Genomic DNA, 72089 nt, shown 5'->3' with positions numbered 1-72089 from the left:
TAGTTCGTCCATTGGCAATTGAACTGGTGAGGGTGTTGGGGTGCGAGACCCTGAATGGTATGGATCACAGAGCCGAGGATGGAAGATTGATTAGGGGTACCTCAATAAGAGAGGTTTATTTCAGGTGAATTTATTGGAGGGTTTCAGGCGGAGACCCAAGAGTTTGGATCAGTATTTGAGAGGCCGGTAGGGTCGGATCCAGTGTAACAATGTAGAAACGGTGCGATGAAATTTCATTCCAAGGGTTTGGATTGTCATTGGGATCGGAATGAGGGGTTGCTTCATGCTATCAGGACAATTGAGACATCACAGGAGGAGGTGGTTAGGATTCCTTCAGATGTTTTAGATGTGCTATCTTCGGCTATTTCCGGTGGATATCAGGGATTTGGATCGTCTGGGAATCGTGATAAGTTAGATCCCGGGTCGGTACTCTGCTATTTTCTGGGTTAGCATGGGTTGTCAAATTTCGTTCAACATGTCGAGAAATCTTTAAGAGATCTATAGATGGATGTACGTTGCGGAGCGGAATCCGCGTATACCGTGACTGCTCTGAGTCGTTGTCGGAATATGTTAAGTGATCTGGTTACTATGGGAGTAGCAGGGTTGGTCACATTTTCAGGGATTGCCCACCGGGGGGGGGGGGGGGGGGGAAGCCCCTTATAATTGTTGCAACCAGAAGGGAGACAATGAGGTCGACCATTGGAGAATCAGAGAGGAGTGGTGAGTGCATCCGATCCGACTATTTTGAGAATCACCATTGGATGAGACGGTAGAGCCAGAGCCCAGTAGGAAGGGACCCCACTTTGAAGGATCAGATTGGGGAGATAGGAACTCTTGCAGGAAAGGGTGCAAGGTATGTACACTTTTGCATCCCTGCCAGTGTTACCTATGTTTAGTAGCAGATATTTTTCATTAGCATGGAATGTGTATCATTGGTTGTTATCTTGAGTGGTGGTTGAGTTACGTGCATCTTCAAGAAGAGTTATATGCCATCTACAAACCATGAATTTGGGTGGAGTAGTACGGGGTGATCTCCTGATATATTGCGTATTTTCCAGCATTCGAGTGTCATTCTAAATATGGTCAGGGTTGGTTTAAGGGTTCGTACGAGGGAATTTTGACTGGGTTCAATAACCTTAGCAATTATGTTAGGAAAGCCTCTCGGAGTTGCCAAGGGAGGGAAGGAGAACCTATCGATGAAGTATTATGGGAGCATCCGAACTTTGGACTCTGAGATTTGAGTGTGATATCAGTGTAAATAGCTAGAGTCATTGGCATTGTTGGGACACAAGATGTGCTAGTTGGTTTTTTGGAATTGTGTTGTTTGGAAGGGTTATACATGGTGTCCTAGCTTTGGTAAGCACCGGTCATCAGCAAGGTGAGCATTGGAACGTAATGAGGATTGGGAATCCTGCAATTTTTTGTGCAGAATGGACTTAGTTGAATCTAACTGGGGGAGAACAACCTAGGTATCTAGGACGGAAGCAAGGGTAAAAGTGTTGTAATACTACGGGGGATCCGTAACATTCACTAACGGTCAGTTAGGGTATAGTGTTGTAAGACTGCGAGTGAGCTATAGCATTCACTAGCAGTAGAGAGTGTTGTAAGATTACATGGGAGTCGTAGCATTCATTAGTGGTAGAGAGTGTTGTAAGACTGTGGGGGTGTCGTGGCATTCACAGACTTTATCAGGTGATCTGGACTAAGATAGGCTAGTTCGCAGGGTTGTGGGGGAACTACTGCTTAGTTAGCATCAGGACCAGAGGTGATTGACCGATCAGTTATCCGGGGGTGAGCCGTCTGGTTATTGGAATTTTGGATTGGAACCGGTGGAGACTGTTGAGCTAAGGGTTGTATCGTGTGATACATGATCTTGTGGTCGAGTAGTGCATGTTGTTGTAGGGTTGTGTTTGGGTAGCCCTATTATAGGACCTCATAAGAACCTAGTGGTTGGACCGGGAGCAAGACTGGAAGTCTGAAGGAATCGGCTAAAGGTATTTATTAGGCGGACGAGTAAAGGATGACGGGAAGTCATGGGGCATTATGCAAATGAGGATTCAAGGATCTATGGATGGGAATGAAGTAACAATTCGGATTTGGATAAGAACCCTAATCAGAATTCGTGTCGGATTCTATTTCAGTGAGACAGGATGTGGTGCACCAATATGCCAAGGGCATCCAGAGCAGATTTCCAGAGTGGTGAACGGTTTGATTTGCTGGTAGTTTAAGCCATTGCGAAGTGTCTCGGGTGGCTCTATCTGTAATAAAGTCACGACATGTCTGAATCAGGAAACGGTGGGTCGGAGGAGACCGGGTAAGATGTAAGACTACAACTATTCTGGTAGTATACACCTTTTTGCGTCGGATTCAGTAGCGACAGTTTGTCAGCCAATCACAATCGGATGGATCAATCAGCTGGAAGGAGATAGGGAAGTTATGGTTAGAAAAGGTATCCTTCGGAGGACACAAGGGACTGCTGAGTGTGGTTTGGCTTAGCAATCAGGTAGGTGTACGGTGTCCTAGAAAGTTGGTAGACTGGTTGGAGCCAGGGAGGTCCCCAGTTGTTCTTCTGGAAAACAACCATGTGGCAGAAAGAGGGGTAGGAGCGACATCAGTGACTTGGGGGTTTGTGTGTGGAATTTCTTGTTATTCGGTAGTCACAATTGATTAGTGATTTCGTTTATTAGGAAGCCTCAAGGCATTGCGAGTGTGAAGTATTCTATTTACACTGGTTTTCTGGTGGAACGAGTTCGTTGATAATTCAATGTGGGCAGTCTATCAGGGAGACAGACCACCTCGAGGCTTTAGCTTTTAGATGAAACAGATGTGATCAGGTTGCAAGTAATTCGTTCATTCTTGGATTTCATGTTGCTGAAGCTGTCGCCCTGGAAAGGGATTATCAGGTTTCAAAAGAGAGGCCTGATGGGGCCTCTGTATACAGGTCGTTCAAGATCTCGGCCCGGATGGGCAAGGTGGCGTATCGCTTGGATATGTCGGAGGAGCTTAGCCAAATTCACAACACATTTCATGTGCCATAGCTTCGGAATTGTTTCGCGGACAAGTCCACAGTCGTTTCATTGGACAAAATTCAGATGGATGAGAGTTTGAACTACATCAAGAAGCCACCTGCGATCCTGGTTAGGAAGACCAAGGTTCTTTGGAATAAGGAAGTAAGGTTGGTAGAATTACAAAGGCATCATCAAAGCGGCTCCGAAGGGACTTGGGAGCCGGAAGAGGTGATGCGAGAGAATTACCCGAATTTGTTTGGGTCAGTAGACTTCGAGGACGAAGTCCAGTTCAAGTGGGGGACTTGTAACATCTGATCCATGTATCATTGGGTTTGGTTGAATTTTAAGGGTTGTGGTGCATGGAATCGGCGAGTTGGGAGTCCAAACCCTAAAGCTTAAGATGACTTTTGGTGTAAAGTCAAATTCGTATGAAATTGAGTCTAGTTTCCAGAAATATAAATTTAAGGTCATTTGGAGATCCGTAGCTCGAGTTATGACCAAAAAACTGAACATTGGTCAAATCTGAAAAATGCTAAAAATGAAACAATAACACAAACAATTCAAGTAATGTTAAAACTATTTTTCTAAGCACACATCCCTAAAGAAGATTATATTTTTTTAAGAGTTTGTGCATGCTTTATGTATTTCTTACATAATTATATGATGAATGTCATGCTATGATTTTATATCATGTTACATGTTATGATGATACATTATAAACAACTTTTTTGACAGCATATTTTTTGGCAATATTATCCTATTGATTTTTTAATAATCTTGAAGGAACAAATGAAGAACTAAACACCTCTAGAAGATGAAAGTGGTGCCACAACTCCTTGTATGATTGTGATGAACAAAGAGAATGTTGGATATCGTCGACTTTATGGTAGAGGCATTAGTAATAAATTAAAAAAAAAGTGGGTGGTGGTTATGCATCATGCATGATTTCGGCGGGACTTATGGAATCATTCAAAGAAAGTGAAGTTGAAAGAAATAAGTTCATTGAAATGCGAAAAGAGATTCAAGAGGACCACAAAAAACATGTCGAATTAGAAGCTATGTGAATAGATAGCAACAACCAAAGAGAAAACTTTGATGTCATGATGAGGAAGTTTATGGAACAATAACCTCCAGAAGGTCGATAGTTGCTAATATGATTTATCTTCTTTGTTTGGTACATGTCTAGAACGTTTTTCAATTTTTTTTTTGTGATTATAGTTGAGAAATTTGTGTTGACTTTGATTTATGGTTGTTATTTTGAATTTAGACATGTCAAAGGACACCATAAAGTTATATATGCTATTTATGTTATTATTCTTATGGTATAATTTTAGTAGTAATGAATATCCATAGCAATGTAGTAAAACATATGCAGCATTTACATGACTAGAAAAAAGATGTAGGATTAGCATTAGAAAAGTCACCAAAATAAATTTGCTTTTGATTGTAAACAAGATTGAATTTTTTTGCAATTAGAGAGGTAATAAAGATTGCATACATTTGTCATAGAGAAAGGTTGCAATTCTTTACTAGAAATATAATAAAGGTTGCAATTGATTATTAAAAAAGTTACATTTTCCTAACTAAAACGGTTAAAAAGTTTGCATCTAATTGTAAAAAAAGTTGCATGTAAGCATAAAAAAGTTTCTTTATCATAATAAAGGTTACATTTAAAAAGGTGGCATCTAAAAAGATTTGCAACTATTTCGGAAAGGGTTGCATTTTCCAAAAAAAAAAAGTTGCTTTAGGTATAATGCAACTTTACCTAATGCAACCTTTGGTAAAAGGTTGCTTTAGGCTTTATGCAACTTTTTTAAGGCCTAATGCAACTTTTTAGCGGGGTTGCATTAGCTGCATTTTGTTGTAGTGATAGCATAAGCATAGCTCACTTACAGCGGGTTTTATAGAAAACCAAAATTCACTTGGAGCAGTGTTTCTAAACCGAAAGACACTTTTTCTCGGGACTCCGGGAGCCTCGGGGCTTCCTTCGGGTGCTAGGGGGTTTACCTAGGCTTTAGGGGCTTAAGATAGGCTAGAGAGAGAAAGAAACTAGAGATAGTAAGGTTTGGTGTGAAAATGGAGGTAACCCTCGGCCTCTATTTATAGCTGTGAGCCCTCACTGAACGCGCTGCGTTCGGTTGATCTACACAAGGCGTAGAGACGCGTGTTGCAAGGGTGCTGGGGCGACGTGGCCTGCTGCGAGACCATGCGTTTCCGAGAACGCGAGGCGTCTAATCTGCGTACGCGAGGCGTACTCGTACGGTGGGCATCCGATGCGAGCGTTGGGCTTCCGAGATGTGGCGTGTCAAGATCTTGTGCGAGACCATGAACAGCAAGCGATGGCTAGGATTCGGCCACGTCAACGGTTTCGCTTCACATTTCGCAATTTTCCTTCCCGACTTCAAAAATACATAACTTTCACATACGAGCTCTGTATTCGACGTTCTTTAAATCCACGCGTAGGTGGGAACGTACTCTACAACTTTCGTTTAGACACCTTGGCTAATTTTGAATTTATTTTAAATTTTATATTATTAACAGGCCTAGACAGGAATGGTCAGTTAAAAATCCATAACTTCTTCATCCGACGTCCGTTTTCGCCTATCTTTTTATCGTCACACTACTATTAACGAGATCTTCGATTCTCGATTAGGTTGTGTCGGCTAAATACCGCTCATTCTAATATTTGCACTCCGGGTTGTACACCGCTAAACCGAAACTTCGAAAAATCATAAATTCCTCATACAAAGTCAAATTTGGTGTAACACCGTGAAATTTCAAAAAAAAAATTCGTTTCAAATTAATAAAAATACTCCAATCACATATTCTCAGAAATGTGTATCATAGGTTTTTCACTGAACATAAGTACAAATCACAATCCCCAGAATCCCAAAACATCTTCACTGCAAGTGTGTACTGATCATGACGGCGCCTTCCCGCGATCATCACTGGTACCTGAAACACATACACAAAACACTATAAGCATAAATGCTTAGTGAGTTCCCCAAAAATACCACGTAGACACATATCAGCCACTCAAAGTTGTAACTCTGATGACCCTCTGGTCGAATATCTCTGTGGGACCCTCATGGTCCCATAACTCTATGGACCCACTGGTCTGAACTCTGTAAACTCTAAATCATGCATATCATATATCAAATAGAAATCACAACACATAAATAGCATACAAGATACACTGTCATATAACTCTGATTACCACTCTAGGTAAAGTATAGTGAGAAGACTCACCTCGAAGATGTCGGATAATCACTCGCGCTCAATCCTCCGACCTAACTTCCTCCTATAGCATAAATACATCTCTAATTAATACTTTCCTGGCTTAGTTTGACTAATTCCCTTAAGTCAACACAAGTCAACTCTGGTCCACATTGGTCAATGGCCACCCTTTGACCCAACTTGTCGAGTCAGGCGCTGACTCGGCGAGTTCAGACGTGAACTCAAGTCCCCTAAATCCCCTCTGACTCACTGAGTCACTCTCCCAACTCGGCAAGCCATCAACTTTGTGAGTCACGGGACAACCCAGTCCAACTCGTCGAGTCTGCTCATGGACTCGACGAGTTCATTCCATGCTCAAACTCAAAAGACCTTCTGAGGTCAGATCTGTTCCTCTAATCCATAGACTTGACCTTCCTAAGCTCATTTAACACGTAAAGGTTCAATCTTGATACTCATGCAACGTCCAAACAACTCTATTTGATGAATTAGCCCCAAATGCAACATCCTAAGTCCATTTCTTCCATAACTCATCATAAAGCAAGATGGATAAAGCTCTCTGGACCACTATGGGTCCAGATCTGAAGTCAAAACATGATAAGGGACCATATATCCAACAAATCATCCAAATAAAGTGTATAGAAAACCCTAAGTCCATGGATTCTTCAACAAAACAGAAAAGGATCGATATGCTACCGCACGAATGATGTTCTTTGCTTGAGATCCACAGATATGCAACCTCCTTGGTCTCCTCTAAGCTGGAACCACCTTATACTTGCAAAACCAACCCACAAAGATCAAATAATGGCTTCTTTCCTCTCACAAACGCTCAAGCACTCTTAGGGTTTCTCTCAATGGTATGGTAGCTACAAATGGTGGCTATAAGGGTCCTTAAATAGGTCCCACACCCGAGAAATTAGGGTTTCTTTCGTCAGCTCTGACTCGGCGAGTGCACTCCCCCGACTCGTCGAGTTTAATCATTTTCCACGTCACCCATTCGCGACCTGACTCGTCGAGTCTATGCACCAACTCGTCGAGTCACTCAACACAACTCAAAATATAATATAAATTAATGTACCTGGGAACCCGGGCGTTACAATTCTGTGACAACCCAAAGTTCTTTCCGTTATTGTAACCCGTTTCGTCAGTAAAAATTCGTCGTTTTCGAATTGTTTCCGTTATGTTTTTAAATTAAGTCGTTAATTTTGAGTCGTTTATTATGACTTAATGGGTGTTCAAACACGTTAATAACACAAGAAAATATTCTAAATTAATAATTAGTGAATTTTTAGTTTCGACCATATCGGGTTACGACAACTTTATCGGGTGCCACCAAAAGCATCGTATAACGTCAGTATCGGGTAGAATTTCACCGTGTCCAAAACTTGAACCATATATAAAGCTCAATTGACTTCATTTGAAGCTTTTGCACCCTCTCTCACTACTCTTTCTCTCTCTCTCTACAACTCAATTCTTGGTCCAAAATCATCCAATTCAAGCTCCAAATCATCAAGGTAATCATCCTAACTCATTGTATAACCTCTTCAACCTTCAAATCCGTATTCAAACTATGTATTAGGACCATAAACATGTGTTTACGGCCCTGGAACACTCATGGGCCGTGAACACATATAAAATGGGTTTTGGAGCCCAAAAACCCTCCCAAATCACTCTTGGAGCTTGGAATCGACCTAAGGACTTATTGGAATGGACTTGGAACACCTTGAACTCAACATTTGGGGAGTAAACATGAGTTTACTGCCCAAGAACATGCTTGGGCCATAAACTCCATATCATGGGCAGTAAACTCAATTTAAAGTGTTAAGATGCCACTTAAACACATCATAAGCCTTGGATTAAAGTCTAGAAGCTACCACAATCGATTTAGGGGCCTTAACTTGATTAAAACCACTCCTATAGGAGCTTACGGCTGTAAAACCCCCAAGGATAGGTTCCTGGGCCGTAAACTCCTATACCTTAGTCAAATGATGCCCTAAATCCATTATATGGCTTGTAAAATGACTTAGAATCACATATGATTAATCTAGGGCCACCAAATCATAAAAAGAAAGGGTACTTAGGAGCTTATGGCCGTAAACTCCTAGTTCACGACCGTAAAATCCATTTGATGGTTCCTTTGGTGGTTTAATTCCTTCCTATGCCTTAGATTAAATCCTAGCAACATTCCCCAAGTGATATTTGACCCTTGAGCACCTTAAAACCCATCATCCATGAGTTCACGGCCATGAACTCATGTGGACATGGTCTTAGGGCCGAAAACTCCCTAAGGAGTTTACTCTTGAAGAGCAAACTCATTATCTAAGCCCTATTCATCCATAAGTGCCACCCGGGTCACTCCAAACACTTGTTTTGAAGTGTTTTTGCGTCTTGGAGTGTATAATCACATCTAATTAGTGAATTAAAGTCTAATTAGATATATTTGTATATCATTCCATATTACATAGGAACCTCGCGCGTTATCAAGCCCCAAACTAAAACTTAGCATCCAAATCGACTCGTTTCTCGACTAGTGAGTTCATACCCCCTACGCTTTTTTCAGTGTTTTTCAATGTTTTCAGGGAGGAAATACAAGCAAACTATAAATGTTTTCGAAACTTAAAACTGATGTAATTCTATAAATATCTAGCAAACTTTTAGATATCTTTACCCCTTATGTATTATGCGGAGCATAAGGGATGTTTTATCGAATATAACCACATGGATTTCAGTAAAGGAAACAATCAAACTAATCAAATTATTATGGGAATAATTTGGGATCTTCAGTTCTCGTTTTGTGAATTCGGATTTCATGCAATGTTAATAGATAAACTATGTCTGATTCAGTTTATCTCTATTTAATGTAAAGTATTATGCCAGATAGTTTCTTTGTATTCTACTATTTATACGTTATTATTATTCGAAACGATTATTATGTTTGTTAACGATCGAGTACACCGTGAATAATTTAATACTAGCTTATGAGATTCGTCTTCATTAAACCCTTTGGGATATCAGTAAATCCTCCCCGGAAGTGTAACCAGAGTCTCCTGGAGGGAGAGGATGGAATTTGTGAATAGATCTTTTCGGGACTGACAATCTCACACCTAAACTGCTAGCTACAGTTAGGCGGGCACGCCTGGGGTGACAAATTCTGGATATCGTCCGACGTCTGACGAACATCAAGGAGGTCTCGTTTTCATACTAACATGCTTACCCGACTCAGAATACATATTAAAACATAGTTTATTCACGAATATTATATCTATCTTTGATCTAGTCCGGGATGGTATTCCCATGGTTTTCAATCTATAGTTTTATGTATTAAAACTATCTAGTACGTGATGGTATTCCCATGGTTTTCAATCTATAGTTTTATGTATTAAAACTATTAGTACGAGATGGTATTCCCATGGTTTTCAATATATAGTTTCGTGTATTAAAAACTACCTACTGTGATATGAGATGGTATTCCCATGGTTTTCAATCTAGAGTTATACGTATTAAACTGTCCTAATAAGAAAATATGGGATTTTCTTGGATAACAACTTTTTCAGAAAACTAAAGGAAACATGTTCATTTTCAGAAAACAAAAAACTTATGAACTCACCAGCTTTATGCTAATTTTCAAACTGCTTGTATTCTCAGGTCCGCATTAGACAGGTACCCAGCAAGTCCTTTTGACGAAGATGGAGTTCGTAGAAGACACTTCTTTACTTTTGATCATATATACATATGTATAACACTTGTAACTTTTTACTTTCAAACAAATGTAAATTCTAATATGTAATGTAATGGTTGTTTACTTCGCTTACTATGTACATTGGTTATGATACTTAACATGAAGTCACCTCCGCCCCGGAATGTTTCCGCCCTGGGTTTCGGGGTGTGACAAATTCTCCCCCACTAGAATCAGACTTCGCCCCCGAAGTCTCGCTATGCAAACAACTCTAGATACTGCTCCCGCATTTCTAACTCCGGCTCCCAATTCAGCTCGGACCCCTTCCAATGTTGCCACTGGACCTGAACCAGGGACACCTTCTTGTCTCCTCAGAACCTTGATTCTCCTATCTCGGATCGCGATCGGCCTCTCAACATAGTTCAGGCTCGCATCCACCTGAATGTCCTCTAATCGAACCACTGCTGACTCATTGGCAATACACTCCCTTAACTGAGACACGTGGAAGGTATCATGAATCTGACTCAGCTCGGCAGGTAGCTCCAAACGATACGTTACTCTGCCCACCCTAGCTGTCACCCTAAATGGACCGATATATCGAGGTCCCAACTTGCCTCTCTTCCTGAATCGAATCACACCTTTTCAAGGTGATAACTTCAGGAGAACGAAATCACCAACCTGAAACTCAAGCTCTGAACGACGCCTATCAGCGTAGCTCTTCTGGCGACTCTGGGCCGTCAGCAACCTCTTCCTGTCCTGCTGAATCTGCTCAGTCGTCTGGAGCACAATCTCCGTACTACCCATCACACACTGTCCTACCTCTTCCCAACAAATGGGAGTCCGACGCCTCCTTCCATACAACAACTCGAAGGGGAGGCATACCGATGATCGAATGGTGGCTGTTGTTATAAGAAAACTCAGCAAAAGGTAGATACGTGTCCCAACTTCCTCCGAAGTCTAATACACACGCCCGAAGCATGTCCTCGAGTGTTTGGATAGTCCGTTCACTCTGACCGTCGGTATGAGGGTGATAAGCAGTGCTGAAATGCAATCTTGTACCCAACTCCTCATGAAACTTCTTCTAGAACCTGGAAGTAAAACGTACATCTCGATCTGACACAATCGAGATCGGCACTCCATGCTGAGACACCGCCTCCCTCACATATATCTCTGCCAACTTCTCTGCAGAAGAGCTCTCACTGATAGCAAGGAAGTGAGCACTCTTCATCAATCGATCCACAATCACCCAAATTGCATCGACACCCCTTGGGGTTCTTGGCAATTTGGTGATGAAATCCATAGAAATTTGTTCCCGCTTCCACTGAGAAACCTCAAGTGGCTGCAACTTGCCATGCGGACGCTGGTGCTCGGCCTTAACCCGGCGACAGGTCAAGTACCTCTCTACAATCCATGCAACATCTCTCTTCATACAAGGCCACCAATAGTCTCTCTTCAGATCCAAATACATCATAGTGGCCCCGGGATGGATCGAGAATCATGATCTATGCGCCTCCTCCATCAAAACACTGCGTGCCCCGCCAATAAACGGCACCCAGATTTGACCATGAAAAGTCATAAGCCCTCGGTTATCAGTCACAAACTCAGATACCTGCCCAATCACTCGCTCCTTCTTGTGGTTTTCCGGTCTCACAGCCTCTGCCTGGGCCTCACGAATGGTATCTAACACCGGAGTCATCACGGTCATTCTCTTACACATACCTTGTATCGGAACACTCTCTGCCTTCCGACTCAGGGCATCAGCTACCACATTCGCCTTGCCCGGGTGGTACAGGATCTCACAATCGTAATCCTTCACCACATCCAGCCATTTCCTCTACTGCATATTCAGGTTGGGCTGATCCATCAAATACATCAAACTCTTGTGGTCTGTGTAAATGGTACACCGAACCCTATACAAATAGTGGGGTTATATCTTGAGGGCGAACACTACCGCTCCCAACTCCAGATTCTGAGTGGGATACCTTGCCTCATGAGGCTTCAGCTGCCTCGATGAATATGCTATCACTTGCCCTCTCTGCATAAGCACTGCACCCAACCCTGATATCGATGCATCGCAGTATACCACACAATCCTCAACTCCCTCTGGAAGGGATAACACTGGGGCTTCACACAACTTTCGGCGAAGAGTCTCAAATGAGGTCTGATGCTCCAGACCCCATGAGAAAACAACTCCTTTCCGGGTCAACGGGGTAAGTGGCACTGCAATCTTGGAGAAATCCTTGATGAATCTCTAGTAATAACCAGCCAATCAAAGAAAACTTCTAATCTCGGTAGCGGATTTTGGCACCTTCCAACTCATCACCGCCTCAATCTTGGTCGGGTCGACCAATATACCATTCTGATTGACAAGATGCCCCAAGAACTGGACCTCTCGTAACCAGAAATCGCACTTGGAGAATTTGGCATAAAGCCTCTCCGATCTCAACACCCCGAGGACTTCCCTCAAATGCTCCTCATGCTGCTCTCGGGATCGAGAATACACAAGAATATCATCAATGAACACAATCACCGACTGATCCAACATCGGCCTGCATACCCTGTTCATGAGATCCATGAATGTTGCTGGTGCATTGGTGAGCCCGAAGGGCATCACCACGAACTCATAATGCCCATAACGCGTCATAAACGCCATCTTCTGGATATCCTCATCACGTACCCTCATCTGGTGATATCCGGACCTCAAGTCTATCTTGGAAAACCAAGACGCCCCCTGCAACTGATCAAACAGATCACCGATCCTTAGCAACGGGTAACGGTTCTTGACCGTAAGTTTGTTCAACTCCCGGTAATCAATGAACATTCGGTGTGAACCATCCTTTTTCCTAACAAAAAGGATCGGAGCTCCCCAAGGCGAGCTACTCGGCCGAATAAACCCTTTCCCCAACAGCTCCTGAAGCTGCGAGGATAACTCCTGCATCTCTGGCAGTGCAAGACGATAAGGCGCCTTAGCGATAGGCGCTGCTCCCGGAACCAAATCAATGCAAAACTCTACCTGCCTCTCGGGAGGCACACCCGACAATTCCTTAGGAAAAACATCCGGAAACTCGCGCACCACTGGAACATCATCAACCGAACTCGGCCTACCCGCGGCTGCTCGGGTATTCAACACATAGGCTACAAACCCCTTGCAACCCTGCTGAAGACTCTGTCTGGCTCTGGTGGCTGAACAAAACGTTGACTCACTTCGGGTACCCTCGCCATATACCGTCAACACTCCCCCACTAGGGTCTTGTATCATCACCAACTGTCACTCGCAGTCAATAACAGCCCCGAAGCGGCTAAACCAATCCATGCCCACTATAACGCACACGTCCCCCATTGCTATCGGAACTAGATCTATCGGAAACTCAACACCGAAGATCTCAAGCACACATCCCTGAATCACATCCCTGGCATTCACCACTCGCTCGTTGGCTATAGAAACCCACATAGGTCGACTCATCGCCTCCCGTTGAATACTGATGTGCTGGCTGAACGCTAAAGACACAAATGACCGACTCGCACTCGAGTCAAATAACACCAAAGCAAGTACAAAATTCATAAGAAAAGTACCTACACATATCATAATATAAACATAATATCTCACGCATAGCATAAATAAATGGAAGGATACATACCAGGCACAACATCAGGCGCTACACGGACCTCCTCCGCTGTCAACTGAAAGGCTCTCCCATGAGCCTTGGGTGCGTCAGCCTTCACTGGCCGACTCTGTAGCTTGCACCGCAGCAGGGGCAGATCCCTGTGGTGCTCCCTGTGCCAACCCCCGCAGATGTGGGCACTCGGCCTTCCGATGGCCAGTCTGGTTGCAGTGGAAACATACTGCAAATCCCTTGGGGCAGTCCTTCGCCATATGCCCCTCCTTGTCACACTCTTAGCAAGATCCAGATCTACATACCCCCTCATGACCCTTGCCGCACTTACCACAAGTGCGGCCCTTCTGGCTCCCTGACCTCGCATCAGCGGGGTTTGCCTGCTCGGCTGCCGGCTGAGACTGAGCCGGTCGCCTCTCCATCCTCTGAGACTCGGCCTCCTCCCTGACATGTGTCTCGAGCTCGATCTCCCTCTTCCGAGCATTTTCCTGAAGCTCGACAAATGTACGGTACGTCGAGTTCGCCACGAACTCATGAATGTCCCTCCTCAGAATACTCAGATACCGACTCATGCGTGCCTGATCTGTAGACACCTGCTCATGGCAAAACATCGCTCTCTCGTGAAACATCCTGGTAATCGTGGTAACAGACTTAATACCCTGCTTGAGGGTCAAGAACTCCTGGGCCAGCCGTTCCCTTTCCACCGGGGAACCTACTCATCTCGAAAGATATCGGTAAACCTCTCCCAGGTCACCTCAACAAGCTCTACAAAAGTGAAGTGTGTTGTCGCGAACTTCCACCAATCCTTCGCCCCCAAGCGAAGCTGGTTCAAAGCGAACCGTACCCTCAGATGCTTCGGACATGAACATGTGTAGAAGCACCCCTCAATATCAGAGATCCACCTCATCGCGGCTATCGGATCCTGAGTCCCATCGAACTCTAGTGGTTTCGTGTTGCTGAACACCCGGTACAGCAACGCGTCACCTCCCTGAGGCCTGGCAGCAGCAACGGCTGCAGTGGCTGCAACAACAGCAGCATCAGTAAGAGCAGCGTACCGCTCATCAAAAGTCTCAATCAGAGTGGTCTTGATAGACCCGAACATCTCTGAAATCTCAGATCATATGGCAGCAGCCACCTCATCATGAATCATCTGGCGGAGCTCCTCATCGCTCGCAACCCCCTCGCTAGTCCCTGGCCTGTGGCGTGTCCCAATCATGATGTCTCTGAAACACAACATAAAAGATTATTAGAGACCTGCTTGAGCATACTCGCACTTGATAACTCAACCCTACTTGCTCCCCAACATCCTAAGGATTCCTACTTGGACTGTTCACTGACCCGGTGTTTCCAGTAGTACGGGCCCTATACTACCTTCCACACTGCATCAGTATTCATTCCAAGTTCCCCTCCACGGATCCCGTATCACAAGTACTCTATATCTTGCTGCATACATAAGCTACTCTCACTGCTAGCTACTCTCTCTCTCTCTCTCTCAAGCATCTCGTAGTAGTAATCTCCCTAGGCTGAGGCATCACAAATCAGACAAATCTAGTCCTAATACGAATACTTAGCCTACTCTAGCATGCATATTAATCATAACATATCTCATGACACATAATATGAGGGTATTTTTGGGAAATCACCGTTCGGGCACTGGCTAATCGTACACACTGCTTTCCTCTGTTTTATTCTCAATCCTTTTACTCTTAGGAAAAATCATTTATTTTATGAAAACCTTCTCAAATCCTTAGTTTGAGTTCGAATACACCCGAAGGTGGATCAGAATCCCTCAAACCAAGGCTCTGATACCAAATTGTAACACCGTGAAATTTCAAAACAATTTTTCATTTCAAATTAATAAAAATAATCCAATCACATATTCTCAAAAACGTGTATCAAAGGTTTTTCATTGAACATAAGTACAAATCACAATCCCCATAATCCCAAAACATCTTCACTGCAAGTGTGTACTGATCATGTCGGCACCTTCCCGCGATCATCACTGGTATCTGAAACACATACACAAAACACTGTAAGCATAAATGCTTAGTGAGTTCCCCAAAAATACCACGTAGACACATATCAGCCTTTCAAAGTTGTAACTCTGATGACCCTCTGGTCGAATATCTCTGTGGGACCCTCATGGTCCCATAACTCTATGGACCCACTGGTCCGAACTCTGTAACTCTAAATCATGCATATCACATATCAAATAGAAATCACAACACATAAATAGCATCCAAGATACACTGTCACATAACTCTGATTACCACTCTAGGTAAAGTATAGTGAGAAGACTCACCTCGAAGATGTCGGATAATCACTCGCGCTCAATCCTCCAACCTAGCTTCCTCCTATAGCATAAATACATCTCTAATTAATACTTTCCTGACTTATTTTGACTAATGCCCTTAAGTCAACACAAGTCAACTCTGGTCCACGTTGGTCAATGGCCACCCTTTGACCCAACTCGTCGAGTCAGGCGCTGACTCGGCGAATTCAGACGTGAACTCAAGTCCCCTAAATCCCCCTCTGACTCACTGAGTCACTCTCCCAACTCGACAAGCCATCAACTATGTGAGTCACGGGACAACCCAATCCGACTCGTCGAGTCTGCTCATGGACTCGGCGAGTTCATTCCATGCTCAAACTTAAAAGACCTTCTTAGGTCAGATCTGTTCCTCTACTCCATAGACCTGACCTTCCTAAGCTCATTAAACACGTAAAGGTTCAATCTTGATACTCATGCAACATCCAAACAACTCTATTTGATGAGGTAGCCCCAAATGCAACATCCTAAGTCCATTTCTTCCATAACTCATCATAAAGCAAGATGGATAAAGCTCTCTGGACCACTATGGGTCCAGATCTGAAGTCAAAACATGATAAGGGACCATATATCCAACAAATCATCCCAATAAAGGGTATAGAAAACCCTAAATCCATGGATTCTTCAACAAAACATAAAAGGATCGATATGCTACCTCACGGATGATGTTCTTTGCTTGAGATCCACAGATATGAAATCTCCTTGGTCTCTTCTAAGCTGGAACCACCTTCTTCTTGCAAAACCAACCCACAAAGATCAAATAATGGCTCCTGTCCTCTCACAAACGCTCAAGCACTCTTAGGGTTTCTCTCAAGGGTCTGGTAGCCGCAAATGGTGGCTATAAGGGTCCTTAAATAGGTCCCAAACCCAAGAAATTAGGGTTTCTTTCGTCGGCTCTAGCTCGGCGAGTGTACTCCCCCGACTCATCGAGTCTAATCATTTTCCACGTGACCCATTCGCGACCTGACTCGTCGAGTCTATGCACCAACTCGTCGAGTCACTCAACACAACTCAAAATATAATATAAATTAATATACCTAGGAACCCGGGCGTTACATTTGGGCGTTCTTTTTATGGATGCTCTCAGGTTAACATATTCTAAGACTTTCATTTAGATAAGTAAGGCTAAAAGTCGATCTATCATAAATTCACTATTTACATTTCCCGGTGTCGTGCCGGTTCCGTTGCGAAACTTCGACGGGTCATAACTTCTTCGTTATAACTCGGATTTCGGCGTTATTTATATCCCCGGAATCCTTGTTTCGACCACTACAACTTTATGTAAAGATATCAGATTTATATCACAATTAATTTTTGACGCTTATTTTTATCCTTTATTTAGTATACATTTATAAATAAGGAATAAACACATAATTCACATAATACCCAAATAATTCATCTTTATTACTTCCAAAATAGTTACAATAATTAACCTATAGTATTACATCATCTACTACTCCTTAGCCCTAGAACACGGGCGTTATAGTTACATTGTTCAAAGAACCAAGATCGATGTAGCATATGACTTAAGCTAGAAGATTGAAGTAAAAGATAATTGAATCAATCAATAGAAGTATCACAATCACCGTGAAAGTAAGAAACTTGTAGCTAGAAGTGCTACATGCTAGAATGTGATTATATCACATTAGAACATGAAGGGAGGTATGTTTCATTCTGGAATTTGACTCTATAAGACCTGAGTCTAAGAGTTGCATCATATGATGAGAGATCACTAGAATATAACCTAATTGTCTATCACGATAATCGAAGTAAATAACTTATCTTAAGCTAAGACTATTTACAAAGGAGCAGGAGTCTCCAATAAAGGTCATGTTTGTAACTTGAAGGTTATGATTAAAAGTCCAATGTGAGATAAAGAGCAGGTGAAAGATTGAGCACCACTAGCATTCAAGAGATCCTAGAGTTAGATACTCATTTGAAAGGATATAAGAGTTACGGTTATTACCTAGGATGATATGCTAACATATTTAGTCATTATAGAAGCCCTATTTTGTTGATGATAACCGGGACGTATTCATCCTAAGGGGCAGATAATTGTAACGCACGCAGATTGGGGCTAGTCAATTTAGAGATAATATGCATTAAAAATGAATTTTTAATAGATGATTATTTAGAGTAACTAATGTTAACCAAAATTATTATATATGTCACAAGGATTTTGTACATATAAGGAACGCTGAAATCCAAACTATAACAGAGAAGTTATAACTCGTCGAAGTTTTGCGACTAAACCGGCATGACACCGCATATCCTAAAAAGTGAATTTTTGACAAAATACTTTTTAGCCTTATCGATCTAAACGAAAGTCGAAGTATATGTTAAACCGAGAGTGTGCATATAGACAATGTCCAAATCTAACTTCGTGTGAAGAAGTTATGGTTTTTCTAAGATTTAGCATAGTAGTGCACAACTTGGAAATCGAATTTTAGACCGATATATTTTTAGCTGACACAACCTAAATAAGAATTGAAGATTTTGTTAATAAGAGATCAACGATATAAAGACAGTAAAAAACGGATGACAGATGACAAAGTTATGAATTTTTAATAGACTTTAATTGTCTAAGTCTGTTAAAATATAACTTAAAAAATAAATTCAAAACTAGCTGACAGAGTCTAAACAAAAGTTGTACATCGTGTCGCTACCTACGCGTAGATATAAAGAACCTTAAAAATGGAGCTCGCATGAGAAAGTTACGGATTTTAGAAAATAATTAGTTTTTGTTAATTAACTTCAGATGTAACACGTGGCTAAATCTTGATCGTTGCTTTCTCCCCACGCCATGCCACCGGATGCTGACAAGTGGCAGTGAACGCCCCGCTTAGCTGTTGGTAAGCCCCACGTACTGAGTACACCCATCGTACAGCTCTAGTACGCCCCGTGTACGTACTTCGCCCAGCCTATAAATAGAGTTCGTTTCTTCTCATTTTTTCACAGCAATTCACTTCAATTCTCTCCCAAGCACCCCAAACCCTCTAGGCTTTTTCCTAGCACCTCTTAGGTGTTAGAAGTGAGTTCCGGAGCGCCGGAAAGCCCCGAATGGCTTGAAATTTTTTTTAAAACCCGGTTTTCAGTTGAACTGTTCCAATGATCGATTTTCGGTTAAGCCTATTCGATCGTTGGTTCAACCCGACTTCAATAATTTTTATGCAATTTCTATTTTCCTACATATAAAATCACTAATTTTTATGCAATTTCTATTTTCCTACATATAAAATCAATAATTTTTCTACATTTGACAGTGATGTGCATCGATCCTTAAGTTGTGTATACTTCGAGTCAACCAGGTCAATTGAATCGTTCAATTTGCTTTGAAAATATGTTGTTTTGTTAACAAATAATTGAAATTCAACTATCCATGTTTAATGAACCGGTTCAAACGGTTTTTTATCATTTCTATCATGTTGGTTCAACCTAGTGTTTAAAGAAACCGTCTGGTTTGATCTAGACTAGAAATTGACATAAACCCGGTTGTTGTTGAACCGTTCTCTTCTACGGTACCAGATCCAATTGGCTCAAACAGTCGGTTCAAACCGATTTTTAAAACATTGCTCAGAAGTAAAATACAAAGACTTTTTTATTTCAACTGCTAATAAATATTTATTTTAAGTAAAATGTTGTTATTCAACAATGATCAAACTCTCACTCGCACATATATTGTTATATTTTAAATTAAATCATTATTCAAACACTTATAATACGAGTACTTCCGAAATAAACGTAGTCCGTAAACCGCTCATCACTTGGTTCTTCGCCTGCAAAATTGCATTCAATAAGTCAAAACACATCGCAAAAAAATATAGATTAATTGCTAAATTAAAGGAAACCAACAAATGGAAGATGCATCGCATAAAGAAGAATTATAGTTTATTTGCGAGTGGATCTCGTCTTTAGTAGTTACATGTTCCCTGTACCTTACAGTTTCTTGTTTGTTGATGGTTTCTTACGAATTTAATAAAATCTAATATGATTATTATAAAAATTGATTGAATATTATTCTATTTTTTCAAACGGATGTTTAATAGTTATAAATAAAATTCAACAAGTTTGTTAATTCGCTTACGCCCGGATTTAAACCGGTGACCTTCAATCAAAAAAAGTTACACCTTTACCGAACGAACTAGACCCACATTGGTCAATTCCGAAATGTTATTCTCATTTAGACTCTGAAATGAGAAATCACATCATTAGTTATCGTACATTTTTGTATCATAAAATATTAATATTATCGTTTTTATTCAAATATTTGGTTAATATCACTCTAAGACACAACAGTGTTTCCATAACCAGCTTAAGGGCATTTTTTTGGCAAAATTAGATGGAACATGATAGTTTTTATTTTTATATGACTCTTCAGCAAAAATAGTTTGAAACATTTAAAACATATAAAATTATATAAAATGAATTATTTAAAACACGTCATTGATTTTATCAAAAGGTAATTAAATCAATTTAAAAAAAATAAAAAAAAAAACACTTTTTGTTAAATGTTAGTCGAAGTAACTTTTTGGATTTGAAGTTTTCCGCTTTAACTAAAAACTAAAGGCTACTACTTGCAAACAAATTGTTTCTTTTTCTCAAGTTTTTTCTTACAAACTAAATGCTAGAATCTGCCAAAAAATTATGTGTCGAACACCTGCTAAATTGTCGATCCATGTTAAATCGCCAATCCACAATAGTTCATATTTTCAAATCTTCAATTAAAATTTGAAATACTTTTATGACATTGAAGTTTCATAAAGAAATTATGCATATACCCTTTATCATTGTTTTATATACCTACAAAATATCTCGTCGCCAAGTCCATGCATCACAATACAGGTTAGTGGCTGAAGTAGATGTAAAAGGTTGAATGAAATGTTCACAGTTACCATATAGTAAATATAGTAGTTTAAGAAAACCAATATTTATGCTATGTCTTCTCTAGACTTAAGTCGTGTTGGTGAAATTAGCTAGAAGTTATAGTTGGAAGCTGGAAGTGGTAGCTTTTATTTGTATAAGAGTGGTCACCAGTTGGGTTGTGATGCTTTGGTAAAACATATGAAAAATATGTTGGATAACCTATTAACCCATGTTTAAATTCTTGCATTATTCAGCCCATATGACCATGGAGGTTCGTCTGTAAAAACTCAATGGCATGAGTTAGAGTCTCATGTTCGCAGCGTGGTATTAGTCGAGGTTCATGGAGCATGTGGCAAAGCAAAGGCTCCTACGAAGGGGGTTTGTTGCTCCTAGAAGAGGTTTGGAATACTTGGGAGTGATATGGAGCAACAAGGGAACCTTGTTGCGCCATATGTTGAAGGGATGGGCCAAGAAGGATGATGTTGCACCAAACGCATTCCTTATTGCGCCATTATACTCCCTCTTGCGCCATGAGGATCCCTCTTGCGTCATCGGGTACTCCTATTGAGCCATGGAGTATGCTCTTATGCCATGCATGGCCTTGTTGTGCCATGTATGTTCCTGTTGCACCAAGGTGGTGTTGTTGCTCAAATCTTGATGTTCTTGTGACACACTTGAAGCCTGTTGCATCATCCATACCCTTGTTGCACCATTATGATGCAAGTTGAACCATCTTGGTCCTTAATGAGCCAAGTATGCTATGAAGTCCTCTATGTTGCTCAAGAATATTCCAAAAGATGTTGCATGACGGAATATGATTAGTTACCTCCATTCATAGGCCTATGGGCTAATGGGCTTGGCCCATTAGGGTTTTAGGCCTGATCTGTCTACTATAAATAGGGATGCATGTCAGGTCATTTTGTATCTTGAATTATAGAGTGATAGGCGAATCTCTATGTAATTGTACTTGTAACCTCTGTTTGAGAGCTCTAAAATAAAAGAATACCCCCCCTCCTGCCCATAGACATAGCTCACCTTGACCGAACCACGTGAATATTGTGTCTTGTGTGCTTAGAGTTTTGCTAGTTATCCTCTTTACTTCCTAACAAGTGGTATCAAAGTTGTGGTTTGTACTCCTATGATTAAAGATGGCATCTCACAGGACTGATTTGGAGAAGTTCAATGGCTCAAATGACTTCATTTTGTGAAAGGTGAAGATGGGGGCTCTTCTAGTTCAACAAGGATGTGCGGCGGCACTGGAAGGAGAGGCAGAATTGCCAAAGGACGTGGTAGGTGATAAGAAGGTGGACATTCTGGCGAAGTCACATAGTGCCATTTTTTTTAACTTAATAGATGAAGTACCGAGGCAAATGTTGTACCGAAAACAAAGGTTCTATCTGAAGCAAAGGTTAGATCTACAAGCTGTTGACGTGAAGATTAAAGATGAACATTAGGCGCTCATTCTCTTATGTTCTTGTAACGCCCGGGTTTCAAGGCTAAGCATTTTTGTCAATGTAATAGTCTAGGTTAACTCTTGTAACTCTTTTTGAAGTAATAAAGATGAAATATTTGAGTATTATGTGAATTATGTGTGTTTATGTGTTTATTATTTAATTATAAATGTATAATTAATAAATAATAAAAATGAGCGTCAAAATTAAAGTGTGAGATAATCCCGATATCTCTACATAAAGTTGTAGAATATGTCTCAAGGTTTCCGTACATATAAAGAACGTCGAAATCCGAGTTATAACGAAGAAGTTATGACCCGTCGAAGTTTTCGCGACAGAACCGGCACGATATCGGAAAGCGTAAATAGTGAATTTACGATAAAGCGAGATTTAGCGTTAGCAATCTAAACGAAAGTCGTAGAATATGTTAAACTAAGAACATCGATAAAAAGAACGCCCAAATCTGACTTCGTATGAAGAAGTTATGATTTTTCGAAGTTTCAGAATAGCAGTGTACAGCCCGAGAATCGAAGATCTCGTTGAGAGTAGCGTAACGAGAAAAAGATGGGCGAAAACGGACGTCGGATGAAGAAGTTATGAGGATTTAACGGACCAATCCTGTCCCAGTCTGTTAATAATATAAAATTTAAAATCGAGTCAAAATTAGCCGACGGAGCCTAAACGAAAGTTGTAGAGTACGTTCCCACCTTCGCGTGGATATAAAGAACGTCAAAAATGGAGCTCGTACGCGAAAGTTACGAATTTTTAAAGCTAGAAAGTGAAATTGCGAAATCTGATGCTAGAACAATGACGTGGCAAGATCCTGACCGTCGCTTGCTGATCACAGCTCGCTTCGGATGGCCGACACGTCGCCTCTCGGACGCCCAACGTTCTCTTTATGCGCCGCGTGCGAGGACGGAACACCGCGCGTACTTCAGCCTCCTGTGGTCCAGCTTGAGCCACGTCGCGCCCTTCGGAGGATGCCACCTGCTGATCTTATACGAGCCATTACGCCCAACGTAGGTCCGAGGTACGCCCAGCGTACCTAGGCCTCGCAGGCTATAAAAGGCAGCGAAGGCAGCTTCATTTCTCACCCATTTTTCACTTCTCTCTCTACAATCTTTCTCTACAACCCCAAACCCCCCTAAACCCTAGAAAAACCCCCTAGCACCCTAGGGAAGCCTCGAGGCTCCTAGAGTCCCGAGAAAAAGGAGTCTTTCGGTTTCGAAACGCTGCTTCAATTAAGTTTCGGTTTTCGATAAAATTCACTGTAAGTGTGCTACGCTTACGCAATTTTTAATATAACTTTCAAATAATTATAGGAATGTTATTAGGTTCTTAAAATAATTATTTGGGCTATTATTATGAGTTATATTGAGTGTTATTAACTCTTATATAATAATAATAATAATAGTCAGACAATTAATTTGTCGCGGTTATCGTTAGATTAAACCCTAGTGGTATCGATACTAGGTTTTATCGAAGGAAAATCGTTTTGAGAGTATCGAAGCGCTGTCTGAGTGCTGAGTCACCACCTTTCAGGTGAGTGCATAGTTACTTTCAGCTTACACATAGATATGAAGTATTTTATATAAATTACGTGCTATGTGTGCATATTATCTGAATACTTGCTATCTATGCTGGATGAACATTGTTATACATGTTTTCAATGATTTAAACTGTATATGTATTTTCTATCTACGAAAATTTTGGGGTAAAACATGGGTAGATGTAATAGGTGATGTGTGATAAAATGATGAGAGGCCTCGATGTTGATGTTGTTGATTCTTTCATCTAGCGGAGTATGGATGACAACCACGGACTCTTCTAGACAGTCCAGTGGAACACAAGCAGGCTCGCAACCTGTAGGTGTTTGTGAACGATGTCTTCACCGGTGTACTCCATCCCCCACATGGTTGCCTTTAGGACATTTATTGCTGAGGAATCCCCTTAGCAGTGGTGTCCGTCCCGATGATGATCCTTAGGCTAGGTCCTTTATGATAGGTGTTTAGGGACGTAAAGTGAGGATAACAGGAACGGGTAATCGGGTTATTGTTGATTGATGAAATTAATAAACTTATTTATTGTGGGTTGAAAACCCTATGTGCTCACCAGGCTCCCAAGCCTGACCCACTCAGTTTTATGTATTACAGGTAGTGGCGCTTGAGCATAGATATGATGTTGGACAAGGGATTACGGATATAGGCCTGTAGATATGAAATAATGTAGTAAGGCTTATATTGTACTGTTTATGCTTTTGACCAGTACGAACATGACATCCCAAGTCTTTTAATGAAATACATTTCTATGGAAATGCTTTTGATAAATATTTATCATATTTTGTTTTGGGACAAATTCCGACACTTTTATTTAAAATGTTACTCTGATTTTTAAACAAAGCATAAACAAACCGGTCTTTTCTGGCCGTGATTTTGGGGATGTCACAGTTGGTATCAAAGCATTAGTTTAAGCGAACTAGGAATTTGTAGGATTTCTAGACTTAAACTTAGAATTCTAAGCGATGATTGTGAGGTGTGAGCACTAGCTTATTTTAGGAATTGTGCCTAAAATGATTTTATGTTCTAAATGATTTGTGCATGATATGCTGTTATTTTGTTCGGATCTATGGTCTGTTGCCGACCGGATCTGGAAACCTTATGTGTTTAGGATTCTAAATGTACGACTACGACATTAGAACTAGCATGTAAACGTTTCGGAGTGATAAGGACGATTTAAACGTCTATCCTAAATAAAGATCTAAATTCACCTTATTCGGTGTATATATCAAGATGGCAAGGACCCGTAGCGGAAACGTAAACGCAAATGGAGATAGGAACCAACCCCCAGTGGTTCAACAAATACCTCTTGTAGAAGAAGTTGCACATGAACCAGTCACGATGGTCGGAGTGCAAGCGATGATCCAGGCTATGTTGGATCGTCAAATGGAGGAAACTAGACGTTTGCTCCGGCAAAATCGAAAGGAAGAGACTATTCAGATCGAACAGCCCGAGTTGAACGAAGGGCAGACTGAGGAGGGAAACTACAGTGGGACTGTTGGTCAAGCCAACCCACCAATAGTTAGGCAAAACCACCAGGATGGAGAAAATGACGGACGTGGATGCAAATACAAGGATTTCCTTACGTCCAAACCACCGAGTCTATCTGGAAGCCCGAAGCCGGTGGAAGTCATGAACTGGATCTTTGAGATGGAGACGATGTTTGAGAGTTGCGAGTGTAGCAATAGGCAGAAGACCGCTCTCGCGGTTCCTCTATTGAAATCTGGGGTACTAAGCTGGTGGAAGCTACTAGCTGACTCAATGCCCAAAGATGAAGCAAGCAAGATGTCGTAGGAGGATTTTCTGGTACAGTTGAAGATGCAATACTGCTTTGAGCAGGATCTTCTGGAAATCAACAACGAATTCCAGAATCTGAAGAAGGGAAGAATGAGCGTTATTGAATACGCTGCAAGCTTTACTGAGAAAATGAAGCTTGTTCCTCACCTCGTCCCAACTGAACTCTCCAAGGTTAACAAATTTGCCCTCGGATTACCAGCGGACTTCGGTCCAATGGTTAAGCAAACTACCACTCTGAAAGCCGCCATCTGGGCTGCTAAGAATGTGGAGACCCAGATACGAGAGAAGGGTCTGGAGAGAGCGGAAGTGGGAGAGAAAAGGAGATTTGACGGATCCTCAAGGTCCGGTAAGAAGGGTAGATTCTCGAAGTCTGGTTCGAGAGGAGGAGGATCAGAAGCGAAGTGGTGTGGCAAGTGCAAAAAGAAGCACTCTGGGAAGTGTGACGGAGGGGTCACTTGTTTCAAGTGTAGAAAGCCTGGGCACTACACCAACGAATGCACGTTCACTAAGAAGGTCTGTTATGAGTGCAACGAGGAGGGGCACATTTCAAAGGATTGCCCGAAGAAGAAGGAGGCAGGAAAACCCAACATACCACCGAAGCCGAAGGCGAGAGCCTTCCAGATGACGTTCGAGGCTGCGAAGGAGGCAGCAGACGTCGCTTCAGGTACCTTTCTTGTAAATGGTTTGCCTGCAAATATACTATTTGATTCTGGAGCCAACTACTCCTTTGTGTCGGTGGGAAATTAGCATTGCCTGTAGAAAAACTAGATAATGCCCTGATTGTAGAAGTTGCCAGTGGCAAATTCGTACCTGTTAGTAATCGTATTAGGAACATCGTCATTGACCTAAACATAAACGAATTCCACGAAGAGCTATTTCCCATAGAGTTAAACGGTTTCGACATCGTTTTGGGTATGGATTGGCTTAGCGCCAACGATGCTGAGATTCAATGCCGAAAGAAGATAGTAAGGGTGAACCCACCCGGAAATGAATCATTTATGGTGTACGGGGACAAACACATAGTGAATTCTGGAATCATATCCCTGATGAAAGCCAGGAAATGTTTGTCCAAAGGATGTGCATCGTACTTGGCATTCGTAATCGATGCTAAGAAAGAAAAGAAAGAGGTGCAGAATATACCGGTTGTATGTGATTATCCGGAAGTCTTTCCCGAAGATCTTCCCGGATTACCACCTGATAGACAAGTGGAATTTCGTATAGACTTGTTACCAGGAACAACACCGATAGCAAAAGCACCATACCGATTAGCACCGACGGAGATGAAGGAGCTCATGACGCAACTTCAGGAGCTGTTGGACAACGGTTTCATTCGACCTAGTTCATCACCCTGGGGAGCTCCGGTGTTATTCGTGAAGAAGAAGGACGGAAGTATGAGAATGTGTATAGACTACCGAGAGCTGAATAAGGCAACGGTGAAGAACAAGTATCCATTGCCGAGGATTGATGACCTATTCGATCAGCTGCAAGGTTCGAGCTACTTCTCAAAGATTGATCTTAGGTCAGGATATCATCAGCTGAAGGTGAGAGAGCAGGATATTGAGAAGACTGCATTCAGAACAAGATATGGACACTACGAGTTCTTGGTTATGTCGTTCGGACTAACCAATGCTCCAACAACATTCATGGATTTGATAAACAGGGGTTGTAAACCATTCCTCGATAAATCCGTGATAGTATTCATCGACGACGTTCTCATCTACTCGAAAAGCCAACAGGAGCATGGCAAGCATCTGCGGGAAGTATTAGAAGTGTTGAAGAAGGAGAAGCTTTTTGCAAAGTTCTCCAAATACGACTTTTGGATACGGGAAGTTCAATTCTTAGGTCATGTTGTTAACTAAGAGGGAATAATGGTTGACCCCGCAAAGATCGAGGCTGTAATGAAGTGGGAACGTCCAAAGAGTCCCACGGAGATTCGAAGCTTTCTAGGATTAGCCGGATATTATCAACGATTTATCCAAGGCTTTTCTTCGATAGCTGCTCCATTAACAACTTTGACTCATAAAGGAGCTACGTATTCATGGAGTGAGAAACACGATGAGGCATTCGAGAAGCTAAAGAAGAAATTATGTGAAGCACCGATACTTTCTCTACCCAATGGAGTTGAAGACTTTGCGGTTTATAGTGATGCATCTGGAGTCGGGTTGGGTTGTGTTCTGACCCAAAGAGAAAAGGTGATAGCTTACGCATCTCGACAATTGAAAGAGCACGAAAAGAACTACCCCACTCATGATCTGGAGTTGGCAGCGGTAATATTTGCCGTAAAGATATGGAGGCATTACCTCTACGGCACGAAGTGCAAGCTCTTCACTAATCATAAGAGTCTCTAGTATCTCTTTAATCAGAAGGAGTTGAACATGAGGCAACGACGCTGGCTAGAACTTCTCAAGGACTACGACTGTGAGATACTTTACCACCCAGGTAAAGCAAATATTGTTGCTGATGCTCTCAGTCGGAAAGTCAATCTTGAAAGGAAAAGGCCAAGAGCGTTAAGAATTGAAGTCGTCTCGACGATTGTGGAAAGTATCAGGAAAGCTCAAGAAGAAGCTTTAGAGAAGAATGACCGAAAGGAAGAACGTTTGGGAAGAACGTTAGTGTTCGGTACCAACAATCGAGGACTGAAGGTATTCCAAGATCGAATTTGGATACCTAAGACGGGAGGAATAAGATATCTTCTGATGGAAGAAGCACATAAGACCATGTACTCAATTTATCCCGGTAGCACTAAAATGTATAGGGACCAAAAACCCTACTACTGGTGGCCGACGAAGAAGCTCGATGTTACGAAGTATGTGGCCGAGTGCGTAACATGTGCGAGGGTTAAGGCACAACATCAAAAAAACGTATGGGAGTTTAGAACCTTTACCTGTACCCATGGGTAAATGGAAATACATCACCATAAATTTTGTGACTAAACTGTCCAGAACGAAGAACGGACACGACATGATTTGGGTAGTCGTGGATCGTTTCACCAAAAGTGCACACTTCATAGCAGCCAACGAGAAGTGCTCTATGGATAAGCTCGCAAATTCTTACGTGAAGGAAATTGTAATTGTTCACGGTGTCCCTCTTACGATTGTGTCAGATCGTGATAGTCGTTTCACGTCGAGGTTTTGGAGGAGTCTACAAGAGGAATTGGGTACGAACTTATGTTTGAGTACTGCTTACCATCCGCAAACCGATGGTCAGAGCGAAAGAACGATTCAGACACTGGAAGATATGCTGAGAGCATGTACCGTCAAATTCCAAGGGAATTAGGACTAGCACTTACCTCTGGTAGAATTCTCATACAACAACAGTTTCCACTCGAGCATCAAGATGGCACCTTATCAAGCCTTGTATGGACAAAAGTTTCGTACGCCGTCTTGTTGGCTTGAAGCTGGAGAGAAGCAGTTTATGGGACCCGAGATAGTCCATGAGACTGCTGAGAAGTTGAAGGTGATTAGGGTTAGAATGTTAGCAGCCTAGGATCGTTAGAAGAGCTATGCTGACAAGAAAAGACGACCAATAACCTTCGAAGTTGGGGATTCCGTTTTGCTTAAAGTCTCGCCGTGGAAGGGACTTATACGATTTGGGAAACAAGGAAAGTTGAGTCCAAGGTTTATTGGACCGTTCAAAGTTCTTCAGAAGACTGGGAACCAAGCTTACAAGCTGGAATTGCCCGAAGAACTCAATGGTATTCATAACACCTTCCATGTGTGTTATTTGAGGAAATTCACGAGAGATGTTCCCGACATAATTCCAATCTCAGAGTTAAGGATGGATGAGAACAAAAGGCTAATCGAAGAGCCCGAGGCAATTGTTAACCGTAAGACTAAGAAGTTACGACGCAATATGGTCGACTTAGTGCTAGTCCGGTGGAAACATTCGAACGGGCCGAATCTCACTTGGGAAACAGAGGATGACATGATGAGTCGCTATCCACATCTGTTTGCTGATTCATGATTCCGGGGCGGAATCATCCTAAGCGGGAGAGAATTGTAACGCCCGGGTTTCAGGGCTAGGCATTTTTGTCAATGTAATAGTCTAGGTCAACTCTTGTAACTCTTTTTGAAGTAATAAAGATGAAATATTTGAGTATTATGTGAATTATGTGTGTTTATTATTTAATTATAAATGTATAATTAATAAATAATAAAAATGAGCGTCAAAATTAAAGTGTGACATAATCCCGATATCTCTACATAAAGTTGTAGAATATGTCTCAAGGTTTCCGTACATATAAAGAACGCTGAAATCCGAGTTATAACGAAGAAATTATGACCCGTCGAAGTTTCGCGACAGAACCGGCACGATACCGGAAAGCGTAAATAGTGAATTTACGATAGAGAGAGATTTAGCCTTAGCAATCTAAATGAAAGTCGTAGAATATGTTAAACTAAGAACATCGATAAAAAGAACGCCCAAATCTGACTTCGTATGAAGAAGTTATGATTTTTCGAAGTTTCGGAATAGCAGTGTACAGCCCGAAATTCGAATATTAGATCGAGTGATTTTAAGCCGACACGACCTAAAAGAGAATCGAAGATCTCGTTGAGAGTAGCGTAACGAGAAAAAGATGGGCGAAAACGGACGTCGGATGAAGAAGTTATGAGGATTTAACAGACCAATCCTGTCCCGGTCTGTTAATAATATAAAATTTAAAATCGAGTCAAAATTAGCCAACGGAGCCTAAAAGAAAGTTATAGAGTACGTTCCCACCTTCGTGTGTATATAAAGAACGTCAAAAACAGAGCTCGTACGCGAAAGTTACGAATTTTTAAAGTTGGAAAGTGAAATTGCGAAATCTGATGCGAGAACGATGACGTGGTAAGATCCTGACCGTCGCTTGCTGATCATGGCTCACTTCAGATGGCCGACACGTTGCCTCTCGGACGCCCAGCGTTCTCCTTATGCGCCGCATGCGAGGACAGAACGCCTCACGTACTTCAGCGTCCTGCGGTCCAGCTTGAGCCTCGTCGCGCCTTTCGGAGGATGCCACCTGCTGATCTTATCCGAGCCATTACGCCCAGCTTAGGTCCGAGGTACGCCCAGCGTACCTAGGCCTCGCAGGCTATAAAAGGCAGCGAAGGCAGCTTCATTTCTCATCCATTTTTCACTTCTCTCTCTACAATCTTTCTCTCTCTACAACCCCAAACCCCCCCCCCCCCCCTAAACCCTAGAAAAACCCCCTAGCACCCTAGGGAAGCCCCGAGGCTCCCGGAGTCCCGAGAAAAAGGAGTCTTTCGGTTTCGAAACGCTGCTTCAATTAAGTTTCGGTTTTCGATAAAATTCGCTGTAAGTGTGCTACGCTTACGCAATTTTTAATATAACTTTCAAATAATTATAGGAATGTTATTAGGTTCTCAAAATAATTATTTGGGCTATTATTATGAGTTATATTGAGTGTTATTAACTCTTATATAATAATAATAATAATAGTCAGACAATTAGTTTGTCGCGGTTATCGTTAGACTAAACCCTAGTGGTATCGATACTAGGTTTCATCGAAGGAAAATCGTTTTGAGAGTATCGAAGCGCTGTCTGAGTGCTGAGTCACCACCTTTCAGGTGAGTGCTTAGTTACTTTCAGCTTACACATAGACATGAAGTATTTTATATAAATTACATGCTATGTGTGCATATTATCTGAATACTTGCTATCTATGCTGGATGAACATTGTTATACATGTTTTCAATGATTTAAACCGTATGGCTAGGTCCCTTATGGTAGGTGTTTAGGGACGTAAAGTGAGGATAACAGGAACGGGTAATCGGGTTATTGTTGATTGATGAAATTAATAAACTTATTTATTGTGGGTTGAAAACCCTATGCGCTCACCAGGCTCCCAAACCTGACCCACTCAGTTTTATGTATTACAGGTAGTGGCGCTTGAGCATAGATATGATGTTGGACGAGGGATTACGGATATAGGCCTGTAGATATGAAATAATGTAGTAAGGCTTATATTGTACTGTTTATGCTTTTGATCTGTACTAACATGACATCTTAAGTCTTTTAATGAAATACATTTCTATGGAAATGCTTTTGATAAATCTTTATCATATTTTGTTTTGGGACAAATTCCGCAACACTTTTATTTAAAATGTTACTCTGATTTTTAAATAAAGCATAAACAAACCGGTCTTTTCTGGCCGTGATTTTGGGGATGTCACAGTTCTCTTCCTAACTCATATGAGTATTTCATTGATACTATGCTCTATGGTAGGACAACGATCTCTGTGAATGATGTGAAGGACTCTGTGATGTCAAAGGAACTGAAAAGAAAATTTTAATTTGGAGAAGATGTGTCCAGTTCTGGTTTCCTTGCATGGAGAGGGAGGACATAAGAGAGGAAGGGGGAAATAGAGGGAGATCATGTTCAAAATCGAAGTCTAGGGGTTCATCGAACATGAAATGTTATAACTGCAAGGAGAAGGGACACTTCAAGCAAAATTATCCACATCTAAAGAATGGGAAGTCCAAGAGTGAATCAAGCAGCAATAACACTGTTGTTGTAGTTCATGAAAGTTCTAACGAAGGGGATGATGGTGATGTACTAATTGGACGTACATCAAGTTATGTTGATGCTTGGGTCTTGGATTCTTGATCATCCTATCACATGATGTATAATCGTGATAGGTTCGCCTCCTTCAAAGAGTGGGATGGCACAATCAAAATGGGTGATGATTAGGTGAGCAGTATTAAAGGTAGTGGCACAGTGCAGATCAAGATGCACGATGGCATGGTCAGGAATTTAGATTGCTGGTACATTCTAGAACTTCAGAAGAATCTAATTTCTCTCGGTACATTGGCTAAGAATAGGATGAGGTACGCTGATGAAGGTGATTGGGTCAAAGTGACCAAAGGATCTCTAGTTATAATGAAATGGAAGATGAATCGTGGAGTGATCTATATCCTAGAAGGTAGTAGGATTATAGGAACGATGGCTATCTCCCAATCCTTGAATGAAGTTGATGACAAGACAGAGTTGTGGCATCGTAGTTTGGGAAATATGAGTGAGAATGGCATGTCATTTCTAAGTAAACAAGGACTGCTTGGTGTAGAGGCTACTCAAAAGATAATGTTTTGTGAAGCTGGCATCATGGGAAAGCATCGCAAAGTGAAGTTTGGTACCGTTCAACACACAAGCAAGGAAATCATAGAGTATGTTCACTTAGATCTATAGGGTCCTGCACCAGTGAAGTCTTAAGGAGGATTATCATACTTTGTGACGTTCATTAATGACTATTCAAGGAAGGTTTTGGTTGTACTCTCTAAAGACCAAAGATGAGGTGTTTGGCAAGTTTATGGAGTGAAAGACCATGGTTGAGAAAAAGACTAGAAAAGAGGTCAAGACTCTGAGGACTGACAATGGGTTGGAGTTCTACAATGCTCCAATAGATAATTTCTACAAGGAAGAAGGTATAGTAAGGCACCGCATTGTACGGCACACAACACAACAAAAGTGGAGTTGCAAAATGGATGAACCAAACTCTTATGAAGCGTATAAGGGGCATACGAATATTTGCTAACTTATGCAATGAATTTTGGGCGGAAGCAGCTAACACTGCTTGCTATCTGCTGAACAGATCACCATCAACTGCAATAGACTTGAAGACTCCTCAAGAGGTATGATCTGCGAAACCCTCTGACTATTTTGGTTTATGTATATTTGGATTCCCCGTATATGCTCATGTGAATGATGGTAAACTTGAGCCAAGGGCAATGACGTGTATATTTATAGGATATGCAACAAGAGTAAAAGGTTATCGACTATGATGTACAGAAGAAGGAAGAAATCTTAAATATATCATGAGCATAAATGTGACCTTTGATGAATCTGCCATGGGTAACCAGGGAGGAGGTGATACAAGTCAAGCAGGGAACAAAGTTCAGGATGCTAGCCAGAAGGTGGAGTTTACAATTCAAACTCCATATAGAGTTATGAAAAGTGACAAAGAGCAAGGCGGCAGTAAAGAGCCTGGACAACAGGAAACCCAAGAGCAACCCATGGGTTCATCGTCCAGTGGTGCTGATGTTAGGAATGATGATATGTCTGAATCTATAGAAAAGAGAATATAAAAAAGGTTCATTAGACAACCTGATAGATATGTGGAACGTGTGAATTCAGGTGAACTTGACTCCATTGCTTTTGCTTTATTAACTGGAGAAGACATTGACACCAAGGAGCCTCAATCATATAAAGAGGTTATGGCGAGGAAAGAAGCAAATGAATCGTTGATGGACATGAATGAAGGAATGCAATCTTTAAAGAAGAATGAAACATGGGACCTATTCCCATTACCAAAAGGAGCAAAGCCAGTAGGATGAAAATAGATCTTTAAGAAGAAAGAAGAGATACCAAGAGTTGAACCGACTAGGTTCAAGGCAACATTGGTGGTGAAAGGGTTTTCTTAGAAGGAAGGAATTTATTATCACGAGGTGTTCTTAACGTTCTTGAAGAACAAACAATTCGAGTTCTTTTGGCCATGGTGAGTGCATTAAATGAGAAGATTTATATGTCCCAGCCAGAAGGGTTCCTTGATTCTAAGAGGGATCATGTATGTTTGATGAAGAAATCCATTTATGGGTTGAAGCAGTCTCCATGACAATGGTACAAGAGATTTGATTCATTCATAATATCAAATGGATATACTCAGAACCAGTTTGACAATTGTGTTTACTCAAATGAATTGTCACTAGATTCCTACATATATTTGTTGTTATATGTTGATGATATGCTCATCGCAGCTAAAGACATGGTTGGAATAAACTACTTGAAGCTGACCCTAAAGAATGAATGTAGCAAAGAAGATATTGTGGATGGAGATTCAAAATGGATTGAAGATCAGGGCAGTTATCTATTTCTCAACAAAAGTACATTGAGAAGGTTCTACAGTCCTTCAAATGTGATCAGTCCAAGCCAGTTGGAACTTCTTTGGCGGCTCATTTTAAACTTGGTCTAAGCACTATACCCACTACTAATAAAGAAAGGAAGTACATGAGCAAGGTTCCATACTCAAGTGATGTTGGTAGTCTCATGTTTGTTATGGTCTATACCATACCTGATTTGGCTCATGCAGTTAGTGTGGTTAGCAGGTTTATGAGTAATATAGGGAAGACTCATTGAGAAGCTGTAAAGTGGATCTTGTGATACTTGAAGGGAACAACTGATGTTTGATTGTTGTATGAAGCTAATACGAAGAGTGACATGGTGGGATATGCTGACTCTAATTATGGTGGTGACTTGTTGAATTGCAGGTCACAGACGTGCTACATATTCACTTTATTCGGATGTGCCATCAATTAGAAGTCAACGTTACAAGATACCGTTGATTTGTCTACAACTGAATCCGAGTACATGTCCATGACAGAAGGAATGAAGGAGGAGATATGGTTAGAAAGGATTATTCAGAGTCTTGTTCTGAAGGTGGAGAAGCATGTCTTGTGTTGTGACAGTCAAGGTGATTTGAGTCTTGCAAAGAACCTTGTGTATCACGAGAAGACGAAGCACATTGATGTCACGCTGAATTTCATTCGGGATATTTTGGAAGGAGACAAATTTTTAATAATAAAGATTGATACCAAAGTCAACCCAACAAATATGTTGACAAAGTTGTTGCCAACGGAAATGTTCAAGCTTTGCTTGGATTTGGTTGATAATCGCAGGAGGTAGATCTCTTCGGGGACGAATGGTAGCAAGGGAGAGGAAGTTCTTATTCGAGGTGTAGTTCATAGGATGCTCAAGTTAAGGTGGAGATTTTTAAATGTGACTCGAGCATTTGGATCATCTTCATGGAGCATTTGGAGCACTTGGAACTCAATGGAGCAATTAGGCTACATGGAGCATGTGACAAAGGAACAGATCGTCCAAAAGGGGTTTGGAGCACTTGGGAGTGATATGGAGCAACAAGGGGACCTTTTTGCGCCATATGTTGAAGGGATATGCCAAGAAGGATGTTGTTTCACCATGAGGATCCCATTTGCGCCATGGGGTACTCCTATTGAGCCATGAAGTATGCTCTTGCACCATGCATGGCCTTTTTGTGTCATGTATGTTCTTGTTGCACCAAGGTGGTGTTGTTGCTCTGACTTTGATGTTCTTCTGCCATACTTGAAGCCTGTTGCGCCATCCATACACTTGTTGCACCACCATGGTACAAGTTGGACCATGTTGGTCCTTGATGAGACAGGTATGCTCTAAAGTCCTCTATGGTGCTCAAGAATGTTCTAGAAGATGCTACATGGTGGAATATGATTAGTTACCTTTATCCATGGGCCTATTGGCCAACGGGCTTTGAGAGCTCTAAAATAAAAGAATAATTCCCTCCTGTCCGTGGACGTAGGTCACCTTAACCGAACCACGTAAATACTATGTCTTATGTGCTTATAGTTTTGCGATTTATCCTCTTTACTTCTTAACACTTTTCACACAAGTTCTATTTGATTATAAATAATGTCCCTCCCAACACAAAGGTTGAACTAGATGATTTAATGAAACTTTGTTAAGAAAACTTGCAAATTTTATCAAAAATTGCAACTTTGATTTTAAATTTTTGCAAATTTTATTGAAACTTGTAAATTTTTAAAGTAAAAAAGTTTCATATTTTATTGAAAATTGATACTTTTTTAAAAAGAGTTTCAATTCTTATTAAAAATTTTAACTTTTATTATAAAAAGTTATGTTGTTAATTTTAATTCCCTCCAATTTTATTTTTTAATTACCCTTGCAATAAATGAGAAAAAAATTTAGGTTAACACAAGAAAGATCGAAAAGATGTAAAATAAACATTTGAGTCAATTTCAACCAATTATCTAAAGCTCTTGATGGGTTAAGCCAAACCCTAAATCTTAAGATGACTTGTTGATTCAAAGTTAAATTTGGACATATTCGTTGACATGTCTTGCGAGGGTGTAGAGGTCATTCTCGTCCGAATTTGATGAAATCACTACAAGAACAAAGATGTAGGAAATGAAGCCTATTTTCCAGAAAATTTGATATCATCCTGTTTAAAGTGCAGATATTGCTTTGTGATCAAAACACAAAACATGGGCCAAACTGAGAAATTCTAAAACACTAATGAAAGTAAGCCTACACCTAATTGTAATATTTATACTATATTTGTGAAAGTACTAAACTTGAGAGAACCTGGTAATACGATTGTTTGGATTTGTTTAGGGTGTTCGGTCGTAGTGTTTCGGAATTTCTTATTTGTTTGCTTCACTCTTAGCAGGGTTTGAGGTGAGTCAATCATTGTCATCATTCTCGATCATTAATTTCAGTCTTGAGTCTTTAGAGAGTTCCTAGCAAGCTACAAATTCACAGTTTCTTGGTGAGTTTCAGAGTTCTTTTTGTCCTTTTTTTTTGGTATGCTCATTGATAAAACCCTCCATACCAACATATCCTTATAAACTATCCTTACTTGATATTTATGTTTAGTTTCTTCTTTATTTTGCTCGTGATTTGTATTTTTATTTTCCAATACTTTGATACTTTCATTTTGATATTTATGTTACCATGAATACAAAAAAATGAAGATTCAAACAAAGAATTCCTCACTCTACGTCAAATATTTTAACGTATACGTAAAATGATAGATAAGCGTGAATTTGTTTATTCATATGATGACCCGACAATGAAAATTGTAAGTTTGTATATCAATTTCACAATAGATTTTTTCTTTTGATAGTAAACGACATTTTTGATGTTAAATTAGAGCTTTTAGATGTTAAAATGTAGCTTTTAGATGTTAAAATGTTGTTTTTTACAATAAAAACAATCTTTTGATAACAAATTTTTGGATGTCAAATGACTATTTTTACGTAATAAAAATACGTTTTTTTGTACACTGAAGTGCAATATTTTTTACAATATAAACAACTTCTTAACAACATATTTTTAAGAAATATTATCCGATTCATTTTTTAATATACTTGAAGGAACAAATGAAGAACTACAAACCTCTAAAAGATGGAAGTGATGTTGTCGGTCGTTATATGGTTGCGATGAACAAATAGAATGATAGACACCATCGACTTTATAGTAGAGGTATCACTAATAATTAATAAAAAAAAAAAAGTGGTGGTGGTGATGCATCATACATGATTCCAACATGAATTATGGAATCATTCAAAGCAAATGAAGCTCAAAGAAATTAGTCATTGAAATGCAAAAAGAGATTTAAGATGACCATAAATAAAATACACCGAATTAGAAGCTATGAGAATAGATATTTAACACTCAAAGAGAAAACTTTGAAGCCAAAATGCAAAATTTTGTGGAATAACAAACTCCAAAAGGTCGATAGTTTCTCATACGATTTATCTTCTATGTTTAGTACATGTCTAGGACGTCTTTAATACATTTTTTGTGATTATAGTTGACAATTTATTATTGAATTTGATTTATGATTGTTAATTTGAATTTAGACATGTCAAAGGAGACCATAAAATTATATAAGATATTTATGTTATTATATATGGTGTAATTTTAGTAATAATGAATATTCGTAGTATTGTATTAAAATATATATACCGCATGCATGACTAAAAAAAATACCGTATTAGCTTTAGAAACTCACAAAAATAAAGTTGCATTTGACTATAAACAAATGTTGCATATTTTTGTAATTAAATACGTAACAAAGGTTGCATATACTACAGAGAAATGTTTTAGTTCTTTACTAGAAACATAATAAAGGTTGCAATTAGTTATAAAAGATTGCATTTGTGTAACTAAAACAGTTAAAAGAAGTTATATCTAAATATAAAAAAAGCTACATATGAGCATAAAAAAAGCTTGACTTGCATTACAAAGGTTGAATCTAAAAAAGATATACAACTATTTTAGAAAGGGTTGCATTTTTTCAAAAAAAATGTTGTTTTAGGTCAAATGCAACTTTATTGAATGCAATCTTCGGTAAAAAAGTTGTTTTAGGCATTACACAATTTTCAAGGCCTAATGCAACCATTTAGCGGGGTTGCCATAACTTCATTTTGTCGTATTGATTGAAATAGTATAATGATTAATTTATTCTTCCAGACTATAATTGTCACAAGTTAAAAATCATCAGGATTTTAATATCAAGCGTCGGTTATGCCAATCAATTGGTAAAAAAAATTATGCATATTAATAATGTTGTGTTTGGCGTCATATAACTAGCTAAATTTTCAAAAAAATATAAGTTGACATGTTTACAAGCTAATAGTAGCTTATACATTACCTTTTTAAAACCTACTTAGACTATTCTTGTGATTAGTGAACCAAACTAGGTGGTTAACTGGCTTATACGCTACATTTTTAAAACCTATTTAGACTAGAATTTTAGTTGCTTTTAAAAAAATTTAAATATACCCTCGATTAATAATATAAAAACATATATTTTCAAATACTCTTTTATATCATTTTATTTCATTCAACTATCTTATCATCTAATTTACCGAATGTCATTTTTTAGTAGCTAGCTTTTTTAGTTATATCTAATTTTTTAGCTAATATGCCAAACATATAGCTTATGTTTTCAGGATTGTTTTTTTTTTTTTTTTTTTTTTTATTTTTTATTTTTTTTTATTTTTTTTATTTTCCAAATATGCGCTTAACTAATGATATCATTTTATATTTTTCAGCTAGCTAATTAGCTATGTTTATCAAATAATATTTTTTATTAGTTAATTTTTTTAACTATGGACTAGTTTTTCATATAACAACTAGTTTTTCTATTATAAGTTAACTTTTTTCAGCTAAGAGTTAGATTGTCGGTTAATAGACCAAACATATCGTAAATGTTTAGTATTTTACAAATAAATTAAATAAGATATTTCAATTTTCTAAGAACCCATACCAAATAATTTTTAGATATTACAAGTGTTTCAGTGTTCTAAAAGAAACAATATTATTTTATGTTATTAATTTTGGTTTATAAATTAATATAATAAATATTTATTACTTTGTTAGATGAAAACTAATAAGTTATAAAATCTACTGATATGGTTGTTTCAAATAAGGACCTCATAATGATTAAATTATATTTATATTTAATAATATAAGATAATTACCAACAATATGGATACGATTTATTTATTTAAAAATATATTTAAGTCAATTTCTAAAAATCTAATATAGTTTTTTGTTAAACGCTAGTTGCATTATTTTTTGTTTTTAAGTTCTTTTGTTAAAAGTTAGAAGTTAGAAGTTCTCAAAAGTTGTATGACGAACACATCTACTTATCAATAAAACGTCATTTTACAAAATTTTAAATATAGACAAATGAATTTGTTTTTGAAGTAATATCTAGTACAAATTACTGAAATCATGTGGTTTGTATAAACAATGTGCTTGGTCCTTAAGGTTTTTTTTTCTTAGACTGTCTCTAGTGTATTTTTTTATTCCATTTTTGTCTCTCACTAACTTAAAGTGACTTTTTTCGTTTATGATTTATTTTATTAGGATTTATTATTTGCATTTATATAATAAAACAAACTAAAATGCCCTACTTCATAAACCCTTTTTCCTATACGGGGTTGGCTAAAGGGATACATCTTTTTACCATTTAGACATTCTCTATAGTTTTTAAAGTATTTTTATTGGTTAAAATTACATTGTTTTTTTTTTAAAAAAAAATGATTAAAAATTGTTACCTATTGATTGACTTTTGATAAAGATGTCTATATGGTGTCTAAATGATGTCTTAATAGTAACACCCCCTATACACTCCTCTTTTAAACCTTCTCACTATAGAAAACCCTTAAGCACTCCCAACTACCATTTTAGCCCTTTTCATCAGGTTGCGATGGGAAAACAACCTTCGTCTGCTTCTCTACCCCCCCTCCCCCCGCCCTCCCGCGAGAAAAATATCACCCTCACCTCTAAACCTAATCTACAAATTAAATTTAAGATCTCATATCACCTTTTTCTTCATGCCCATTATCAGCACCTGCGAGACCAAAACTCGAACAAGACCAGAACGCCAACAGACACGACATACACCAATATCGTCGCTTGGAAGCCACCACCATCATCTGATCCAGATCAATTGCTACCGCCGATTGAAGCCAACACCACCACAGGACCCTAAAGCTAACACCATCGGATCCAGATCTTCTGCTATGACCGCTGCATGACTAGATGACGATAAACAGTCAGATCGGGCCAAGAAAGGAAAAAGACGAAGTAGAGAGAAGCAACAAGATAAGAGAGTCGAGAAGTACGAAAAGATGGCGGTGTGATAGTTCCGGCGGCGACCGATGGTTTTAGTGGTGGAGGGCTATGTTCCAATGGTTTAGGCTTCTATATTTTTCAATTGATATGAGAGAGAGAGAGAGAGAGAGAGAGAGAGAGAGAGAGAGAGAGAGAGAGAGAGAGAGAGAGAGAGAGAGAGAGAGAAGAAGAAGAAGAAGAAGAAGAAGATAGATGAGAGGGTTAGATGGTTGAGGTAAGGTTGAGAGTGGAACCTATATATATATATATATATATGTTTATTAATTATTTAATTTATTTTTTATAAACAATAAATAATAAAAATATCTAAAAACATGGAGCCAGCAGAGGGGCTAGTGGGTGTTTTGTCCCCCTAACTCCATTGGTATTATTGTATTATCAGTTAAAGCTCCCTTCTATATATTTACGATATTCATCTTAGCTCCTACTAATCTAAAATTCTAGGTCCGTCCCTGTCTAAAAATGTCTAAAAATATACACAAGGACATAAAACATAATAAAAAAATAACAAAAGGACGTCCAAGTGCAAAACAAAGAAAACCTAGAACCAAACGTACAGTTAAAAAAAACGGATTTTATTTGCTCGTATATTTAAGACTATTTCTTATTTCTCTATTTAAAGTTATTCTTTCTACGTAATGTAAAAAAGAACCACTAAGTTTGCTTTATTAAGTCCATTAAATAAAAACACTCAGAGTATTAGTAGTAATAATCAGCAATGATGCTTAAAATACCTGCATGGATTTATAGGGGCTTAGCTGGAGCTGGAGCTGGAGCAGTAACTGGTACATCTCTAGATTGAGGTGGGGGGACATACAAAGGAAATATCAACCCCGGATTATTGAAAAAACTGAAGAAAAAAAATATAATATTTTGCAGTCAATATCAAGGAGACATCATGTATTGTTTCACGATTCAAATAAGTAATAGCAGACCTTAAAGGTGTAAATTTTGCAAAGGAGCCGTTGACCGGAACATGTCCACTCAAACGATTGTAAGATAAATCACTGTGATAAAACCACTAAATATATTAAACGTGTTGCACAAAATACATAAAATGCATGAAAGCATATATGCCAGCTAAATTGGATACTAACAGAACATTTAGTGTAGTTATAGTGGTTAACGAATATGGGATAGTTCCTGTCAAAGCATTACGGTGGAGACGTCTGCCCTCGCACAAGCAGAAAACGACACAGTGAGCAATGATATGTCGAAAAGATGATCATAAATATATAAAATCAATAATATTGTGAAAAGAATTTGAAATATGTGAAATCGTACAGGTAGCGAAGCTTCTGAAGGTGGCCTAATGTGCTTGGAATGTGACCTTCTAACTGATTCATGTAAAGATCCAAACTAACCAAATTCTTTAAGTTCCCAAGCTCTTTAGGAATTTTTCCCGTGATCTTATTACCAGAAATCTCCCTGTGATCATGAGCATAGATTGATCTATTTAGAACGTTAACTAAGTCGTCAGTTTATGGTTTAAAAAAGTTATGTTTAAGTCATCCCTGACCGAGTGACCGTTATTGTCACTATTGCTATTATGGTTTATATTATTTATTTACTAAAAATAAGAACATGTTGTACTTAATAAAATACGTCTAGTTTCAATTGCTAAATGGCCGCACTTACAAGTAGTACAAATTGGTGAGTTGACCGAGCTGCGGAACAAGTCGACCAGTCAAGCTCATGTTCCAGAGATCTCTGCATTCAAGAAATCCAAGAACGCACAGGATTTCGTTTTGAAAATCATGACAATAGAGAAAGTACTATAACAAAATTTAATGTAAAAAAAAAGTAGGATATGCTTACAATCGTGTGACACTACCGTTTGAGTTGCAACTAACATAAAACCAAGTACACGGGTTAACATGGCTTGGATCCCAACTTTGGAGAACATTGTAAGGATCGCTTAATTGTTTCTTGAAGGTGATCAGAGCATCACCTGTGTTACACATTAAATCAATTACAAAATTACCTGGTCATCTTAAAATCCGTACACTCACAAGGAAGAAAGATGTTAAGATTAGCTGAAGTGAATTACTATGTCTTGCAAAGCAACATTGCAACGTTTTAAATTGGCACCAAGCGAACATACCTTCAGAATTCCCATAAACCGATGAAAAAATGTATAGCACCAAAATAAACCGAAGGAGAGCAAAAGTTGAGGTTAGAGTGGAGGTCCGATCCATTTTCTTCAATAATTAATCAACAGGGCCAAGAAATACAGTAGCACCACACTTGTAACATTTAACACTGTTCAAACAAACAAAACCTATTTATAACATCAAGAGATAAGCCTTATATATAAAACTAGGTTAAAACCCGTGGAACCCACGGGTGTTAATTTTAAATAGAATTTAAAATTTAATTATGTAATAAAATAATATTTCACTAATTTAGAAAACTTATGAATTGTAATATTGCATATTTTTAAAACCCTGATTTTTGGTCTATGATTCTCGTTGAATGAACGCAGATGATGCCTTACCAATGTATGTAATGAAATTAACATAAAAAAATACAACACGTAATTATAAACCGTTTTTCAGATCAATATTTCTCAGTAACATTACTGAAACACCAATTTTTAAAACTAACTTATGATTTGGTAGACCGGATACTTTGAGACCATTTAATACATCAGGTGAGTATAAATTTGCATCAAACAGAACATGGACAAATTCGATAAACAATAATAGGATAGGATATAAAATGTATAATTAGGTAAAAAAAATATGTTTTTATAATAAAATTGAAGAAATAAACGTAAAAAATATAGATATGTTGATGTAGTATCCAAATTAATATTATTTGTATTATCTAAGTAAAAACTATTTAATTTTCTAGTTTTGTTAGAAGAAATTAAATGTATTGTATGTCTGCAACGTTAACAAACAACTTGAATTAGTTTATAAAATAAGACAGATAACAATAAGTAATTCATATATAATATTTATATATTAAACAAATGGGTAGAATGTCATTTTTTTGACATATTGACAAATTATGAGTAAATTACAAATTACAAATAAATAACATATAAACCTACAATTTGGTAATATGTAATTGCAATATTTTTGTAAAACTTTATAATATGGCCTATTAGTTTCAAATATATACATTATCATATTTTTATACAAATAATATATTATAATAAAAAAAGTATACATATTAAATATTAAATTAGGATATGTTTAGATATGCATAAGTTATGTTTAAAAGTTTATAATGAAAATAATTTAACGTAGTGATATTTAAAAATAAATATATTAGCATATTTTGTTATTATGTAATATAAATATTGTAATTAACAATTATGTAAAAGATATATAAAAAATTAAAATGCCTTTTATATTCCTTTAAACATAAGATTGGATTTTAGCAAGGTAACATAATTCCAATATAATGATTAAAAAAAGTATAAAATATTAAATTATACATTAATAATAAAAAATGAAAAGAAAAAATCAAATTGGATCGTAATTAAATTGTTTGAAATGGAACCACATCCTAATACATATCCACCATTAACAAATCTAACTGTTCATATTCTAATCTAATCCAACGTCACCCGTCCCGTACTTCTTCGGAGGTTTGGCTGCCTAAGTGGGTCTCATTGCTTTTGGTTTCTTGTTTATTTATTTGCACCTACTTAAATGTTACCGAAGATGAGCAGATTGACGGCGATGTACAAAAAGACCTTGAAGCCGGAGATGCGGAATCCGATAATCAGAGTCGTCGTTTGATTTGTTTTCGTTGTCGTTTGCAGACCAACCCGATTCCTCACCTAATCTATTTTCTCTATCAAATTCATACTATCCATTTCGTTTATCCTAATTCGTGAATTGAAATATCTGTCTAATCGAAAAACCCTAGTTTTTCCTCTTGGCATCCGTTTCATTGTATGTCGAAGATTACTTGATCGTGCGTATATTCGTAAACACAGAAAGTATACAGGTATGTTACTTGTTAATTTTTTCATTTCACGGAAGTCGTCAAAATGGTAATTCTTAGGTAATTGTTGTGGGGTAATTTGCTCTATTAATTAAGGCGACAATTAGTTTAAACTTATGGGCTGGACCTAGCTAGTCTATGGTTAGGTACTCTCTTCGAAAAGGATTCAAAGACAATAAGTTTGTTATTCCTCACCAGTCACCATCACTGCGGTCCAAATTCAAAGAGCTTCACCCCTAAACGTTTATTAATTTTCACTGGTATTTTAAATTTTTACTAATTTAAGAAGTAAACTCGTCATGTGGTACACGGGGTCTGTCTTTGACATCTTTTAAGAGAGAGATTTTTTTTTCTAAAAAAAAAAACTATATTTTATCCAAATATCCATACTCATTAGTAATTATTTTGTTGAACTTCTATTTTTCCTTTTTCGTTTACCTCATCATTTAAACTTGTATATAAAAAATTTCCCACCGTTTTATGAATTTTACCTCAAATATCGCTATGATATTCTACACGATGTTGATTCTTTATTACATTTCATGTTAATTTTGTTAATTTTAAGAGTTACACTCTTACTAGTCTGACCAAATTTGTGTTCTCAAGAACCGAATACAACATGATCAATCTCACATCGGTCATGCATTTACCTTTTTAACATATATAATAAAAGCATCACTGTGTTGAAACTTCTCAATGCATACTATATTCATGTTATAATATTTAATCATATCATACAGTTTGTTATATAACTAAAGTTACTTGATTTTCGATGTATGTATTAAAATTTGGATAGAAAAATTATTGAAAACGCAGTGCACCCATGTAAATAAAAAACGAGATTAATACAGAGGTTAAACGAGCATCCCACACCCAAAAGGTGCCCCACATAGGTCTTCCCCGAAACCCCCCAGTAACTAAGGTAAACAACGTAGAAAAAGCACCCATTTCTGTACCGGTTCCGAAAGAGCGAAGAAAGAGGGGATGTTTTGTTAATAGGAACAAGAACGTGTTTATAGTCGTAGTGATATAAACAAGAATACTCATCTGAGCCGCAGGAACGTGTACATAAGGAATACGAAAATTTCCACCTTGTTGAAGTTCTAGTGGTTCTACCCGAGGACTTAAATGAATAACCATCGCTGTTAAGAACAACCGAGATCCAATGAAAATTTTCGTGTAGCTTCTAGTCTTTGACATCAAAAAAGAAGGTTGTAATAATGCTTCATATTTTTGTGTAGCATATGAATGTTTTATGTTTTGTAAACCTTTACAAAATAATAAAGAAGCCAAGACAATGAAGATCATAAAGATTTAACATAGTTCACTTGATTAAAGTAATCAAGCTACATCCATAAACGAACTAGAGAAATTTATTCATAAACTTGAATATAAACAATATACATTAGGGTTGCAATCATATATATATATATATATATATATATATATATATATATATATATATATATATAGAGAGAGAGAGAGAGAGAGAGAGAGATGTTTCTAGAAACTACTGTGTGCATGAATGCACCAATAGAAATTTATGAATAATTAAATAATTAAAAACTGTAATAAGGGTAATTATGTAACTTTAGCATGATAATTAAAGTTAAATCCCTTAATTTATGGATATTACCATAAAAATCTATTTGACCAACTATTTAACCCTAGTCTCTCATATCATACGTATTCTATTTCTGCCTCCTCCCATTTTCTTATTGACGAATGAACATCATCTAATAAAAAGTGGTAGTCAAACCTCTTGTTGAAATCTGTTTCCCCATTCTGTTGGTTATGCAGATGTTATTCTCGATGGCTCCATCTCCAATCGAAGCTAGCTTCTATCTCCAATCAAAGACATGTATCGTTTGGGAATCTTGTTGCTAGGTTAGGCGTTAATTTCCGATTCCAATTTAGTTCAAACGACCACGCTAAGCACCGACTCGGCCGCCAATCAAGAATCACAACTCCCGACTGTTGTTAAAGATAACTTGGTAGCTGTTGATGGTGAAGGAGATAATGGAGAAAAAGAGCTTCATGAGCTTTTGTTGCCTAACGTCAAAGATCTCCCCCTCTCTACTCCTTCTGCAATTGAATTAAATTTCGTCACTTACTTCGCTCCTGGTATGTAATTTCACCAACCAGTGCCATTAATTTCGTTAATTTAATTCATGATTCATTCTCCTTCCACCATAGAAGTAACAACCTATGATTCTATAGAGTATAATCTAGTTTTATTTTCATATTCAAATTCAAGAGAATCTTTTGACACATATAATTATTACTATTAAATTTGAAGATAAAGTTAGCTAATTTAATCTGAATGCTCAAATGTGTGTATCAAATTTGTAATTTTTTACTATAAAATGTCAAATGTAGGTTAAGTTTGTAACATCCCCAAAATTTTCATTTTAACTCATTAATAAAACCATAATTATCTTTCAACATATAAAAATTATAAACTATGTATCTCAAGAATAGCATAACATCTGTCAAATATATCAGAGTATAAACATCCCAGACTGAACAAATGGTGTGTGTGTGTTGCAATCTTCCCGAGCTCCTCTTTTGAAAACTAAAGCACCTGAAATCAAAACTGAAACTGTAAGCACGAAGCTTAGTGAGCTCCCCTAACTACCACATACCATACAAAACACATATCACAAATAACATAACTTTGGGACTACTCCCACTACATCGGGACAAATCTCGGCATCGGCTTACCCGACATCGGACTCCTGTCCGGCATCGAGCTTACCCCGACATCCGACCGCATCGGGTATTAGACTCACCCCGACATCGGGCTTACCCCGGAACACATAACATATAACATAATCACATATACTGCATCGAGCTTGCCCCGGCATCGGACCGAAGCCCGGAACAAATACATATAACACATAAACTAGCATACCTCGAGCTTGCCCCGAAATACATAAAACATGGCATAATGACTAACTTACATCAGGCTTACCCCGGAACACATAACATATATCATAAACATATAACATAATCACATAATCGGCATCGAGCTTGCCCCGACGTCGGACCGAAGCCCAAAACAACTAACACATAACACATAATCATACATGAATCACAAAGACATCAAGCATACATAACTACTTCTCGGGACCGCCTCGACATCGAACCGATGTTTGGAAACATATAGACTGCAATGGGCTAACCCCGACATCGGGCTCACCTCAGTATACTCTACTACTTAAACGAGTCGGCATTGGTGCCTTAGACCCATTCCTACTAGAGGAAAACTCACTTCTCAAACTGGATATTGAAAAACTCAGACGGAGGTATCTCTGTCAACTACTCCAATGACTCCCTAGCTATTATGACCAAAAATAAACACTTAGTCAAAAACTGAGAATCCATCTAAGGGTAAAATGACTATTTTACCCCTTTTGATCTAAATTGGACCATGATCGAGGCCCAATCCTTTCTAGTATTTCCAAACTCACTAAGGCCCATTAAAGTCCTCTAGTGGCCCAATTTTCTAAATTGGGCCCAAATCCTCAAATGGGCTTTCCACCCAAACCCAAACTAGCCCTTAGGCCCTTAACTGTCTCCTGGTGGCCCATCACGGCCCAACATCTGCTAACCTAAGGCCTTGCCCCAAACCAAGGCCCAATAACACAAAGTCCATAGTCTGACTATACGCTGCGCGTACAGTTTCATGGCTTGTACGCTACGCGTACTGGCGTGTACGCCCAACGTACTACCCTGATAAGCCATATTCTTCAAAACTGCTTAATCCCTTAAGACACAAATTCCAAACTACAGATCTGAGTCCAATAACCCTTCTTAACCGATAAAGTTGATCACTTGGTGGCTTGCACCTCACTAAATGAGATCAAACTTGTTAAAATAACAACTATCTTCATGGAAATGGCTAGATCTCGTGCATGAACGCAAATAGGCCTTAAAGATTGCAACTTTCCTGCTTAAGGGACTCAAGTAACTTCATGGGTGGCAACCGTAAGTCCAGAAATGGATTTGCATCATAAAAATCCAATCTTGAAACCAAAAGGAACAATATCCATGAGAACCTAGATCTATGATGTAAAAGCACCAAGATGTGAAATTTATACCTTCAATAGGTTGGAAATGATGTAAAACCTCTGGATCTACAAGCTCACTTCACTCTCTTGCTTCTTCTTTAAACACCTTCTTCTTCAAAAACACCAAAATACTTCTCTAATGGTGTGACAACCCGAAATTTCTATCTTGTATAGTCAATCAATTCAATCAAAATCAGACTTGTTTCTCTTATTTGTTAGCACTGTTTAGAGTCTATTTGAGTGTTCTAAGCCTAGTATATTCAAGAATCGGGTGTTAGGAAGTATCTGCTTGAAACCATTGTGCCTAAATCAAGCTTTAAACCCATTAAATTAATGGATTTTACGACCAAACCTTCATGTTTGGGCCGTAAACTCATGAGTTTGGCCGTGAACTCATGTTAAATACATGAGTTTACATCCTTTTCCTCATTTCTTTTCCATTACAAGGCTAGAAACCCCATTTCTCTCTAAAGTATCATAAGATCTTTGGTGGTTGTCGAGGCCAACAAAATAAATGCCCTAAATATTGCACACTAAAATAGTGTATAGTGGTAAGGGGACCGTATCCACGAAGATTGGTTCAATTCAAATCTCTATGTAAAATACTTTAAAAAAAATTAAAAGTAAAATAGGGGGGGGGGTGTTTAATTCTTTTTGATTGTTTGACAAAATTAAAACTAGCCAGAATGAAAATATGACAAGTAAACAAGTAAAAGTTTGGATTAAATTCAATGAAGTAAAATTGATTGAGTTTTTGGGTACACCTCATGGATGATATGATTGACTTATCATTAGACTTAATCGAATAACACTTGTGAATTGTTTTAACTTGGTTATAGCAATTCATAAGCACAAATTGCCTCAACTCTTCTTAGAAATTAAAATGGTTAGAGGAGCTCTTAACACATTTCCTAAATTGAATTCACAAAATCAATGAAGCATAAAATCTTGTGAAAACCAATTAGCTTTAAGTTATAAGAGTTACCAAGTCCAAAAGATAATCAAATGCTTACATTATCATTATGGAGGAAACATTTCCATGGCCTAAATGAAATGAAAACAAACATATAAACCATTTGTTGCTTACTAATTTGAAGGTCCATTACTTAACCAAGAAATTAGTCAACAAAAACAAGCATTCATTCATCCAAGCTCATGATCAAAGATAAATAAGCACAACAAGATGTTTAACTAGAAAACATTTCCATAAACTTCAAACACAAGGTAATAATAAGTCTTCAAAGCAAATAATCATCCATGGTTTAAACCTTAATCAAGCAAATGAAAGTTTAGCCAAGCATGGCGAAAGTGAAAGAAAAGCAATATAATTTAGTGGTACCAAACATTGTCTTAGATGCAAGATGGAAAGAAATTACACTATTCTTCCAAAAATCCTTCAAATCTTCCAAAGCTTTCATGAGAGAGAATGGTTTTTGTTCTTCAAGTGATGCCCTCAATAATGGCTCCAATCTCCAGCAAAAGGGAGCTGATTTCCAGATTAAAAAAGGTGTCAAAAGCCACCCACCAAACTTCCACAAATAGAGTCAACAAGTCAAAACCTGGAATCCACTCAGCACAATTCATGTGGACCGCGTATGGGTCCATGCAAACCGCGTGGGTCACGCTGAATGTGTGAGTTGGGCCATTTAACATGCAATCTAGCCCAATCTTCAATTCTTCAACTTCAGCCCACATGCATAACTCTTTAGAGCCCATTTGTTCCATTCCAAAGCCTTCTAATGATTGATCCAATACTCCTTCAATTTTCTTGTAGCTTGATTCCGCGTCGCCTCATCATCATCCTTGCTCACAAATTAAGTCCAAATTGATTTCTTCTTTATGCAAGCACCAAGCCCAATCGCACCACTCCAAATCCACAAGCAAACTGCAAGCCTCCATAAGTCCCGCACCCTTCTAAGCCACCAATAACAAAAAGTCTTCGATAAATCCTGCAAATAAGCTTAAAAGACTGGAAAGCACCCGGTGAAGGAGAAAAATAACAAAAAGAGAAAATATGCATGAAGAATAACTAAATGAGATGGTTTTAACTAAAAATAAACTACGTAAAGAAGTAATAAAATGAAGCTATCAAATCACCCCAAGCTTGAACCTTACTTGTCCTCAAGTAAGACAAGACTAAAATGAACTTGAGACAAACTACCCTAAAAATAAAAAGAATGGATAGAACCATGGAACCTGTTCAACGTTAGTCAACATGGTCAGGATTGATCTCGCTGCTATCTTACAACTTTTTCATCCGATGACAATAGGACCATAAACCATAGCCAGGACAACTCCTCTAGGTGAGCAAGGAGGGATGGTCAGTCGTAGCCTCAATGGAACATGCATACAATGAAGAACATCTGTAGTAGGGAGAAAGCAGTTGGATGGGCTTGTGTGGAGCTCTTCTTTAAGTGTACACTCTGATCTCACGTCTGCCGGTTTCTCTCATGTGTAACTAGGTTTAATCGCTCGGGCACCATTGTAGGAATCGACTCACTTGGTGTTGGCCCAAACCTCACGTAGTATCCGACTCGACAATCTCCCTAACATCACCAATTTGTGAAAAACAACTCGATCTAAATACAGTAAATCAAACCTATACAAATGAATATCAAACGCCGGGTGACCAAAATGTTGGAAAATTTTGTTCAATAATTGAACCGGTCACCCTTCTCAGATTTCTGCAACTGGGAATTTGCCTGCTTTTTTTGTTTTATTATTTTTATTATTATTATTATTATTATTATTATCACAAATTTTTTTAACTAGAAAACCCCTTTGACTCAAAATTTGGTTCCCGAAAGTATGTAAGTGGAACCGAATGGGTAGAAATAACAATCCGAATGGTCTAAGTTTTGTTCAATATCCCGTGAGAAGCAACTCTCCACCCCAGCTTTAAGCTTTGTTCAATATCCCGTGAGAAGCAATTTATCGTGGAAACCCGAGAAATCCGGCAACGGCTTGAAATTCCGGCAAAATTTTCTGGCGAGCTATGAGAGATATTTTTGGTGGGGTTTGTAGCCCTGTCCAAGAAGAGCACAATGGTGGTGTCGGAATAGCGAGAGGTGGCCGGAGTTGGCCGGAAAGTGGTGGTTGAGTGGTGGTGGCGCCCCGAGCTACAGCAATCGATCGGACCCGGTTTTTAGTGGGGTTTGTAGAGCTCGGAATTTAGTGAAGAATAGCGGTGGTCTCACGAAATTCCGACTGGCGGTTTGACGAGAAACTGAGTTTTAGTGGTGGAGATGGAGGTTCTATAATGGAGGTTAGGGGAAAGGAAGAAGAAGAAATGGGAAGGAGAAGAGCCGGCTGGGGGTTAGGGGGTTTTAATTTGCGGTCAAACCTAGTCAAAACACGGTCAATGCCAATCAACAACTCACGCAGACGCGACTGCAAGTACACGTTGTCCGCGTGAGTAAGCCCATAAGCATTCTAATTTCCTTTCATGACACGAGATCGACTCCAGGCACTACACACAGTCCGTTTTAATAAACACACGGACAAGTCTCCGATGAAACGCGGACCGCATGAATTGTACTGGAACTATCTGTTTGCTAATGATAGACGCGGACGTTTTGAGGGACAATACGCGGTCCATTTTAATAAACACGTGGACAAAACTCCGATGACACGCGGACCGCGTGAATTTGCTTGAAGTTGTTCTATTTGCGGATGTTGGACGCGAACACTTGTAGAGACCACACGCAGACCATTTTTTTATTAACACGGATGGACCTTGGATTACACGCGGTCCGCGTGAATTGGCTTGCCATTTTTCCCAAATTTTTTTTGCTCTTTGACCAATAGAACACCGGGTCCTCAAATCCAACATTCTTTTACTGCAAGAATTAAGAAGAAGAGATGTTAAATGCAAAAATGGATCATCTACGACATTTATTCGGAACTAGAAAAGACGAAAACTTTTTGTTTTCCAAAAATGCCCCTCTTTAGTGTGTTTGGCGAGATGTGCTACCCTCTTGATTTTAGTACACCGGGGCATCCAATTGGATGACATTTAGGACATTTGCGTTAAAACCTTTATAGAAAGGTTTCAATCGATGCCCATTGACTTTAAAGATTTGCCCAATTTCTTCACTTTGAATTTCAACCGCCCCATAGTCAAATGTCTTTATCACAACAAAAGGTCCAATCCATCTTGACCTTAGCTTGCCTGGAAATAACTTCAATCACGAATGATATAGTAAGACCCTATGCCCCGGTTCAAAATGCTTTCGGGTGATGGACTTGTCGTGGAAGAGCTTCGTTTTCTCCTTATAAATCCTTGTGTTTTCATAAGAGTCGTTTCTCAATTCTTCTAGCTCTTGGAGTTGAAGCTTCCTATGCCTTCCCGCCTCGTCAATGTTGAAGTTGTATTGCTTGACCGCCCAAAATGCGCGGTGCTCTAATTCGACGGGAAGATGAAATGGTTTTCCAAAAACCAATCTGAAGGGAGACATTCCTATCGGGGTCTTATAAGCGGTGTGATAGGTCCATAAGGCACCGTCAAGCCTCAAACTCCAATCTTTCCTTGTCGGATTCACTGTTTTCTCTAGAATAGACTTGACTTCACGATTCAAAACCTCCCATTGACCATTCGTTTGAGGGTGGTAGGAGGTAGACACAAGATGGGTCACGTTGTACTTTTTTAGCAAGGACTCCATCATCTTGTTACAAAAATGCGTCCCTCGATCACTAATCAACGCCCTAGGCACACCAAACCTCACAAAAACATTAGATTTTAGAAAGTCGATAACTTTTTTGGCATCGTCCGATCTTGTAGCTTTGGCTTCAACCCATTTAGAAACATATTCAACCGCGAGCAAGATGTAAACGTTGCCAAACGAAACGGGGAATGGGCCCATGAAATCAATCCCCCATATGTCAAAATTTTCACAAACAAGGATTGGATTTTGTGGCATTTGATTTTTTTGTGAAATGTTCCCTGTCCTTTGGCACCGTTCACAACGTTTGCAAAACAAGTAACAACGTGTGACATGGTTGGCCAAAATAATCCACACTCAAGGACCTTTCTCAAAGTCCGACTAGGTCGGAAGTGTCCCCCACAAGCAAATTGATGATAGAATTGCAAAATGGATTGGTGCTCTTGTTGGGGTACACATCGCCTAATGATTTGATCGGAACAATGTTTCCACAAATAAGGTTCATCCCACACATAGTATTTTGCATCACTTTTGTGCTTGTCTTTTTGAGCACATGTGAATGTGTCGGGATACCTCTTTGTGACCAAAAAGTTAACGATATCAGCATACCAATGAGTAGATTGAGTGAGGGAACAGAGATGTTCATCTGGAAACTTGTGCCGCAAAGGGAGAGGGGTTTCATTTGAAGTGATCCGGCTTAGGTGGTCGGCAACAAGGTTCTCACATCCACTCTTGTCCCGGATTTCCAAATCAAATTCTTGTAACAATAAAATCCACCGGATGAGTCTAGGCTTTGCATCTTTCTTCGTCATCAAGTACTTAAGAGCTGCATGATCCGAATACACAATGACCTTGGTACCAAATAGGTATTGTTTAAATTTCTCCAAGGCAAATACTATGGCCAATAACTCCTTCTCCGTAGTAGAGTAGTTGCTTTGAGCATTTTCTAGTGTTCTCGATGCATTGTAGATCACATGGGAGGCTCTTCCTTTCTTTTGACCAAAAACGGAGCCTATTGCATAGTTGCTTGCATCACACATAATCCCAAATGGGAGATCCTAATTTGGTGCTTGCATGATAGGGGCGGATGTGAGCAACTCTTTCAGCTTGTCGAAAGCTTCTTTGCACGCCTCATTGAACTTGAAATCAACATCCTTGTGCAAGAGTTGGCACATTGGTCTTGTTATCTTCGAAAAGTCCTTGATGAATCATCGGTAGAAACTTGCATGGCCCTAAAAAGAACAAACTTGCCGAACACAAGTCGGGTATGGTAAGCTTTGAATAACATCTATCTTGGCCTTACCTACCTCAATTCCTTTCTTTGACACAATATGACCCAAAATAAGACCTTGACTCGCCATAAAATGACATTTTTCAAAATTTAAAACCAAATTTGTTTCAATACATCTTTTCAAAATTTTGGTTAGATTGGTCAAACACTCTTGAAAGGAGCTTCCATATACCGTAAAATCATCTATGAAAACTTCAATTATATTTTCAACATATTCTAAAAAGATACTAACCATACAACGTTGGAAAGTGGCCGGGGCGTTACATAATCCAAATGACATTCTACGGTATGCGAAAATTCCAATGGACATGTAAAAGTTGTCTTTTATTGGTCTTCCGGCGCCACCGGAATTTGGTGAAAACCGGAATACCCGTCGAGACAACAATAGTGGGATTTTCCGGCCAACCTTTCTAACATTTGGTCAATGAAAGGTAATGGAAAATGATTTTTTCGTGTGCTTGCATTGAGTTTGCGGTAGTCAATACATACTCTCCACCCATTTTGCGCACAGGTGGGGACCATCATACCTTTGTTGTTCTCGACCACTGTGATTCCCGTCTTCTTCAACACGACTTGAACCGGGCTCACCCATTTGATATCCGAGATTAGATAGATCATTCCCGCATCTTGGATATTCAAAATCTCCTTCTTCACAACCTCCATCATAGGCGGGTTCAGTCTTCTTTGCGCATCCCGACTCGGCTTGCATTCATCCTCCATCAAGATATTGTGCATACAAGTGGAGGGACTCAAACCTTTGATATCCGCAATCATCCAACCCATTTCCTCTCTATGTTCCCTCAACACCTCGAGGAGTTGTTCTTCTTCACCCTTTGTTAGGTCAGTCGAAATGATGACCGTAAGAGTCTCGTTGTCTCCCATGTACGCATACTTCAAATGTTGAAGAAGGATCTTTAATTCTAATTGTGGCGATTGGAAAAGGGAGGACGGCAATCTCGTGCGATTTTGAGATAATTCGATTTGCTTCACACTAAATTGGGTGGTCTTCTTGATCTCCAAATTTTTGACTAATCTTTTAACTTCGGGGTCTAGTGAGTAGAGCTTCAACTTCTTGGCTAATTTTTCACAATCAAACCCTTTGCTCAAAACCATCTCCAACATGTCACCATTAGATAACTCGAACAACTCTTGGATTAATGGTTCAACAACATCAACAAAGCACAAGGATGAAACATCACTAGGATACCTCATAGCATCATAAATGTTAAAACTTATCGTTTCACCATCAAATTCCATTATACACGGTTTTGAGGATACTGATTCATCTAGGTCAATCACATAGAAATCCGCCGAGAAGACCAATTGGTTTACTTGCACTAGGAAATCTTCCAAAACACCTCTAGGAAAGACACTTGATTTATCCGCAAGAGAGATTATGACACCGGTTTCACTTAAGGGTCCAATATTCAATGATTCATACACCGAATTATGCATGAAATTGATAGAGGCACCAAGATCAAACATAGCACTACTAAAAGTGACATCTCCAATCTTGCAAGGAACCTTGAACATTCCGGGATCTTTGCACTTGGGTGGAAGCTTCCTTTGTAAAATTGCGGATGCATTTTCGTTCATCGAGATTTTCTCATTTCCTTTCAACTTTCTCTTGTTGGTATAAAGCTCCTTCAAGAATTTTGCATATCTCGGAATTTGTTTGATTGCATCAAGTAAAGGAATGTTTACTTCCACCTTTCGGAAGGTGTCCAAAATCTCTTTCTCCTCCAATTTCTTCTTCGAAGTTGCAAGTCGGGAGGGGAATGGTGGTTGAGTGGCTATGTGTGTTACAAGGGGAATAGTCTTCTTCGGAACTCCGGCTTGTGCATCGTTCTTGACCATAGGTTCTTCAATGGGAATGACTTCTATTTTCTCCTCTTCATCCATTGGCTTCTTCTTTGTACTAATTTCTCCGGCTTGTTTGCCACTTCTCAAGGTCACCACATTAACATTAGGATTCTTTTCGGTTTAAGAAGGCAATTTCCCACGGGACTCCAACTTGCTTATGGATGTATATATATTTCTCATTTGTGCTTCAAGGTTAGAGATACTAGTTCTTGTCTCTTTTTGGAATTTTTGGGTGCTAGTGGTTAGGGATTTGACAATGACTTTGAGAGACATTCTGAAGCTACTTGGTTGGGATTGAGGAGGTTGTTGGTGGTGTGGAGGGTGTGGTTTGGATTGATTGTGTGGTTGTGGATGTTGGTAATGAGGTTGTGGTGGCGGATAGGATGGTCTAACCAATGCATTTTTAGGCAATGATCTTGGGTTGTAGCTCATGTTGGGATTTGGCTTCCAACTTGAATTGTAAGCTTTTTGTGAATCAGATGGTGTGTTGTGGTAGATTTGGAACTCTCCTATGGCATTCACATATTCCGCATCTTCTTGGAGAATGGGACACATATTCGTAGGGTGTCCCATTTTTGCACATATCCCACAAACCATCACTTGTGGAGTTTGTCCCAAGGCTAGCTTTTGAACAACGGAGGTTAAGTCTTTGATTTGAGACTCAAGGTTCGATGATCCCACTTCATTGACTTTGTGTTGTGTGTCTTTTTTCATGTCTTGGCACGGGCCAACGTGTTGGGAATTCGCGACTATGGTGTTGAAAAGTTGTCTTGTTTGTTGTGGAGTTTTACTAAGAAATCACCACCACTTGATGCATCAACTAGTCTTTTCTCCATTGACAACAATCCCTCATAGAAGTGTTGAATGAGGAGATGTTCTCCATCATTTGCCTCAAAGTCTTTCGGGAACCTCTCCTACGTCCACCATTACAATTGGTTTAATATTTGAAAACGCCTTTATTTTTTTTCCATAGATTTTATTAAACGTATATTACATTTTAAATTAGAATTATATTAAATACACTTAAATCTCACCAAAAATAAAATGAATTAAATTAGGAATTCTATTAATGACAATTAAATATCACCAAAAATAAAATGAATTAAATTAGGAATTTTATTAATGACAATTAAATTTCACAAAAAATAAAATAAAAAATACTCTCCCTGCCTCAATTCTTTACATAATATATCTAACCTAAGTTTTATAGGGGAGAAGAAAATGGGAGAAAATAGGTTGTTTTGATTAAACTTTACAATTTAGATTTGTAGTCGAATGACTGAAATTATAAATACATCAGAGAAAGGTATGAAAACATGTAACTCAAATTCCACTTGTCAACTTTTTAGACATCTCATATATGTTTATTTCTTGATAACTAATATTTGTACTATTTATCGATGTTTGTGCTAAAGTTGTGACAACATTAAATGATTGTTACTCAAGTTGCTTGATTTGTTTTTGATTTCTTGTAGGTCGAAATTGGAGTTGACAAACAACAGAAATGGTTAAATTCATTTGGGTTCTTGTCAATGTAAGGAAAATATAGTTTGATTTTTATGTTATGAGGGTGTGAACTTTTGTGGTTTTAAAATTAATTGTCACAGTTGTGTTATTTAGAAATTTGAATCGGACCTTTCTATAAGATTCCTCATTTTTTTCATACTTTTGATGAATTGTTCAATAAGTTGAGCAATCGAATTATAAACGATAGAATCATACACAATGTATGTAATATGCTTTGATTTTGGTTGTTAAAATCACAAATTTGTTTTTTTGGATATGTTAGGATTTGAGACCTTGATTTGTATACTTGGAAATTTTGTTTGGTCTACCTATCTACTACCTGTTTGATGAAATGCTTAAGAGAACAATATTGAGATAAACCTACGGTCAGATTTAAATTACTTTAAAAATATATTGGTTTAAATTAATTAAAAAATATATTTGTCGATTTTTGTTATCCTTCATGGTTTAAATTTGTATGTTTCTCCTTAAAGTTTCATGTTTGATTCCTTATATTTCTTTGTTTATGTTTTAGTTATAATGTCTTCTTTGACTCTTGATGACATTGGTTAGTTTCTCATACTAAGTTTTCTTTGAAAATTATATTTAATTGCAAGTTATTACACTATCTAACACCCCAATAATCTCTAATATTTGTATAAGATGGTGACACTTATTATTTTTTATTGCAGCTTCTATTCATATTGATTACCGGATGTGATTTGAGTTATGAAATGTTGCGACTGAGGGGATTCCAAATTGTGGGGCAATGGAATTCATTACAAAAGGAGACATGATTTATATACCTTATTGGGTATTGATGGAAACATTTAATTCTTGCTCATGTAGATTGATAAATATTTTACAATATGTTATTTTAACCTTATATTAGGACCTTTTTTTGGAAAAAAATTGTTTTTAATGTTGAACTTTGAAAAAAAATGTTCATATATAGCATCATACTCTTAAAAAATGACATTTTTAGATTATTTTTAGTTGATATGGAAACTTATATTTTTTGTATATTGAAGCTCATTTAAACGATTGTCTTTTGGAAAAAAAAAATTCATTAATAGCATTAAACTTTGCAAAAAAGTTTATTAATATCATCGTAGTTTCAAAGAATGACATTTCGGTATTCTTTTTGGCTAATCTATAAAAATTTTATTTTTTTCTACATTAGAACTCATTAATAGGATTTTTTAAAACATTTTGTTAATGGAAAGTACATTATCATTTTCTTTTGCGTAATAGACCATTTATGTAAGAAAAACATTTCAAATATCGACCATTTATGTACTTTTGTTCACAAGTAAACCATTTATGTAGTTTATGTAAGAAAAACATTTCAAATATGGACCATTTGTGTACTTTTGTTCACAAGTGAACCATTTATGTAGTATATAAACTTAATTGTTAATTAATAGGTCATTAATGGCAATTTTCTAGGAAAAATTTTTAGTATTGAAATTCGCAAAAAAAAAAAAACAGAATGATTACAATGTATTAAGTTATTTTGTATTCATCATATATATATATATATATATAATTTATATCATAATTTAAGTTTTTAAATAAGACATAACGATATTACCACCTTATAAAATAAAAATAAGATAGCAATTAACGAATTAATTGATTCTCTATGTCAATATTTCATTATTATCTTTAAACGATTAATTATCTTCTAAAGTTTTGTTATACGAAAATTTTGTCAGATATATAAAATTAATCATGTTTTAATTTTCCAAATTATAAAAGTAATCATTGTTTATGTTTTTCATATATGAAAATCATATTACGAAAAAGAGTACTAACATCTACCCGTTTTAAAATAAACTTCACATATTATTGTAGTTTTTAAATATATATTTTGACAAAATAACTATTTTTTAGGATTAATGTATACTTATATATATGAATAGGAGATGATACAAGAACAATATATTACGTGTTCTTTAAAGTATAACATGTTTCTGCTAAGAACATATGAAAATTTGCATTCATAAATAAGTCTTATTTTTTAACCAATTTGCTAATATTTATTGCAACACACCCTCCCTCTAAACCTTAAGCCCCTAAATAGTCGTCTGAAACTGATCATCAAAAGAAACTATTTGGTACCATTGCATAACTAATAGTCAAAATAAACTATCTAGAGATTTGGTCCAAGGTTTCCTCTATGTCTGCATGAAGATGACATGTTAGCATTCAAACTGATAAGAAAACAATTTGTAATCAAATTATGTTTCACGATGATAATCAATAAAGCTTACGGAGAAACAATTCCAAATGTAGGTATTTATCTCCCAGAATCAGTTTCACGCATGACCAACTTTATGTTGCACTGTCTAGAGGGATATCACGTGCCAATACAAAAGTATTAGTGAACTCTGACGAACAGTTCAACGACAATGAAGTTTATACATCATATATGGTCAACAAAGAGGATATCATTGCTCTGTAGGTATTTATCTTTAAGAATCGTTTGGAGGCAAGACCATTTTATTTTGAGATGGATTTAGACAAATTCTTCTAGCAATACAAAGAGGTAATTGTTCGGATACTGTGCATGCATCATATTCATCTAAATTACGGCATGATGTACAGTTTTACGTTTAACCGTAAACATGAGATTTATTTTGGTTATCTAACTAATGATTTGGATGAGACAAAAACATTGATGAGTGGATTCTTAAAATTGGTGAAGGTAATACTGACGGCCTTAATGATGGTGAAGCTGAAATTGAATTTCCAGAAGACGTTGTTCACTCTATAGGTGACTATATTCATTCAATTGTATCCACCTTTTATCAATCCTTTGAAAACCATCTTGATGATGAATCATATTTTCAAGATAAAGCTATTTTGGTCCCTACAAATGAAGAATTTGATGCTACCAATGACTATATTTTAGGATTGATGAAAGTTGAAAGGAAAACATATATGAGTTTAAATTCTTTATGTGATACAGAGTTACCAGGTTTTTTTGAGGAATCAATCTACTCTTTAGTTGTGTTGAATCGTTTTAAGGCATCTAGAATTTCCAACCATAAACTTATACTAAAAATAGGTGTTTCAGTCATATTACTTTGTAATATCGACCAAACCAAAGGACTATACAATGGTACTAGATTATAGATTGTTAGGCTTGGAAGAAACATCATTGAAGCCTTAATCATATATGCTAGATTCTTTATCGATACTATTTATATACCTTTCATAAATTTAACTCCGTCTAATTAAAGACTCTCATTCCGTTTTCAGCGGAGGCAATTCCCCATAGCAGTTTATTTTGTTATGGCCATTAACAAAAGTCAATGACAATAATTATCAAATGTTGGATTCTAGTTGCATAAGCTCGTCTTCACTCATTTTCAGTTATATATTTTTTGTTTCTCGCGTCACAAGTGAAAAAGATTGAAGGTACTTATTTATTACGAGAAAAGTTGTCCAACTAATAAAACAAAATGTTATGTTTACAAAGAGGTCATTCAACTATTATAGATATTCAAGTGTTTATTTGTTTTTTTCAAACATTTAAATGTTAGCAATAATGCTAAATCTGTTTATGTTATTTTATTTTTTTATAGTGTCAACTTTTTTAAAGTTTTACATGTATATTTTTATACGTTTTCCGTGTTTTACGTGGGTTATAATCTAGTATATATATACCCCAACTTATAGGTGTTAGTTAAATATGAACAAAAATGGTACTTCTTATTCGCATAGGGAACGCATGAATACATATGTTAGGTACAATTCTCCCCAATAGATAAGCAATTTTGACGGATTAATACATGACACATTGGTTATCCTTATTTCATCCGTACCCATGGTTTCCGTGGCTATGGGTCTCGTTTTACTAAAACAGTAAAGCACCCCTGAAATGAATTCTATTGACTAAAACACCGGTCATATCAAATCTTGAGATTTATGGAGTGTTTGAGGTCTCCTATTTGAAGAACATGGCGCCCTAATGGAAGCCTCATGTTACCATCTTTATCAACCACGCTCAATTGCTTGCAAACATCGACCTTAAACTTAACCGAAGTTTGGTTCCATGGTCCCAACTGCACCCTCTTGAAATCCAGCAACTGTTTTTGAGGCGAATTATATATCACCTGAGGTGGGTAAGAGAACAACAAGACCGAGTGGCTTCCGGCCATCTTTCCGATGTTTGTTACCGTGATTTCAACATCAAATGATTGGCTACCACAAACCTTGTCAGTTGCATCAATTGATTTGCAAGTAGATTTCGAGCATTGATCAGTGGCTGGTTTCTTTAGTGAGATTGTTAACTGTTTGGGTGCTTTAACGAGGTGATGAACGTATAATGAGTAACTTAATCCATAGCCAAATGGGTAAACTGTTTCGCCTCTATAGAATCGATAGGAGCGACCTGGATAGCCTGTCGACGGGTCTGCCCTCATGTTCATGTTGCTCATGGTCACCGTATCCGTATAGGATCGTGGATACCATGTCATGGGTAGTCTTCCACCTACAAACGTAATCAAAGTGGTGTCACTTTTAGTTGCATGATTTATAATTATTCCGTTAGTAAAATATACATTTAGCAACGGATGTTATTTATATTGTAAATTGATTTCGTTGGTGTTGGCAAAGTACCTGGATTATAACGACCAAAAATGACATCAGCCAAAGCACCTCCACCTTCTTGTCCAGGTAACCCAACCCACATAATGCTAGTAACTTTTGGGTTACATTTTGCAAAACTAACATCAATCCCACCTCCCGACATGACAACAAGAATCACCGGTCCTCTAGCTGCATATGCAACCTCAGAAACAAGAAGGTTTTGTTGTCCAGGAAGATCTATTTCGGTCCTATCTAGGGCTTCATGCTCTATGGAAAGATCTGTGCCCATAACTAGAACCACGGCATCTGCTTTAGCAGCAATGTTCTTGGCCTTTTCGAATCCCTCAGTAGAGTTACACATCACATGATCACACCCTTCCTCGTAGATAGTTTCAACTGAATCTGACAGACCTTGTAGAGGAGTTGTGTATTTGCATGGAATTCCTGCGTAGTTGCCAATCATGGCTACCGTGGCATTAGCATTAGGCCCGATTACAGCTAGTGACTTGATATCTGATGGAAGAAGTGGCAAAGACCCTAAATTGTTCTTAAGCAACACAATTCCTTGTCTAGCGGTTTCACGGGCTAGATCCTGGTTGGCTTTGGTGCATATATCTTTCTTGCCTAATTTCCCGTACATTTGCTTGCTTGGGTTACCATCGAAAAAACCAAGCCTCATAAGTGTCGTGAAACTGTTTGTAACAGCCCGATTCACCATTGTTTCGTTCACTAACCCCTTCTTCACTGCACTTGCTGTGAAGTTCTTTAGTGAATCCCCGCAGTTAAGATCCAACCCTGTTAAAATCCGCATTCGAAACAATTAATAGAGGAACTTAATTAATCAATAATATTGTACAATAACCACTGGAGTTACCTGCGTTTAACGCATCTGCTGTAACTTCTTCTGGTGTTTTCTCATATCGCATGTCTTTGAACATGACTTCTAATGAATCACAATCCGAACTAATGTATCTGTTGAACCAAAAACAAGGATTACATATTTTTAATTGGAGAATGCAAGTAATTAAACTATGCATCAATTTGCTCAACACTTTACCCATTTAATTTCCATTTTCCCCGAACTGTATCTTCCAAAAGCTCCTTATCGCCACAAGCGGGTACACCATTAATTTTGTTGAAAGAACACATAATACTTGCAACATTTCCATCCAAAACACACTTTTTGAATGGTAGGTTGTATGTATCCTCCAAATCTTGCTGTGTTACCTACAAAAGTGAAAAACAATTTTCACCCCTCGCACTTACGATATATAAAACTTTATACTAAGCTTTCATTTAAAGAAATAAACATACAATGGCATTGAAATGGAATCGATCAACGCTAGTCCAATTATCAAGATCATAGGCAGTGTAATGTTTACAACAAGCTCCGATTTTGAGTCGATCTTCATCACCATCCTCTGTTTCTTGTAAACCTTTAACATAAGCTACTCCATATCTACTTGCTACGAGTGGATCCTCTCCTGGTGTTTCTTGCCCTCTTCCCCATCTCGGATCTCGGAAAATATTCACATTTGGTGACCAGAATGTTAATCCTGCTACACCAGTATTGTACATTGCTCTAGCTTCTGTCGAAACCACCTATATGATCATCAAGTTTTTGTACATTATGATAATGACTTAAAAACATAAGAAGCAAAGAATTCGAAAACAAATATAAATACTTTTCCAAGAAGATTCCATAGAGATTCATTGAACGAGGCTGCAGTGAGGATGACTTGTGGGTAGCTAGTAGCTCCAGGCACTACAGTTTTGTTGAACCAGGTTGCAGGTCCGGTGTCAGAAACGCCATGCAAAGCCTCCGACCACCACCCATAAGATGGTATCCCAAGGCGATCTATGCTATCGGCTACACTCACAATGCTCCCCGCTTTTTCTTGCAATGTCATCATGTTTACTAAATCATTAACCCGTGTTTTCACATCCAGTGAAGTGTTACAGAACAGGAATTTCTTCAAGCCTGGATTTTTGTCAATGTCGCAAGCAAAACGAGGGGAGTATTGAGCCGAAACAGACAGGAAAATGGAGAGGAGAAAGGCAATGGCGAGTAGAAGAGGGAAGTGTGGATTAATAGTTTGAGAAGCCATGGATGGATTTTTTGGGAAGGAGAGGTGATCAGTGTGAAGAAAGGATGTTGTGGGAATGGGTCTTTATAGGTAGAAATGTACGAGAACTGAGATTAGTAGCTGACTGTTGGTAGTACCTTCTGTTAGACCAATGTTCTCGGGGATCTAGACAGCAAAGAGTGGTGTTACGGTGTTAATTGCAATGTTTTCTTAAGCAGTTTGACCATTTACCCACAATATCCTGTTTTTCGGACCATAATTCATGTCCCATGAACCAACACACAAACCATTGCTAAGATAGTCACTAATTTTGACAGAAGTAATAACCATTTTTAACTTAATTAACATTTTATTTTTATTGAAAGAATAATTTGTACAAATGGTTGGTCTTTGTTGGTAACATAACGTTTAGATGATGAAACTCGAATGATATATATTAGGGTCTTTAGTAACGCCAAAAGTCGTTAATTGTTATAGAATATAGATAGCAAATTGGTCCTAAACAGTGTAGTGGTTATTGTTTGCTGCTTGATTCGTAATCTAATAAAATAAATTAAGATAATTTTGTTACATGTCAATTTTTAATAAGTTTTTAATATTTGTTATTTTGTAATATTTCTTAAATAAATAACATTTATATGTCAATTTATGGTTTTTTTCAATTTTTAAAATTAAAAAGCCACATAATACTTATATTTGTATATGTGAAGTATCAAATGTAATAAATATTATACTAAATTGCAATTAATATATTTATAGATTCCTTATTTCAAAATTTTATTTTGAAAAATACTTATTAATTACATTTTAATATTTTATTTTTTTTAATCAACTCGTGGAATACACGAGTTTTACACATAGTCTATTATAATAAATAAAGATAATTTTGTCAAATTTCAATCTCTAATGAGTTTTAACACTTGTCATTTCTTAATAGTTTTTAAATAAATAACATCCATATGTCAATTTATGTTTTTTTTTTTTCAATTTTTAAAAATAAAATATCACATAATACTTATATTTATATATATAACTCAAACATACTCTCTCAAAATGTCTTCTTCAACTCAAACATACTCTCTCAAAATGTCTTCTTCAACATCTTCATTAGGCAAGTTTGATGTCGTGCTTGAAACGATTATAAAGGTTATTCGGGAGGCGGAGCAGATGATCGAATGACTACAAGAAGAAAATGCTGAGAATGCACGGCGGAGGAAGAGAAGATACATACAAAGATTTCTTGAGGTGGCTAATGATCGACTCATGCATGATTACTTTGTGGATGATGCCAACTTTATATGATATAATTTGTCTTCAGTTCTATATGCATAAATCTTTGTTTTTGCATGAGATTACTTTGTGGATGATGCCAACTTTATATGATATTATTTTCGTCTTTGGTTCCATATGCATAAATCTTTGTTGATCGAGTATTTGGAGCTTTGAAAAAACGTTGACATATTCTTAAATATCCCGCGTCGTATATGGAGGAGAAGAAGATGAGCGAGGTGATGTATACTTGTATCATATTGTGTTATATGATTCTCGAAGACGAAGAAACGCAATATGTGAGTATAATGAAAACGAGATCGTTCCACCGATACAAGCTTTTGAGGTTGGAAGCACGAAGTGTATGTCGAGGAGGGCACTAGTTAATGATGTTGAGACATATCATGTTCTTCATAGGGACTTAACGGAACATATTTGGAACGTCAACCACATCGATCTAAACATGGAACCAGTCGACGATTTTGAATGTCAATTTTCCGATGAAGATGTTCTTTAGGTCTATCTAGGTTTTGTAATTTTAGTTTGTATGCTTTTTATTTTAAATTATATTTTTTGGTGTGTTTGTTGTTATTTTGAATTTCAATGTTTTTATTTTAAGTTTAATGAATTTTTAGTTTTTAAAAATTGTTATGTTTGAAAGATTTATTTTTGTATATTAAAAAAAAAGGTAGTAAGGCAAGTATGGCAACCCATGCCTACCAAACGGTAACTTTTGGTAAGAATGCGCAAACTGTGATATGGTGCCTACGTGTACCGTGACAAATGTGACATCACACCTACCAGTCTAATAGGCATGACAATGGCATAGTTATAGGTATTTTTGATGAATTTTATTAAATACCAATAGGCATGACAACGTCGCCACTATTGTCTGATGAGTTTGGAATACATTTAGTTTTTATTATGTTTACACATTAGAGATTTCATATCAATATAGATTTCATATTAAACATAATATTAATACATTAAAATTTCCAATAAAATATTTGACGTTTAATTTTTTTAGAATAGACAAAATGCATTAAAAAAATTAACCCATCAGGTAGCTGGAATAATACAAGAGTTTGAATAAAGATTACAAAAATGGAAGCTAATAGTACAAGGGCAACAATCAAGATTACAAAAATAGGAAACGAAGACACATTACAGCAACACTTGTAGAAACTGTCGAGGCTCTACCCCACCCTAAGGGTAAAATCGTTCAAAATAGCCATAGAAAGAAATGCCCAACCCTGAGCTAACTCAATTAACTGAGAAATCAGAACCCAATAGATCTCAAAATTCAACTTGGACATGTGAGGAGGCAACCACAAGCAAGACTCTTCAGCCGATCATAAGGACAAAATGATCAGTACACTACAACAAAAATGACTTACATACACAAATTTTAAGGCCTATAAAATTTGACCGTATCCTATTGTCACACTTAAGTTTTTTGATCAAAAATATAACTGTATATTGTGGCAACATAGGTGTGTTACGGCCACATTGAAATTCATCATTTAAGTATGACTATAATCTATCTTTTAGTCACATATAACGTGAGACGAGTAGGTGTTAGCCATGGTTAGTTTATATTTAATGTGACTATTTTTTACCCTTTCACATTAATCTATATCTATATCTATATCTATATCTATCTATATATCTTATAAATCTATCATTTTTCCTTTCACCACATTCATTTGAAACTCCCATTCATTTTTCCTTTCACCATATTCAATTGAAACTCCCATGACTTTTCAATCTCTTCCTAATAATTGTTATAAGTTGGTTAATAAGATTAAATAAATATCAAACATAAAGTGTAATCATATACAAACTAAATTTCAATATTAAAAGAATATATTTACTTTACTTATAAAGTTATGGTTTTTAACTTTTTACATATTATACTTAATTTATTAGTTTTAATATATTGTTGGGTGTAAATCATTATCATTTCAAAGCTATAACTTTTGAACAATTTGTATAAAATACTTAAATTATAAATTTAAATATAACATTACAGGATCAACTTAAATATAAATTTTAATTTAACTTAAATAACCCAAATAATATTTTGTAAATAGTTAAAAGTGATAAATTGTAGTGTCTTTGTAATAATGATTATAAGTTGGTTAGTAAGGTTAAATAAATATCAAACCTAAAGTGTAGTCATAAATAAACTAAATTTCAATATTAAATTAACATCTTTACTTCTACTTATAAAGTTACGTCTTTAATTTTAACATATTATACTAAATTTATTAGATTAAGATGTTGTTGTATATAAACCATTATCAATTTTAAATAATTATACTGATAGAAATTAAAACATTAAGCAAATGAATTTTAAAAAGTTAATTAACAATAATAACAACAATAAATAACAATAAACCATATATTATATTTTATTTTCTTCATGTGTAACTGGCGGGTCAAAGTCATTCAAACGATTGACATTATGTAGTTATAATAGATGCATATATTATCATATAATTCAAGATAATCAATATATTATATCAATTTAGTACATCAGTTATTATATCAAATTTAGTAACAACTTTATTGTTATATTCAAAAAAACATATATTTACAAAGACTTAAACTATATATGTTTTTCGGCGCAACGCGCGGGCATTTGCCTAGTTTATGTTAAATCATGACGTATGATATCATTTAATCACATAAAGAAAACTCATAAAGAAAATAATGTGACCATTGGTTAGATATTAGTGATACATAATTTTAAAAAGCATCGTTGAATATTACTTATAGCAACACTTGTTTTCTAAATGATGTAGCCATTTTATACAATTTAGTGACATTCTTTTATTTAACCGTGACATATAAAATCATTTAGTCACAAGAACAAAACACATAATGAACAAAATGTGACCATTGTTTGCTTTTTGGTCATACATAATTGTTAAAACCATCGTTGAACTACATATAACAACACCTTTTTGTAAATCATATGGCTATTTGTTACCCTTTAGTGAGTACGTTATATTGTGACATATGATATCATTTAGCCACATAAAGAATACTCATACAAAAATGAATGTGACCAGTGGCTGCTTTCGGCGATATATAATTGTTAAAACCATTTTTGTATCTTACTTATAACAACACATTGTTTCTAAATGATGTGGCTATTTGTTACCTTTAGTTACATTATTTTACGTAAGATCGTGATGTATGATATCATTTAGTCACATAAAGAAAAACGTAAAAAAACATGACAATTGTTTGTGTTTGGTGATACATAATTGGTATGACTATTTGTTACCCTTTAGCCACATCTAATTTTGTGACCATAGTTCTAATTAACACTCAGTAACACTTATGAATGGACGACGATAATATTAAAATGTTGCACATATATATTGCATGAGTAAAGAAGAATAGAAGAAAATAACATTAACCATATAGGCAACTTAAATAATATACAAAAATATCGTAATCAAAATATACCTAGCAAGTATTGTAACATCTGGGGTCCCGGGTATAATTTATTATAAGTTATGAGTTTTCTAAGGACATTATTGGCCACGATATGGGAATGGTGTCCCCACGACATGGCATGGCGAAGAATGATCTCAGATGAATTTTTTGCCTCACGATATGGCATCTTGTTCGTCACATTGTGGCCACAGTCTGAGGGAAAAAAAACCCTATTTTTGTTGGGCTTTAGGCCCTATATAAGGTAAGTGTGAACTAGGGTTTGCTCACCCTCAGCCTCCAACACCTTCCTTTTTAACCCTAATCAGATTTAGCCTCCATTGTTGAGTTTTTGAAGAACCTTGTGTTGTTTTTTGGCATCTTGAAGGAGAAGGAAGCTCATTTGGTGCATTGTTTCATCGTGCAAGCCTCAACATCCTCATCTAGCAAATCTTTAGACCTTTGTAAGTGTTCAAGATTAAAACTTTAGGTTGCATGCTCCAAGATCTTGGTTCCCTATCCGTTATTCTTCATTTTGTGAGAGTTTGAAAGAATGGATTCCATAAAGTTGGCAACTTAATGGATCCTTGAGGACCTTTTGGTGTTATATTTTCCAAATCTATGATTCTTTGTGGTATTTGGTCTCGTACGTAAGTTTGAGCTCTCTTTTTCCTTGATTTTGACCTAGTTTGGAAGGTGCTTGCATTTGACATGAATGTCCATAAAGCATTGATTTTTATGGTGGTTTTAGAGTAGGAAACCCTTCTAAAAGTTATGGACTTGAGACTTTGTAAAAACCCGATCTAATGTACCAATCAAAGTCACTAGAATTGGTGTGAAATCCTAATTCAATGATTAATGCAAAACAATTATATCGAATTAAGAACACAATATCGGATCTTCAAAGAACACTATATTGATCAATAGTCTAGTACATTAGATCTCTATGTTTCTCGGTTCTCTATATCTCTCTAAACTCGAAATCAACTTCTTAGAACGACCAACCCTTTACATGGATGAAAGTCAAAAATATTTTTATACTAGACCTAATTACAAAGGCCCAACCCAAAACCCAACTAAAAGTGTCATTAAGCTCACCGAAATCACATGGTGATTTCAGTCCAAACACCACCCAAATCATGGTGTTTTTGGTCATAAACCGAGTACTCTAAAAACTATTAAAAGTAAAGTATAAACCACAAATCATGTCCTAACAATCTCCCCCTTGGTTTATAGCTTTCTTTTCTTTTCAATCTTCTCTTTGTTCTTGACTTTCAACTTTTATCTTTGATTTCTTCACAAATTCGGTATAAGGTCTTCTTGTACAGGTTCTTGAAAATCAGCGCTTTCGGCTTTGAAAAAATTCAGAGATAATTACAGGGAGACCGATTATTTTGGATCACTTCATCAAGTTCATAGATAGGAGCAAATTGATTGAGGAGGATTCAATGCAATTCGACATATAACTTCAAATACAGTTTCACCTTACTTATGGGATTGAAAGGTTGTGTGTTGAAAAATAATCTCCACTTTTTGTTCCTTCGAATGAATACTCTTTGTCGATCACATATGTGTCTTGAAAAGTAACCATGACTAAAAAGTCCATGTGGATCACAAAGTCATAAAGACCCTTCTTACAACAGTTGTTCAAGGACCCAACCTTGGCTCGGATGGAGACTACTCGCAGTATCCGTGTGAACACTGAGGAACGCACTACGATTTGTTGAGTATCGGAGAATTACTCATGGCTATTTTTGATGTTAGCCCTTGCATATCTTCAATCAAAGATCTCAATACAGTTTTTCAAGTTAACAAGTTAACTTGGCCCTTGGCGAGACGTTCAATAGTTTTTGAATCTCAGCTGAGTGTACCATTCTAGTGCTAGTGAGAGTTAATTATGAATAACTCACAAAACCATCCTGTGACAAAAATATCTGAACACATATTTCTACAGTTTAGCATGAAACGAGGTCAAGGCCCTTTGGCAGGACATTCAGCGATAATCGTGCCTTGCAAGGTGGATCGCCCTTGTGCCAATAACCGTTAATTCCTTACTTGCGGAGAATGTATTCGAGAATACATTTGAGTCTCCGCATTTTTGCATGACAAAAGAATGACAAGACCATGGGCGGGATGTTCAGCGATATCTATTTCCCGGTTGGGTGAATCGCCCTGGTGCCATGATAGTTCTTAGGTAAAGATAACTGACAAGACCAATTTTGACAATCTGTACAGTTTCAAACATTCAATTTCTTAAATACGGCAATTATTAAAAAATATTGCGTAACTGACAGTTTGTACAGTTTCATGCCTTCAATTCCTCGAATACGACAATTCTTAGAGAGAAACTGCCTAAATGACAATTTATATGGTTTCATGCCTTCAATTCCTTGTGAAAATAGTGTGAAGTGAAATTCTGTCAATTCTTTTCAAGATCTCTTTTTGCACAGAAAATTTCGACATAGTCTCCTTGAGTCTTCTCATCTTTTGAATTCGTGTTTTAAGACAAATGAAATTTTATGAGATAAAAATAAAAATAAAATAAACTTAGCACGTAATAAAAATAACTGAGAAATAAAATAAAT

At 37.6% G+C, this 72089-nt stretch overlaps 2 protein-coding genes across 2 annotated transcripts; both read right to left on the bottom strand.

Annotated features, from left to right (window-relative positions):
* Positions 1–19441: 19441 nt before the first annotated feature.
* On the bottom strand, positions 19442–43009 carry LOC145073444 (uncharacterized). Its single transcript, XM_079019992.1, has 8 exons — positions 42850–43009; positions 42564–42696; positions 42384–42455; positions 42030–42173; positions 41843–41914; positions 41681–41752; positions 41480–41595; positions 19442–19637 (listed from the first exon to the last, which is right to left on the bottom strand). Exons 1-7 carry the CDS (start codon positions 42941–42943, stop codon positions 41490–41492), a joined length of 693 nt encoding a protein of 230 aa, XP_078876118.1. The 5' UTR covers positions 42944–43009; the 3' UTR covers positions 19442–19637; positions 41480–41489.
* Positions 43010–61820: 18811 nt separating this feature from the next.
* Positions 61821–64828, bottom strand: LOC145073233 (beta-xylosidase/alpha-L-arabinofuranosidase 2-like). The gene is made up of 6 exons (XM_079019792.1): positions 64387–64828; positions 64016–64303; positions 63759–63928; positions 63576–63673; positions 62732–63496; positions 61821–62603 (listed from the first exon to the last, which is right to left on the bottom strand). Exons 1-6 carry the CDS (start codon positions 64807–64809, stop codon positions 62023–62025), a joined length of 2325 nt encoding a protein of 774 aa, XP_078875918.1. The 5' UTR covers positions 64810–64828; the 3' UTR covers positions 61821–62022.
* Between the last annotated feature and the right edge of the window lie 7261 nt (positions 64829–72089).

Source organism: Lactuca serriola, chromosome 9 (genome assembly GCF_051521515.1).
Source record: "Lactuca serriola cultivar US96UC23 chromosome 9, Lser_US96UC23_V15, whole genome shotgun sequence".
In the NCBI taxonomy this organism is placed as follows: Eukaryota; Viridiplantae; Streptophyta; class Magnoliopsida; order Asterales; family Asteraceae; genus Lactuca; species Lactuca serriola.
This window is presented reverse-complemented; position numbering and strand designations above follow the sequence as displayed.

Bases quoted from the DNA above. Each gene is read 5' to 3' on its own strand.
- LOC145073233 (XM_079019792.1), bottom strand. From the start codon at position 64,809: ATGGCTTCTCAAACTATTAATCCACACTTCCCTCTTCTACTCGCCATT. The intron at 63,674-63,758 runs GTAAAGTGTTGA...TTGGTTCAACAG, and splicing joins GGAAAATGGAAATTAAATGG to ATACATTAGTTCGGATTGTG. The intron at 62,604-62,731 runs GTACTTTGCCAA...TTACGTTTGTAG, and splicing joins TTTTGGTCGTTATAATCCAG to GTGGAAGACTACCCATGACA.
- LOC145073444 (XM_079019992.1), bottom strand. From the start codon at position 42,943: ATGGATCGGACCTCCACTCTAACCTCAACTTTTGCTCTCCTTCGGTTT. The intron at 42,697-42,849 runs GTATGTTCGCTT...TGTGTAACACAG, and splicing joins GGTTTATGGGAATTCTGAAG to GTGATGCTCTGATCACCTTC. The intron at 42,174-42,383 runs GTAAGTGCGGCC...TCATGATCACAG, and splicing joins CTCACCAATTTGTACTACTT to GGAGATTTCTGGTAATAAGA.